Source organism: Oncorhynchus mykiss, chromosome 2 (genome assembly GCF_057628025.1).
Source record: "Oncorhynchus mykiss isolate SJ-2025 chromosome 2, ASM5762802v1, whole genome shotgun sequence".
NCBI lineage: Eukaryota > Metazoa > Chordata > Actinopteri > Salmoniformes > Salmonidae > Oncorhynchus > Oncorhynchus mykiss.
Genome location: NC_143023.1, coordinates 6,171,844 through 6,243,932, shown reverse-complemented (window position 1 = coordinate 6,243,932; position 72,089 = coordinate 6,171,844). Strand labels below are relative to the sequence as shown.

Sequence of the window (72,089 nt, the reverse complement as noted above, 5' to 3'; positions counted from 1 at the left end):
ATCGCCTCCACATTGACTCTGTACCGGTACCTCCTGTATATCGCCTCCACATTGACTCTGTACCGGTACCTCCTGTATATCGCCTCCACATTGACTCTGTACCGGTACCCCCTGTATATCGCCTCCACATTGACTCTGTACCGGTACCCCCTGTATATCGCCTCCACATTGACTCTGTACCGGTACCTCCTGTATATCGCCTCCACATTGACTCTGTACCGGTACCCCCTGTATATCGCCTCCACATTGACTCTGTACCGGTACCCCCTGTATATCGCCTCCACATTGACTCTGTACCGGTACCCCCTGTATATCGCCTCCACATTGACTCTGTACCGGTACCTCCTGTATATCGCCTCCACATTGACTCTGTACCGGTACCCCCTGTATATCGCCTCCACATTGACTCTGTACCGGTACCTCCTGTATATCGCCTCCACATTGACTCTGTACCGGTACCTCCTGTATATCGCCTCCACATTGACTCTGTACCGGTACCCCCTGTATATAGCCTCCACATTGACTCTGTACCGTAACACCCTGTATATAGTCTCCACATTGACTCAGTACCGTAACACCCTGTATATAGCCTCCACATTGACTCTGTACCGTAACACCCTGTATATAGCCTCCACATTGACTCTGTACCGTAACACCCTGTATATAGCCTCCACATTGACTCTGTACCGTAACACCCTGTATATAGCCTCCACATTGACTCTGTACCGGTACCCCCTGTATATAGCCTCCACATTGACTCTGTACCGGTACCCCCTGTATATAGCCTCCACATTGACTCTGTACCGGTACCTCCTGTATATAGCCTCCACATTGACTCTGTACCGGTACTTCCTGTATATAGCCTCCACATTGACTCTGTACCGGTACCCCCTGTATATAGCCTCCACATTGACTCTGTACCGGTACCACCTGTATATAGCCTCCACATTGACTCTGTACCGGTACCTCCTGTATATAGCCTCCACATTGACTCTGTACCGGTACCTCCTGTATATCGCCTCCACATTGACTCTGTACCGGTACCTCCTGTATATCGCCTCCACATTGACTCTGTACCGGTACCCCCTGTATATCGCCTCCACATTGACTCTGTACCGGTACCTCCTGTATATCGCCTCCACATTGACTCTGTACCGGTACCTCCTGTATATCGCCTCCACATTGACTCTGTACCGGTACCTCCTGTATATCGCCTCCACATTGACTCTGTACCGGTACCCCCTGTATATCGCCTCCACATTGACTCTGTACCGGTACCCCCTGTATATCGCCTCCACATTGACTCTGTACCGGTACCTCCTGTATATCGCCTCCACATTGACTCTGTACCGGTACCCCCTGTATATCGCCTCCACATTGACTCTGTACCGGTACCTCCTGTATATCGCCTCCACATTGACTCTGTACCGGTACCCCCTGTATATCGCCTCCACATTGACTCTGTACCGGTACCTCCTGTATATCGCCTCCACATTGACTCTGTACCGGTACCTCCTGTATATAGTCTCCACATAGACTCTGTACCGGTACCCCCTGTATATAGCCCCCACATAGACTCTGTACCGGTACCCCCTGTATATAGACTCCACATTGACTCTGTACCGGTACCCCCTGTCTATAGACTCCACATTGACTCTTTACCGGTACCCCCTGTATATAGCCTCCACATTGACTCTGTACCGGTACCCCCTGTATATAGACTCCACATTGACTCTGTACCGGTACCCCCTGTATATAGACTCCACATTGACTCAGTACCGGTACCCCCTGTATATAGCCTCCACATTGACTCTGTACTGGTACCCCCTGTATATAGCCTCCACATTGACTCTGTACTGGTACCCCCTGTATATAGCCTCCACATTGACTCTGTACCGGTACCCCCTGTATATAGACTCCACATTGACTCTGTACCGGTACCCCCTGTATATAGACTCCACATTGACTCTGTACCGGTACCCCCTGTATATAGACTCCACATTGACTCAGTACCGGTACCCCCTGTATATAGCCTCCACATTGACTCTGTACTGGTACCCCCTGTATATAGCCTCCACATTGACTCTGTACCGGTACCACCTGTATATAGCCTCCACATAGACTCTGTACCGGTACCCCCTGTATATAGACTCCACATTGACTCTGTACCGGTACCCCCTGTATATAGACTCCACTTTGACTCTGTACCGGTACCCCCTGTATATAGACTCCACATTGACTCAGTACCGGTACCCCCTGTATATAGACTCCACATTGACTCTGTACCGGTACCCCCTGTATATAGCCTCCACATTGACTCTGTACCGGTACCCCCTGTATATAGCCTCCACATTGACTCTGTACCGGTATCCCCTGTATATAGCCTCCACATTGACTCTGTACCGTAACACCCTGTATATAGTCTCCACATTGACTCAGTACCGTAACACCCTGTATATAGCCTCCACATTGACTCTGTACCGTAACACCCTGTATATAGCCTCCACATTGACTCTGTACCGTAACACCCTGTATATAGCCTCCACATTGACTCTGTACCGTAACACCCTGTATATAGCCTCCACATTGACTCTGTACCGGTACCCCCTGTATATAGCCTCCACATTGACTCTGTACCGGTACCCCCTGTATATAGCCTCCACATTGACTCTGTACCGGTACCTCCTGTATATAGCCTCCACATTGACTCTGTACCGGTACTTCCTGTATATAGCCTCCACATTGACTCTGTACCGGTACCCCCTGTATATAGCCTCCACATTGACTCTGTACCGGTACCACCTGTATATAGCCTCCACATTGACTCTGTACCGGTACCTCCTGTATATAGCCTCCACATTGACTCTGTACCGGTACCTCCTGTATATCGCCTCCACATTGACTCTGTACCGGTACCTCCTGTATATAGCCTCCACATTGACTCTGTACCGGTACCTCCTGTATATCGCCTCCACATTGACTCTGTACCGGTACCTCCTGTATATCGCCTCCACATTGACTCTGTACCGGTACCCCCTGTATATCGCCTTCACATTGACTCTGTACCGGTACCTCCTGTATATCGCCTCCACATTGACTCTGTACCGGTACCTCCTGTATATCGCCTCCACATTGACTCTGTACCGGTACCTCCTGTATATCGCCTCCACATTGACTCTGTACCGGTACCCCCTGTATATCGCCTCCACATTGACTCTGTACCGGTACCCCCTGTATATCGCCTCCACATTGACTCTGTACCGGTACCTCCTGTATATCGCCTCCACATTGACTCTGTACCGGTACCCCCTGTATATCGCCTCCACATTGACTCTGTACCGGTACCCCCTGTATATCGCCTCCACATTGACTCTGTACCGGTACCCCCTGTATATCGCCTCCACATTGACTCTGTACCGGTACCTCCTGTATATCGCCTCCACATTGACTCTGTACCGGTACCCCCTGTATATCGCCTCCACATTGACTCTGTACCGGTACCTCCTGTATATCGCCTCCACATTGACTCTGTACCGGTACCTCCTGTATATCGCCTCCACATTGACTCTGTACCGGTACCCCCTGTATATAGCCTCCACATTGACTCTGTACCGTAACACCCTGTATATAGTCTCCACATTGACTCAGTACCGTAACACCCTGTATATAGCCTCCACATTGACTCTGTACCGTAACACCCTGTATATAGCCTCCACATTGACTCTGTACCGTAACACCCTGTATATAGCCTCCACATTGACTCTGTACCGTAACACCCTGTATATAGCCTCCACATTGACTCTGTACCGGTACCCCCTGTATATAGCCTCCACATTGACTCTGTACCGGTACCCCCTGTATATAGCCTCCACATTGACTCTGTACCGGTACCTCCTGTATATAGCCTCCACATTGACTCTGTACCGGTACTTCCTGTATATAGCCTCCACATTGACTCTGTACCGGTACCCCCTGTATATAGCCTCCACATTGACTCTGTACCGGTACCACCTGTATATAGCCTCCACATTGACTCTGTACCGGTACCTCCTGTATATAGCCTCCACATTGACTCTGTACCGGTACCTCCTGTATATCGCCTCCACATTGACTCTGTACCGGTACCTCCTGTATATAGCCTCCACATTGACTCTGTACCGGTACCTCCTGTATATCGCCTCCACATTGACTCTGTACCGGTACCTCCTGTATACCGCCTCCACATTGACTCTGTACCGGTACCCCCTGTATATCGCCTTCACATTGACTCTGTACCGGTACCTCCTGTATATCGCCTCCACATTGACTCTGTACCGGTACCTCCTGTATATCGCCTCCACATTGACTCTGTACCGGTACCTCCTGTATATCGCCTCCACATTGACTCTGTACCGGTACCCCCTGTATATCGCCTCCACATTGACTCTGTACCGGTACCCCCTGTATATCGCCTCCACATTGACTCTGTACCGGTACCTCCTGTATATCGCCTCCACATTGACTCTGTATCGGTACCCCCTGTATATCGCCTCCACATTGACTCTGTACCGGTACCTCCTGTATATCGCCTCCACATTGACTCTGTACCGGTACCTCCTGTATATCGCCTCCACATTGACTCTGTACCGGTACCCCCTGTATATCGCCTCCACATTGACTCTGTACCGGTACCTCCTGTATATCGCCTCCACATTGACTCTGTACCGGTACCCCCTGTATATAGCCTCCACATTGACTCTGTACTGGTACCCCCTGTATATAGCCTCCACATTGACTCTGTACCGGTACCACCTGTATATAGCCTCCACATAGACTCTGTACCGGTACCCCCTGTATATAGACTCCACATTGACTCTGTACCGGTACCCCCTGTATATAGACTCCACTTTGACTCTGTACCGGTACCCCCTGTATATAGACTCCACATTGACTCAGTACCGGTACCCCCTGTATATAGACTCCACATTGACTCTGTACCGGTACCCCCTGTATATAGCCTCCACATTGACTCTGTACCGGTACCCCCTGTATATAGCCTCCACATTGACTCTGTACCGGTATCCCCTGTATATAGCCTCCACATTGACTCTGTACCGTAACACCCTGTATATAGTCTCCACATTGACTCAGTACCGTAACACCCTGTATATAGCCTCCACATTGACTCTGTACCGTAACACCCTGTATATAGCCTCCACATTGACTCTGTACCGTAACACCCTGTATATAGCCTCCACATTGACTCTGTACCGTAACACCCTGTATATAGCCTCCACATTGACTCTGTACCGGTACCCCCTGTATATAGCCTCCACATTGACTCTGTACCGGTACCCCCTGTATATAGCCTCCACATTGACTCTGTACCGGTACCTCCTGTATATAGCCTCCACATTGACTCTGTACCGGTACCTCCTGTATATAGCCTCCACATTGACTCTGTACCGGTACCTCCTGTATATCGCCTCCACATTGACTCAGTACCGGTACCCCCTGTATATAGCCTCCACATTGACTCTGTACTGGTACCCCCTGTATATAGCCTCCACATTGACTCTGTACTGGTACCCCCTGTATATAGCCTCCACATTGACTCTGTACCGGTACCCCCTGTATATAGACTCCACATTGACTCTGTACCGGTACCCCCTGTATATAGACTCCACATTGACTCTGTACCGGTACCCCCTGTATATAGACTCCACATTGACTCAGTACCGGTACCCCCTGTATATAGCCTCCACATTGACTCTGTACTGGTACCCCCTGTATATAGCCTCCACATTGACTCTGTACCGGTACCACCTGTATATAGCCTCCACATAGACTCTGTACCGGTACCCCCTGTATATAGACTCCACATTGACTCTGTACCGGTACCCCCTGTATATAGACTCCACTTTGACTCTGTACCGGTACCCCCTGTATATAGACTCCACATTGACTCAGTACCGGTACCCCCTGTATATAGCCTCCACATAGACTCTGTACCGGTACCCCCTGTATATAGACTCCACATTGACTCTGTACCGGTACCCCCTGTATATAGACTCCACTTTGACTCTGTACCGGTACCCCCTGTATATAGACTCCACATTGACTCAGTACCGGTACCCCCTGTATATAGCCTCCACATTGACTCTGTACCGGTACCCCCTGTATATAGCCTCCACATTGACTCTGTACCGGTACCCCCTGTATATAGCCTCCACATTGACTCTGTACCGGTACCCCCTGTATATAGCCTCCACATTGACTCTGTACCGGTATCCCCTGTATATAGCCTCCACATTGACTCTGTACCGTAACACCCTGTATATAGTCTCCACATTGACTCAGTACCGTAACACCCTGTATATAGCCTCCACATTGACTCTGTACCGTAACACCCTGTATATAGCCTCCACATTGACTCTGTACCGTAACACCCTGTATATAGCCTCCACATTGACTCTGTACCGTAACACCCTGTATATAGCCTCCACATTGACTCTGTACCGGTACCCCCTGTATATAGCCTCCACATTGACTCTGTACCGGTACCCCCTGTATATAGCCTCCACATTGACTCTGTACCGGTACCTCCTGTATATAGCCTCCACATTGACTCTGTACCGGTACCTCCTGTATATAGCCTCCACATTGACTCTGTACCGGTACCTCCTGTATATCGCCTCCACATTGACTCAGTACCGGTACCCCCTGTATATAGCCTCCACATTGACTCTGTACTGGTACCCCCTGTATATAGCCTCCACATTGACTCTGTACTGGTACCCCCTGTATATAGCCTCCACATTGACTCTGTACCGGTACCCCCTGTATATAGACTCCACATTGACTCTGTACCGGTACCCCCTGTATATAGACTCCACATTGACTCTGTACCGGTACCCCCTGTATATAGACTCCACATTGACTCAGTACCGGTACCCCCTGTATATAGCCTCCACATTGACTCTGTACTGGTACCCCCTGTATATAGCCTCCACATTGACTCTGTACCGGTACCACCTGTATATAGCCTCCACATAGACTCTGTACCGGTACCCCCTGTATATAGACTCCACATTGACTCTGTACCGGTACCCCCTGTATATAGACTCCACTTTGACTCTGTACCGGTACCCCCTGTATATAGACTCCACATTGACTCAGTACCGGTACCCCCTGTATATAGCCTCCACATTGACTCTGTACCGGTACCCCCTGTATATAGCCTCCACATTGACTCTGTACCGGTATCCCCTGTATATAGCCTCCACATTGACTCTGTACCGTAACACCCTGTATATAGTCTCCACATTGACTCAGTACCGTAACACCCTGTATATAGCCTCCACATTGACTCTGTACCGTAACACCCTGTATATAGCCTCCACATTGACTCTGTACCGTAACACCCTGTATATAGCCTCCACATTGACTCTGTACCGTAACACCCTGTATATAGCCTCCACATTGACTCTGTACCGGTACCCCCTGTATATAGCCCCCACACATAGACTCTGTACCGGTACCCCCTGTATATAGCCTCCACATTGACTCTGTACCGTAACACCCTGTATATAGCCTCCACATTGACTCTGTACCGTAACACCCTGTATATAGCCTCCACATTGACTCTGTACCGTAATACCCTGTATATAGCCTCCACATTGACTCTGTACCGGTACCCCCTGTATATAGCCTCCACATTGACTCTGTACCGTAATACCCTGTATATAACCTCCACATTGACTCTGTACCGGTACCCCCTGTATATAGCCTCCACATTGACTCTGTACCGGTACCCCCTGTATATAACCTCCACATTGACTCTGTACCGGTACCCCCTGTATATAGCCTCCACATTGACTCTGTACCGGTACCCCCTGTATATAGCCTCCACATTGACTCTGTACCGGTACCCCCTGTATATAGCCTCCACATTGACTCTGTACCGTAACACCCTGTATATAGCCTCCACATTGACTCTGTACCGGTACCCCCTGTATATAGCCTCCACATTGACTCTGTACCGGTACCCCCTGTATATAGCCTCCACATTGACTCTGTACCGGTACCTCCTGTATATAGCCTCCACATTGACTCTGTACCGGTACTTCCTGTATATAGCCTCCACATTGACTCTGTACCGGTACCCCCTGTATATAGCCTCCACATTGACTCTGTACCGGTACCACCTGTATATAGCCTCCACATTGACTCTGTACCGGTACCTCCTGTATATAGCCTCCACATTGACTCTGTACCGGTACCTCCTGTATATCGCCTCCACATTGACTCTGTACCGGTACCTCCTGTATATAGCCTCCACATTGACTCTGTACCGGTACCTCCTGTATATCGCCTCCACATTGACTCTGTACCGGTACCTCCTGTATACCGCCTCCACATTGACTCTGTACCGGTACCCCCTGTATATCGCCTTCACATTGACTCTGTACCGGTACCTCCTGTATATCGCCTCCACATTGACTCTGTACCGGTACCTCCTGTATATCGCCTCCACATTGACTCTGTACCGGTACCTCCTGTATATCGCCTCCACATTGACTCTGTACCGGTACCCCCTGTATATCGCCTCCACATTGACTCTGTACCGGTACCCCCTGTATATCGCCTCCACATTGACTCTGTACCGGTACCTCCTGTATATCGCCTCCACATTGACTCTGTATCGGTACCCCCTGTATATCGCCTCCACATTGACTCTGTACCGGTACCTCCTGTATATCGCCTCCACATTGACTCTGTACCGGTACCTCCTGTATATCGCCTCCACATTGACTCTGTACCGGTACCCCCTGTATATCGCCTCCACATTGACTCTGTACCGGTACCTCCTGTATATCGCCTCCACATTGACTCTGTACCGGTACCTCCTGTATATAGTCTCCACATAGACTCTGTACCGGTACCCCCTGTATATAGCCCCCACATAGACTCTGTACCGGTACCCCCTGTATATAGACTCCACATTGACTCTGTACCGGTACCCCCTGTCTATAGACTCCACATTGACTCTTTACCGGTACCCCCTGTATATAGCCTCCACATTGACTCTGTACCGGTACCCCCTGTATATAGACTCCACATTGACTCTGTACCGGTACCCCCTGTATATAGACTCCACATTGACTCAGTACCGGTACCCCCTGTATATAGCCTCCACATTGACTCTGTACTGGTACCCCCTGTATATAGCCTCCACATTGACTCTGTACTGGTACCCCCTGTATATAGCCTCCACATTGACTCTGTACCGGTACCCCCTGTATATAGACTCCACATTGACTCTGTACCGGTACCCCCTGTATATAGACTCCACATTGACTCTGTACCGGTACCCCCTGTATATAGACTCCACATTGACTCAGTACCGGTACCCCCTGTATATAGCCTCCACATTGACTCTGTACTGGTACCCCCTGTATATAGCCTCCACATTGACTCTGTACCGGTACCACCTGTATATAGCCTCCACATAGACTCTGTACCGGTACCCCCTGTATATAGACTCCACATTGACTCTGTACCGGTACCCCCTGTATATAGACTCCACATTGACTCAGTACCGGTACCCCCTGTATATAGACTCCACATTGACTCTGTACCGGTACCCCCTGTATATAGCCTCCACATTGACTCTGTACCGGTACCCCCTGTATATAGCCTCCACATTGACTCTGTACCGGTATCCCCTGTATATAGCCTCCACATTGACTCTGTACCGTAACACCCTGTATATAGTCTCCACATTGACTCAGTACCGTAACACCCTGTATATAGCCTCCACATTGACTCTGTACCGTAACACCCTGTATATAGCCTCCACATTGACTCTGTACCGTAACACCCTGTATATAGCCTCCACATTGACTCTGTACCGTAACACCCTGTATATAGCCTCCACATTGACTCTGTACCGGTACCCCCTGTATATAGCCTCCACATTGACTCTGTACCGGTACCCCCTGTATATAGCCTCCACATTGACTCTGTACCGGTACCTCCTGTATATAGCCTCCACATTGACTCTGTACCGGTACCTCCTGTATATAGCCTCCACATTGACTCTGTACCGGTACCTCCTGTATATCGCCTCCACATTGACTCAGTACCGGTACCCCCTGTATATAGCCTCCACATTGACTCTGTACTGGTACCCCCTGTATATAGCCTCCACATTGACTCTGTACTGGTACCCCCTGTATATAGCCTCCACATTGACTCTGTACCGGTACCCCCTGTATATAGACTCCACATTGACTCTGTACCGGTACCCCCTGTATATAGACTCCACATTGACTCTGTACCGGTACCCCCTGTATATAGACTCCACATTGACTCAGTACCGGTACCCCCTGTATATAGCCTCCACATTGACTCTGTACTGGTACCCCCTGTATATAGCCTCCACATTGACTCTGTACCGGTACCACCTGTATATAGCCTCCACATAGACTCTGTACCGGTACCCCCTGTATATAGACTCCACATTGACTCTGTACCGGTACCCCCTGTATATAGACTCCACTTTGACTCTGTACCGGTACCCCCTGTATATAGACTCCACATTGACTCAGTACCGGTACCCCCTGTATATAGCCTCCACATTGACTCTGTACCGGTACCCCCTGTATATAGCCTCCACATTGACTCTGTACCGGTATCCCCTGTATATAGCCTCCACATTGACTCTGTACCGTAACACCCTGTATATAGTCTCCACATTGACTCAGTACCGTAACACCCTGTATATAGCCTCCACATTGACTCTGTACCGTAACACCCTGTATATAGCCTCCACATTGACTCTGTACCGTAACACCCTGTATATAGCCTCCACATTGACTCTGTACCGTAACACCCTGTATATAGCCTCCACATTGACTCTGTACCGGTACCCCCTGTATATAGCCCCCACACATAGACTCTGTACCGGTACCCCCTGTATATAGCCTCCACATTGACTCTGTACCGTAACACCCTGTATATAGCCTCCACATTGACTCTGTACCGTAACACCCTGTATATAGCCTCCACATTGACTCTGTACCGTAATACCCTGTATATAGCCTCCACATTGACTCTGTACCGGTACCCCCTGTATATAGCCTCCACATTGACTCTGTACCGTAATACCCTGTATATAACCTCCACATTGACTCTGTACCGGTACCCCCTGTATATAGCCTCCACATTGACTCTGTACCGGTACCCCCTGTATATAACCTCCACATTGACTCTGTACCGGTACCCCCTGTATATAGCCTCCACATTGACTCTGTACCGGTACCCCCTGTATATAGCCTCCACATTGACTCTGTACCGGTACCCCCTGTATATAGCCTCCACATTGACTCTGTACCGGTACCCCCTGTATATAGCCTCCACATAGACTCTGTACCGGTACCCCCTGTATATAGACTCCACATTGACTCTGTACCGGTACCCCCTGTATATAGCCTCCACATTGACTCTGTACCGGTACCCCCTGTATATAGCCTCCACATTGACTCTGTACCGGTATCCCCTGTATATAGCCTCCACATTGACTCTGTACCGTAACACCCTGTATATAGTCTCCACATTGACTCAGTACCGTAACACCCTGTATATAGCCTCCACATTGACTCTGTACCGTAACACCCTGTATATAGCCTCCACATTGACTCTGTACCGTAACACCCTGTATATAGCCTCCACATTGACTCTGTACCGTAACACCCTGTATATAGCCTCCACATTGACTCTGTACCGGTACCCCCTGTATATAGCCCCCACACATAGACTCTGTACCGGTACCCCCTGTATATAGCCTCCACATTGACTCTGTACCGTAACACCCTGTATATAGCCTCCACATTGACTCTGTACCGTAACACCCTGTATATAACCTCCACATTGACTCTGTACCGTAATACCCTGTATATAACCTCCACATTGACTCTGTACCGGTACCCCCTGTATATAGCCTCCACATTGACTCTGTACCGGTACCCCCTGTATATAACCTCCACATTGACTCTGTACCGGTACCCCCTGTATATAGCCTCCACATTGACTCTGTACCGGTACCCCCTGTATATAGCCTCCACATTGACTCTGTACCGTAATACCCCTGTATATAGCCTCCACATTGACTCTGTACCGTAACACCCTGTATATAGCCTCCACATTGACTCTGTACCGTAATACCCCTGTATATAGCCTCCACATTGTTATTTTACTGCTGCTCTTTAATTATGTTACTTTTATCTATTTTTTTTAACTGCATTGTTGGTTAAGGGGCTTGTTAGTCAGCATTTCACTGTAAGGTCTACTACACCTGTTGTATTCAGCATTTCACTGTAAGGTCTACTACACCTGTTGTATTCAGCATTTCACTGTAAGGTCTACTACACCTGTTGTATTCAGCATTTCACTGTAAGGTCTACTACACCTGTTGTATTCAGCATTTCACTGTAAGGTCTACTACACCTGTTGTATTCAGCATTTCACTGTAAGGTCTACTACACCTGTTGTATTCAGCATTTCACTGTAAGGTCTACTACACCTGTTGTATTCAGCATTTCACTGTAAGGTCTACCTACACCTGTTGTATTCAGCATTTCACTGTAAGGTCTACTATACCTGTTGTATTCAGCATTTCACTGTAAGGTCTACCTACACCTGTTGTATTCAGCATTTCACTGTAAGGTCTACTATACCTGTTGTATTCAGCATTTCACTGTAAGGTCTACTACACCTGTTGTATTCAGCATTTCACTGTAAGGTCTACTACACCTGTTGTATTCAGCATTTCACTGTAAGGTCTACTATACCTGTTGTATTCAGCATTTCACTGTAAGGTCTACTACACCTGTTGTATTCAGCATTTCACTGTAAGGTCTACTACACCTGTTGTATTCAGCATTTCACTGTAAGGTCTACTATACCTGTTGTATTCAGCATTTCACTGTAAGGTCTACTACACCTGTTGTATTCAGCATTTCACTGTAAGGTCTACTACACCTGTTGTACTCAGCATTTCACTGTAAGGTCTACTACACCTGTTGTATTCAGTATTTCACTGTAAGGTCTACTACACCTGTTGTATTCAGTATTTCACTGTAAGGTCTACTACACCTGTTGTATTCAGTATTTCACTGTAAGGTCTACTACACCTGTTGTATTCAGCATTTCACTGTAAGGTCTACTACACCTGTTGTATTCAGTATTTCACTGTAAGGTCTACTACACCTGTTGTATTCAGCATTTCACTGTAAGGTCTACTACACCTGTTGTATTCAGCATTTCACTGTAAGGTCTACTACACCTGTTGTATTCAGCATTTCACTGTAAGGTCTACTACACCTGTTGTATTCAGCATTTCACTGTAAGGTCTACTACACCTGTTGTATTCAGCATTTCACTGTAAGGTCTACTACACCTGTTGTATTCAGCATTTCACTGTAAGGTCTACTACACCTGTTGTATTCAGCATTTCACTGTAAGGTCTACTACACCTGTTGTATTCAGCATTTCACTGTAAGGTCTACTACACCTGTTGTATTCAGCATTTCACTGTAAGGTCTACCTACACCTGTTGTATTCAGCATTTCACTGTAAGGTCTACTACACCTGTTGTATTCAGCATTTCACTGTAAGGTCTACTACACCTGTTGTATTCAGCATTTCACTGTAAGGTCTACTACACCTGTTGTATTCAGCATTTCACTGTAAGGTCTACTATACCTGTTGTATTCAGCATTTCACTGTAAGGTCTACTACACCTGTTGTATTCAGCATTTCACTGTAAGGTCTACTACACCTGTTGTATTCAGCATTTCACTGTAAGGTCTACTATACCTGTTGTATTCAGCATTTCACTGTAAGGTCTACTACACCTGTTGTATTCAGCATTTCACTGTAAGGTCTACTACACCTGTTGTACTCAGCATTTCACTGTAAGGTCTACTACACCTGTTGTATTCAGTATTTCACTGTAAGGTCTACTACACCTGTTGTATTCAGTATTTCACTGTAAGGTCTACTACACCTGTTGTATTCAGCATTTCACTGTAAGGTCTACTACACCTGTTGTATTCAGTATTTCACTGTAAGGTCTACTACACCTGTTGTATTCAGCATTTCACTGTAAGGTCTACTACACCTGTTGTATTCAGCATTTCACTGTAAGGTCTACTACACCTGTTGTATTCAGCATTTCACTGTAAGGTCTACTACACCTGTTGTATTCAGCATTTCACTGTAAGGTCTACCACACCTGTTGTATTCAGCATTTCACTGTAAGGTCTACTACACCTGTTGTATTCAGCATTTCACTGTAAGGTCTACTACACCTGTTGTATTCAGCATTTCACTGTAAGGTCTACTACACCTGTTGTATTCAGTATTTCACTGTAAGGTCTACTACACATGTTGTATTCAGCATTTCACTGTAAGGTCTAGTATACCTGTTGTATTCAGCATTTCACTGTAAGGTCTACTACACCTGTTGTATTCAGCATTTCACTGTAAGGTCTACCTACACCTGTTGTATTCAGCATTTCACTGTAAGGTCTACCTACACCTGTTGTATTCAGCATTTCACTGTAAGGTCTACCTACACCTGTTGTATTCAGCATTTCACTGTAAGGTCTACTACACCTGTTGTATTCAGCATTTCACTGTAAGGTCTACTATACCTGTTGTATTCAGCATTTCACTGTAAGGTCTACTATACCTGTTGTATTCAGCATTTCACTGTAAGGTCTACTACACCTGTTGTATTCAGTATTTCACTGTAAGGTCTACTACACATGTTGTATTCAGCATTTCACTGTAAGATCTACTACACCTGTTGTATTCAGCATTTCACTGTAAGGTCTACTACACCTGTTGTATTCAGCATTTCACTGTAAGGTCTACTACACCTGTTGTATTCAGCATTTCACTGTAAGGTCTACCTACACCTGTTGTATTCAGCATTTCACTGTAAGGTCTACTACACCTGTTGTATTCAGCATTTCACTGTAAGGTCTACTACACCTGTTGTATTCAGCATTTCACTGTAAGGTCTACTACACCTGTTGTATTCAGCATTTCACTGTAAGGTCTACTACACCTGTTGTATTCAGCATTTCACTGTAAGGTCTACTACACCTGTTTGTATTCAGCATTTCACTGTAAGGTCTACTACACCTGTTGTATTCAGCATTTCACTAAGGTCTACTACACCTGTTGTATTCAGCATTTCACTGTAAGGTCTACTACACCTGTTGTATTCAGCATTTCACTGTAAGGTCTACTACACCTGTTGTATTCAGCGCATGTGACAAATGCATTTAGACTTTTAAAAATATGCAAATGATGCTGTGTTTTCCAGCTCCTGATGATCCCGTTGATAATGTCCGTCCTGTACGTGTGGGCTCAGCTGAACAGAGAAACCATAGTCTCCTTCTGGTTTGGGACACGCTTTAAAGCATGTTACCTACCCTGGGTCATCCTTGGATTCAACTACATTATTGGGGGCTCGTAAGTAGTTCCATTACTTAATCAACATGTTATAACTACAATTTACGTATAACAGAAATGTCTAAGCCATTAGTAAAATCCTCAATGTCTTGGTGGTTCTCATCTCTCCAGTGTTGTCAATGAACTGATTGGGAACCTGGTGGGCCATCTCTACTTCTTCCTGATGTTTAAATACCCCATGGACCTGGGAGGCAGGTCCTTCCTGTCAACACCTGACTTCCTGTGAGTTCCTCTGCTTCTCTGCCTGTCTAGTGTCCCAGTCATGTTGCTTTAATCCTGAAGCAACATGACAGGTAGAAGTGACACGATTCCATATACTACAGAGATGTGTAATGCATGTCTGTTCTACACAAATATATTTCTACATGAACATTCCTGCTGAACACAGCCCTGTTGTCCTCATTCTACATTTCAGAGATGCATGTCTGTGTTAATACAGTGTGCTTTCTTCTGTCTCTACAGGTACCGCTTCCTGCCCAACAGACGAGGGGGCGTGTCTGGGTTTGGAGCGCCACCCAGCAGGAGACCTGCAGCTCCTGAGGCCGGTGGTGGTGGTGGAGGAGGTGGTGGAGGAGGTATGGGAGGACGTCATGCCTGGGGAGCTGGCTTCCGTCTAGGGGACGACTGAGGAGATTGTCCTACCGAGTAGCAGGACAAAGACTCTTGTCTCCACTCCTCAAGACTACCGCCGATGCCCAAATTATACAGAAGAAAGCAGATTGTTTTTGTATCCAACTCCCCTTCCTTTGAACTGTTCAGAAAAGAGATGTCTCAGCTGTGGATATGATCAGCATGTTATTCTTTCAGTGCTCTCTTTTACACAAGATGCCATATCTGATTACACTGTAATTACAGGGCTCCTCCTAACCAGTGTGTTGCCGCAGCCAGCCTTTTCAGAGCGTGGGTTTGGCCATTTAGAAAAGCATTGTTCTGGGAGAGAACAGCCGAAGCACTAAGGACTGAATTCTCTTTGCTCCTTAAATAGAACACGGGGCAACAGCAACACTCACGCTGGCTGTGTAGATAGAGGCTCATATATAATAACACAAAACAATATTTCTTGTTCACCCCCCCCCCCCCGGGTCTGCGCGGTTGTATGATCACACCGCCACACTGAATGTCTGTCTGTTTTGAATGGGGGAGTAGGGTCGAAGTTGTGGGGGATTGAAAAATGTCATCTTCAACGTAGTATAATGATACAACAATGCAGTTTGTATTTTGAGATAAAAGCCTACAGTTCGTGCTCCGACTGTCCCAGTAGATGTTTTGGATCCATATCAAACTGCAGTGTCATGGTTCTGTTTCTTCTCCTTTGATTTAGCTCTGCAACATGGCAATTAAATGAAACTGCAAGATTTGATGAATACCCCCAGTTGGTGTGAAATGGGTATCAACTGTTTTCACACTGAGTGATTTGCTTGTTGCCAACTTGATTTCCATTCAGAAGATGAACCAGGCTAAATAGCAGCACTCTTGTCTTGAGGATGAATATTTAGTTATTCACCAGGGTCAATTCAAGTTAACTGAAATTACAATTTGATTTTACAATGGAATTGACCCCGACACACATGTACAGTGACCCTTGACCTTATACCAGAGGATGTCTTTCAGTTGAGTATCTTATGATTGTGTTTTTTCTGTCTGGGTCTGCTTCTCTAACTTTTGTACAATGCCATTTTGTACTTGAGTAAACAGAACGTAACAAATTCAGTTTTTGTTGCATAAAAAAAAATCTTTGAACGTTGTTCTGAAGTAAATCAAATCCTGTGCATGTCTGTGGACCGAAACATTGTTAAAGGACACAGGAAGGGGGGGAAATGCAGAATAAGGCAGCCCATATACACTGAACACAACACCGTGACAGACTGACCAGGTGAAAGCTATGATCCTTTGTTATTCACTTGAATCAGTGTAGATAAAGGGGAGACCGGCTGGAGGAGGATTGTGGGTGAATGGGCAAGACGCAAAATGTAAGCGCCTTTGAACGGGGTACGCTCTGGTTTGTGACAAGAATTGCAACGTTGCTGGGTTTTTCCACACACAAGTTTCCCGTGTGTATCAAGAATGATCCAGCCAACTTGACTGTGGGAAGCTTTGGAGTCAACGTGGATCAGCATCCCTGTGAAACTCTTTCAACACCTTGTAGTCCATGCTCTGAAGAGTTGAGGCTGTTCTGAGGGCAAAAGGGGATGCAATTCAATATTTGGTCTACCCAGTGTGCATTTCCCCTAGAGTTGATTGACATGTCCGCTTAATCTAATCAGCATAACACCAAAATCAGTCTGTTTTTGTATGGGCCAGTCCTCAATCCAGCACATCTGTGGAAGGTGGCAGAGCTGCAGCTGTGTTTGTCAGACCAGGAGACATCCTAAAAATCGATTCTCACAAATATCTTTAGTGTCCAAAAGGTTTGGGCTACAAACTAATACGACCAGTCTATGGAAAGATGACTCACAAACACAATGGTGTTCTCAATTTTGCTCTACGACCACAAGTGTCACGGTACCAGACTGGAAAGGTTCCACAGTCAAATTCAACCTTTTTCCCCCCGAGCTTACTTACATCTCCCAGAAATAGACCAGACTCTTCAAAACATACTTCCTTTTGATTAGTATTTTATAAGACATACAGGGGTCCCCAAATAACTAAATGATCCTCAGCATGACCATCTAAAAAACTATTACATATGTTAGCTTAGTAGAAACCCAGCTCTGGGCCCTTAGGGTTGAGTATCTCTGAGTAGTGACACGGGGCCCTTAGGGTTGAGTATCTCTCTGAGTAGTGACCCTGGGCCCTTAGGGTTGAGTATCTCTCTGAGTAGTGACCCAGCCCTGGGCCCTTAGGGTTGAGTATCTCTCTGAGTAGTGACCCTGGGCCCTTAGGGTTGAGTATCTCTCTGAGTAGTGACCCAGCTCTGGGCCCTTAGGGTTGAGTATCTCTCCGAGTAGTGACCCTGCCCTGGGCCCTTAGGGTTGAGTATCTCTCTGAGTAGTGACCCTGGGCCCTTAGGGTTGAGCATCTCTCTGAGTAGTGACCCTGCCCTGGGCCCTTAGGGTTGAGTATCTCTGAGTAGTGACCCTGGGCCCTTAGGGTTGAGTATCTGAGTAGTGACCCTGGGCCCTTAGGGTTGAGTATCTCTGAGTAGTGACCCAGCCCTGGGCCCTTAGGGTTGAGCATCTCTGAGTAGTGACCCTGCCCTGGGCCCTTAGGGTTGAGTATCTCTCTGAGTAGTGACCCAGCCCTGGGCCCTTAGGGTTGAGCATCTCTGAGTAGTGACCCAGCTCTGGGCCCTTAGGGTTGAGTATCTCTCCGAGTAGTGACCCTGCCCTGGGCCCTTAGGGTTGAGTATCTCTCTGAGTAGTGACCCTGGGCCCTTAGGGTTGAGCATCTCTCTGAGTAGTGACCCTGCCCTGGGCCCTTAGGGTTGAGTATCTCTGAGTAGTGACCCTGGGCCCTTAGGGTTGAGTATCTCTGAGTAGTGACCCAGCCCTGGGCCCTTAGGGTTGAGCATCTCTGAGTAGTGACCCTGCCCTGGGCCCTTAGGGTTGAGTATCTCTCTGAGTAGTGACCCAGCCCTGGGCCCTTAGGGTTGAGCATCTCTGAGTAGTGACCCTGCCCTGGGCCCTTAGGGTTGAGTATCTCTCTGAGTAGTGACCCAGCCCTGGGCCCTTAGGGTTGAGCATCTCTGAGTAGTGACCCTGCCCTGGGCCCTTAGGGTTGAGCATCTCTGAGTAGTGACCCTGGGCCCTTAGGGTTGAGCATCTCTGAGTAGTGACCCTGGGCCCTTAGGGTTGAGTATCTCTGAGTAGTGGCCCTGGGCCCTTAGGGTTGAGTATCTCTCTGAGTAGTGACCCTGCCCTGGGCCTTTAGGGTTGAGTATCTCTGAGTAGTGACCCTGGGCCCTTAGGGTTGAGTATCTCTGAGTAGTGACCCTGGGCCCTTAGGGTTGAGTATCTCTGAGTAGTGACCACTGCACAACGGACCAAGAGACATCCTTCAGTTGGTTGTGTTTTATTGAGTTACAGCAGACGGATAAATAAAAAACAAACCAGGAAGTAAAGAGATTCTTGGTAGCAGTACAGTATTCCAGATACACGTGTGAACATGATTCACTAATAGAAGCAGCATGAAACTGAAGGAGCGAGCCATTGAAAAATGGAGCCTAACTACACCTAGGATATCTATGGATATCTAGAAAGCCAACACGAGAAAAGACCAGTCACTGATGCAACGGACGCTGCAATTCAAAAATGAGACTGAACTACAAAAAACATGTACAGTGCATTTTCTTGTTTTTAAAAAATGTATTCATGTCCATTCTGTGGCTGACTGTCGTCTCAGGCAGCAGGAGCATTCAGCATGAATGCTGAAGGGAGAACTGTTATTGTAATGTAAGTATGTGATTCTTAGCCTGGGTAGCAGACCTGTTTTGTGCCATCATTCCACTCCTGGAACCCAGGCTAGGTGATTCTATGGTCTGGTAGAGAACCACTAGTCCCTTTAGTCCAAATGGATGAACACACTGGTTATCAGATCAGAAGTGTTACTAGTCTATCCACTTGAAATAAGTGCCATCTATGACCAGCTGTCAGTCACTAAATGTTTTGTTAAAAAGAAAATAATTACCAACTGATGAATTGGTTTACAATTTCCATCACAGTCATTAAAAACCAAAACATTCCTCTTTTAGGGGTTATTGACTCCTGTTAGAAATGTAAAAACCAGCAACCCCCAAAATGTTTACAAAGCTTTTGCAATACAGAAAAATATTTACAAGGGCCCTTTTTTTATTTATTAAGTGTAATGATAATAATAATAATAATAATAATAATAATAATAATAATAATGCATCAAGTCCAGCTTTGGCACTCAATGGTCTTTGCCAGTCAGTGTTTGGCGTGGACTCTACTGTCCACTGTGCTGATGTCACAGGCCAGGTAGGAAATCATTGGTTCCAGAATTCAACAATCTTGAGAATCTTCTGCCTGAGAAACTCAGTATCCTCTGAAACAAAGGAAAATGTCAAAACACAAGACTTGTTATACAGATGGCTGACCACACCCTTCGTTGTTAACCTATCATTCTGCAGTTAACGTACCCATACAGCAGGCTATCAGAGGTGCTTTTCTGTTCACCAGGGGGGGAAAATCCCCAGTGATAACCACATGTGTATAATCTCAATAGCCTCTTCCTGCCAAGATGTTTTTCTGAAGGCTAAATTACAGGCATCCCGCGTGGTTCAAAGCCACAGCTGCTAGATTGTTGCTAGCCATCGCTCTGTTAAAGGGAAAACCATCACTACTACATAACCAATTCCCCTTCATCTGGGACATATTTTTTGACTGAGTTACTTACAGGCATCAAGACGAGATAATTATGCATTTCAGTGTTAATGATCAAAGGAATTGTAAACTTGCAGGACAGTAGCTCATCATAGACTACTCACCATGCTCTTCTCATCCAGTCACCCGACCAGGTTGGTCTCCCATCAGCACCTCTGCTTCCGAGCCGATCTTCTGGTTCTCCAAAGCACCTTTAGTCTCGTCCCCTACAGCCATGGTCACCTTCACCCATCTGCTTCTGTCCACGTTGGCCTGTCCATGTTGGTCCCTGCCCCTGCTGATGTCTGTCATACTCTGGCCCAGCTTACTGGTAAACCACTGGACTATGTCCTGGTTGATGAGTTTTGACTGCAAAGGAAGCTTCTCTGCGTCCTCTGCTGAGAGCAGCGTGGTCTTGGCTTCCGTGAAGTGCTGCTGGAGAATGCTGCTTGGGGGTCGTTCGGTGATGCCTGACGAGCTCTGACCGTTCTGTCCTGCTTTGCCGTTGACTTTCTGGAACGGTTCCATCCAGTCCAAGGTTCCGTTCTTCAGGGCGGATCGGTTTTCCTTGAACCAGCGGACAATCTCTGTGCGAGACAAACCTGTCTGTCCCTCCAGCTGGCTGTACTCTTCTGGCGACGGCCACTGGGTCTGGGTGAACACCTCTTTGAGAAGCCCTAGGGATTTCCTGTCGATGGGCTCAGGACTGGTGGAAGTGGTGACGATGGGAAGAGGTGAGCACCGGACTTTGCTGTCCTGTTCGTAAACACTGTTCAGTATCCCTCGTTGCTCCTCAAGGCTCTTAGGACACATGGAGTTTGCCAGGGCTTGCTCCAAGTTGTCCCGCAGTGCTCTGCGCTCTGAGAACCAGCAGTCGATCTCAGTCTTGGAGAGCCTTGTGTCCACAACAAGGTTGTCAACGTCAATTTCAGTGGGGGAGCTGGTCCTCTGAAAACTCTCCTCTAGCATCTTGAGCTGCTCAGAGGATTTGCCTTTGAGCCTCTCCAGGAGAGGAAACTGGGTGGGCACAGCCTTTTTGGGCTGACTGTCTTTCAATGCCTGGGGCTCAATCTTGATCACCTGTGGCGCCACCTTGTGATTGAGGAGTCGTTGCTCACTGAACCACTTCTTGATTTCTCCTCTAGAGAGGCCGGTGGACTCAATGAGGCGGTACACTTCCTCTTCTTCAGGGAACTGGCACTGGGTGTAACTCGCTTTCAGTACAGCAATCTGGTCCGGGGTTTTATTAGCGTCTGAAGTGAAGCTGGGTTTAGGCGAAGCCACCAGTCTAGATGTAGGTGCCTGAATCGTCTGGATTATGGAGGGACGTTTGATCTCTGAAGCGGCCACTACTGGAGCTACCAAGGGTCGCTTGACTGACTGCACGACCTGGTTTGCCATGGTTAGTGTGATGGGAGAACAACTGACAGCTGAGCCGTTCGCAACCGGCGTCAACACATAACTGGTCTGTCCCAGGAGGTTGAAGGGGACGGATTGAACTAGGGACTGTTGTCCTTTGGTGGACTGAGCCATCTGGGCGCCGCTCAGCACGGTGAAGGTGGTCTGTGGGACCGACTGGATGGTGCCGTTGAACATCTTCTTCCGAGCTTCTTCCACCTCTTCAGGGGACCAGCTGATGCCTTGCTTCAGTCTCTGGAGGGTGAACCACACCTTGATCTGTTCCTCGGGGTGCTTGGAGGCAACGGTAAGCCAGGACAGCTCCGCCTGGGTCGGGTACGGGAACTTGGTGAAGGATGTGATGAGTGTCATGTTACTGTCCAGTGAAGGGTTGTACTTGGAGGTGTTCAAAGGGACAGCGATTTTTGGTACTAAGTTGTAGTTAGGCGGGCGCTGAAGAGAAGGCATGATATGAGAGACGCCATCTTTTAGGGTCGCTTCTGGGATGATCACGGTCCCGGTCACATTCACGGCGGCAATCTGCTTTCTGGGGAGCTCGTGATCGAGTCTGTCCGGTTGACTTTCTGTGAATAACCGTTTGTTGTCTGTTTTTGGCTTACTAATCTTCACCGTGGTGGATTTGCTCAGGGGGAAAGTGGCGAAGTCTTCTCCCGTCTGAATGCCGTTGGTTGAATCACAGACCACAGCGTTGCTCGCTCCTTCTATCGACTGCTCTAGGATGGTCTGATTGTTCAGCTTGATTCTCTTGAACTTGAAGTTGCTCTCCCCCGGATGACACCTCTCGTTGTGCTCCGTCAAGGTGTCAAACTTCTTTGTGTTGAAGTTGCACACAGCACACAGGTAGAGCGGGTTGAGAATGACATTGGGGTGATTGGAGTCCACGTGTTCCTTGAACTCATTCAGGTTCTGTGTAGAGAACGGACAGTACTTGCATTCATAGCCTCCCTGCTGCTTCCTCTGAGGCCTTGAATCCACCGCATTAGGTTTCTCAGGGGCCGGCGACTCCTGACGTGAACCACTAGGCTCTGTCCCGGAGCTCCAGTCCTCTCCAGGAAGCATCTCTGTGGATCCATTCACCACTGTGCTTTTGTCCTTCGCCGATACCTCCACCTCCATCTCCATCTCACCTGGATCCTCTTGCCCCATCATGTCATCACCTCGAAAAACAGCATCAGCTCTACAAGGGGTCGTGGTCTTCCTCCGGCTGGCCATGGCGTGCGTACGTCCCCTGGGACTGTTAGACGGACGTTGTAGAGGGGAAACGAGGGGATGTTTCTGTCTTGTGAAGAATATGCACTTGTTCCTGCTGACTGTTAATGTCAGCTCCAATGAGGGAATTCATGAGACTTCATCCCAGATCACCCAATCTGAGGGAGAGAGAGAGAGGAGAAATTAAAAGAAACAAGGACAATCCTGCAATAACCTGAAAACAGACCATATTAAAATCCCATACCGCTGGTTCAATAGTCAGCATCACTTTTCCTCCTGTTCTCTACTTAACATAACTGGCCATGGTAATAAGGCCTAACTCTGCAATGAAAATGTCCCTAAACCAGTGTACATATTCAGAGTTATTGTTCTCCATCCCTCTGTCACAGGGCCTAGCATGGCCCTTCTGTGACAAAACAAGAAGCATTTCAAACTCAATGATGGTAGAAACCCTAAACTGCTTCCGATCCCGTCTCCCTAGTAGCAGATGACATATGTAACTGTCTCCCTAGTAGCGGATTACATATGTAACAGTCTCCCTAGTAGCAGATGACATATGTAACTGTCTCCCTAGTAGCAGATGACATATGTAACTGTCTCCCTAGTAGTAGATTACATATGTAACAGTCTCCCTAGTAGCAGATTACATATGTAACAGTCTCCCTAGTAGCAGATGACATATGTAACTGTCTCCCTAGTAGCAGATGACATATGTAACTGTCTCCCTAGTAGCAGATGACATATGTAACTGTCTCCCTAGTAGCGGATTACATATGTAACAGTCTCCCTAGTAGCAGATTACATATGTAACAGTCTCCCTAGTAGTAGATTACATATGTAACAGTCTCCCTAGTAGCAGATTACATATGTAACAGTCTCCCTAGTAGCAGATTACATATGTAACAGTCTCCCTAGTAGTAGATTACATATGTAACAGTCTCCCTAGTAGTAGATTACATATGTAACAGTCTCCCTAGTAGCAGATTACATATGTAACAGTCTCCCTAGTAGCAGATTACATATGTAACAGTCTCCCTAGTAGTAGATTACATATGTAACAGTCTCCCTAGTAGCAGATTACATATGTAACAGTCTCCCTAGTAGCAGATGACATATGTAACTGTCTCCCTAGTAGCAGATTACATATGTAACAGTCTCCCTAGTAGTAGATTACATATGTAACAGTCTCCCTAGTAGCAGATTACATATGTAACAGTCTCCCTAGTAGCGGATTACATATGTAACAGTCTCCCTAGTAGCGGATTACATATGTAACAGTCTCCCTAGTAGCGGATTACATATGTAACAGTCTCCCTAGTAGCAGATTACATATGTAACTGTCTCCCTAGTAGCGGATTACATATGTAACAGTCTCCCTAGTAGCAGATTACATATGTAACAGTCTCCCTAGTAGCAGATGACATATGTAACAGTCTCCCTAGTAGTAGATTACATATGTAACTGTCTCCCTAGTAGCAGATGACATATGTAACTGTCTCCCTAGTAGTAGATTACATATGTAACAGTCTCCCTAGTAGCAGATTACATATGTAACTGTCTCCCTAGTAGCGGATTACATATGTAACAGTCTCCCTAGTAGCAGATTACATATGTAACAGTCTCCCTAGTAGCAGATTACATATGTAACAGTCTCCCTAGTAGCAGATTACATATGTAACAGTCTCCCTAGTAGCAGATTACATATGTAACAGTCTCCCTAGTAGCAGATTACATATGTAACAGTCTCCCTAGTAGCAGATTACATATGTAACAGTCTCCCTAGTAGCAGATTACATATGTAACAGTCTCCCTAGTAGCAGATTACATATGTAACAGTCTCCCTAGTAGCAGATTACATATGTAACAGTCTCCCTAGTAGCAGATGACATATGTAACAGTCTCCCTAGTAGCAGATGACATATGTAACTGTCTCCCTAGTAGCGGATTACATATGTAACAGTCTCCCTAGTAGTAGATTACATATGTAACAGTCTCCCTAGTAGCAGATTACATATGTAACTGTCTCCCTAGTAGCAGATTACATATGTAACAGTCTCCCTAGTAGCAGATTACATATGTAACAGTCTCCCTAGTAGCAGATTACATATGTAACAGTCTCCCTAGTAGCAGATTACATATGTAACAGTCTCCCTAGTAGCAGATTACATATGTAACAGTCTCCCTAGTAGCGGATTACATATGTAACAGTCTCCCTAGTAGCAGATTACATATGTCATCTCTCTGTTAGATGCAATATGTAACTGTCTCCCTAGTAGCAGATTACATATGTAACAGTCTCCCTAGTAGCAGATTACATATGTAACAGTCTCCCTAGTAGCATATTACATATGTAACAGTCTCCCTAGTAGCAGATTACATATGTAACAGTCTCCCTAGTAGTAGATTACATATGTAACAGTCTCCCTAGTAGCAGATGACATATGTAACAGTCTCCCTAGTAGCAGATGACATATGTAACAGTCTCCCTAGTAGCAGATTACATATGTAACAGTCTCCCTAGTAGCAGATTACATATGTAACAGTCTCCCTAGTAGCAGATTACATATGTAACAGTCTCCCTAGTAGCAGATTACATATGTAACAGTCTCCCTAGTAGCAGATTACATATGTAACAGTCTCCCTAGTAGCAGATTACATATGTAACAGTCTCCCTAGTAGTAGATTACATATGTAACAGTCTCCCTAGTAGCAGATGACATATGTAACTGTCTCCCTAGTAGTAGATTACATATGTAACAGTCTCCCTAGTAGCAGATTACATATGTAACAGTCTCCCTAGTAGCGGATTACATATGTAACAGTCTCCCTAGTAGCAGATTACATATGTAACAGTCTCCCTAGTAGCAGATTACATATGTAACAGTCTCCCTAGTAGCAGATTACATATGTAACAGTCTCCCTAGTAGCAGATGACATATGTAACAGTCTCCCTAGTAGCAGATGACATATGTAACAGTCTCCCTAGTAGCAGATGACATATGTAACAGTCTCCCTAGTAGCAGATGACATATGTAACAGTCTCCCTAGTAGCAGATGACATATGTAACAGTCTCCCTAGTAGCAGATGACATATGTAACTGTCTCCCTAGTAGCGGATTACATATGTAACAGTCTCCCTAGTAGTAGATTACATATGTAACAGTCTCCCTAGTAGCAGATTACATATGTAACTGTCTCCCTAGTAGCAGATTACATATGTAACAGTCTCCCTAGTAGCAGATTACATATGTAACAGTCTCCCTAGTAGCAGATTACATATGTAACAGTCTCCCTAGTAGCAGATTACATATGTAACAGTCTCCCTAGTAGCAGATTACATATGTAACAGTCTCCCTAGTAGCGGATTACATATGTAACAGTCTCCCTAGTAGCAGATTACATATGTCATCTCTCTGTTAGATGCAATATGTAACTGTCTCCCTAGTAGCAGATTACATATGTAACAGTCTCCCTAGTAGTAGATTACATATGTAACAGTCTCCCTAGTAGCAGATGACATATGTAACAGTCTCCCTAGTAGCAGATTACATATGTAACAGTCTCCCTAGTAGCAGATTACATATGTAACAGTCTCCCTAGTAGCAGATTACATATGTAACAGTCTCCCTAGTAGCAGATTACATATGTAACAGTCTCCCTAGTAGCAGATTACATATGTAACAGTCTCCCTAGTAGCAGATTACATATGTAACAGTCTCCCTAGTAGCAGATTACATATGTAACAGTCTCCCTAGTAGCAGATTACATATGTAACAGTCTCCCTAGTAGCAGATTACATATGTAACAGTCTCCCTAGTAGCAGATTACATATGTAACAGTCTCCCTAGTAGCAGATTACATATGTAACAGTCTCCCTAGTAGCAGATTACATATGTAACAGTCTCCCTAGTAGTAGATTACATATGTAACAGTCTCCCTAGTAGCAGATTACATATGTCATCTCTCTGTTAGATACCATATGTAACTGTCTCCCTAGTAGCAGATTACATATGTAACAGTCTCCCTAGTAGCAGATTACATATGTCATCTCTCTGTTAGATACCATATGTAACTGTCTCCCTAGTAGCAGATTACATATGTCTTCTCTCTGTTAAAGATGCAATGTCACTTTTATGGCCAACCCAACCAAATTAACACAGAAATATGTGTTATAGATCTGTCACTCATTGAAAGCAAGTCTAAAGAAGCTGTAGATCTGTTCTGTGTGCACTGGTTTTTTAGCATCTTTTACAGTTTTATACACTAGTATCCAAGAGCTGAAAATACTATCTTTTTAGTTCTGGAAAAATATATTTCACAGCCGTTTACATGGTACAACGATTCTCTACACTATACTTGCTTGTTTTGTCACAAACTGAAATTAAGAGAACTATTTGAATTTTAGCAACCAGGAAATAGTGATTCTTCCACAAAGAGCATCTTTAGCTTTACTTTCCTGACTTTATTGTCCCCATGGGGAAACTGTGTTGCAGTGTCATGTACACGTTTAAAGTGGCGTTTAAATGCAAAAGAAAATTGACAATACAACTTTCATAACAGTTACATACCAATAAAGAAATAAAACATTAAAAAAAGACTAGCCTGCTGGCCTTACGGAGTCGATAGGAACATTAGCCCGAGCTATTTAGGAGGGATATCACGTCTGGCACAAATGATTGTCTAGTTGTGTTTTTCCTGCTGAGGGGTGCCCTATACCTGCACCCAGAGGGGAGTAGTTCAAAGTCCAGGTACAGGGGGTGGCTTGGGTCTAAAATGATTTTGTGAGCCTTGCGGAGGGCCCTGACCTTAAAGATCTCATCCAGGCCTGTCTGTTTGACTCCTAGTACCTTACAGAGGGCCCTGACCGTAAAGATCTCACCCAGGCCTGTCTGTTTGACTCCTAGTACCTTACAGAGGGCCCTGACCGTAAAGATCTCATCCAGGCCTGTCTGTTTGACTCCTAGTACCTTACAGAGGGCCCGGACCGTAAAGATCTCATCCAGGCCTGTCTGTTTGACTCCTAGTACCTTACAGAGGGCCCGGACCGTAAAGATCTCATCCAGGCCTGTCTGTTTGACTCCTAGTACCTTACAGAGGGCCCTGACCGTAAAGATCTCATCCAGGCCTGTCTGTTTGACTCCTAGTACCTTGGGGAGGGCCCTGACCTTAAAGAGCTCATCCAGGCCTGTCTGTTTGACTCCGAGTACCTTACAGAGGGCCCGGACCGTAAAGATCTCATCCAGGCCTGTCTGTTTGACTCCTAGTACCTTGGGGAGGGCCCTGACCTTAAAGATCTCATCCAGGCCTGTCTGTTTGACTCCTAGTACCTTGGGGAGGGCCCTGACCGTAAAGATCTCATCCAGGCCTGTCTGTTTGACTCCTAGTACCTTGGGGAGGGCCCTGACCTTAAAGATCTCATCCAGGCCTGTCTGTTTGACTCCTAGTACCTTACAGAGGGCCCTGACCTTAAAGAGCTCATCCAGGCCTGTCTGTTTGACTCCGAGTACCTTGCTTGCTGTGTTGATAATCCTTCTCAACATATTTCTCTGGCTGACAGTGGCATTGCCAAACCAACAAACAATACAACAAGTTAAAATACTCTCAAAAGATTTGTAAAACAGAGTCAATATAGTACAGTCTACATTGAAGGCCTAAAGCCAGTAGTACATACACCCAAAGCCAAGACAGCTCCATGTTGGTGCAACACATACTGTAGCTGAATCTGACAACGCACCAAAACAGAATCGGCTCCAAGGTAACAGATGTGAAAAAACTTCAGAGAAGCCTTAAGGATGCAATATAATACAGTACATGGATTTAATTTCCCTGAGCATTTCTTTTTTTATTATGAAGCGATAGAGGAGCTAATTCAAGAGAGCGTGAAAGAAGTCATTGATATTCTAGTTGCCTCATGCATTACCAAATCACATTTCCATGCAACAAAAACTGGAAGGGAGAACGTGTTTTTATATAACAAACATCGTAGACTTTTGGTTCTGCAATAGAACACTTCTATAAGGGCCGATGTGTTCCGACATTCAGCAGTGACTGAGCTGATAGAATCTGATTGGACAGGACAGCAGGTAAGTGATGGTAGGAAGACTTTAATAGAAGAGTAGGCTTTGTGTGATGAATGGTGGATAATGTAGCGTTTGGCTCCAAAATGAAGATATAAATCTGTTTTCACAGTGGACTGCCTGACCTCGGATCAGTTATCACTTCTCTAAATCAGGAGAAAACGATCAAATATCACATTTCAGTAACTGCCGCTCTTCAAACTCTTCAAAGATTGCTTTGCTGTGGAAAACCCATTTTTATTCACAACGGTGACTAAGATCCAGTGGTGCTCGGGATGAGAACCAACATGTTTCATTTCAGGAACAACTGTTACAGCCTCCTGTTTAGAACCCAGAACATCATGTTCCATGCTGTTGGTCTGGTGGTCAGGGCTCTGGTAAGAGATGGTCTAAGTAGAACATGTTCCATGCTGTTGGCCTGGTGGTCAGGGCTCTGGTAAGAGATGGTCTAAGTAGAACATCATGTTCCATGCTGTTGGCCTGGTGGTCAGGGCTCTGGTAAGAGATGGTCTAAGTGGAACAGCGAAGACTAGACACATCAGCACTGGGAAATGTCAAGTACAAATGACTGCCGTCAAACTCAGTCACTCATTGGATCGTCACTTGGGGTATTCCCATAACCAGCAGAAGAGGCGCATTGTTAAAATTCAGGCCAGCCTCATTTCCATAAGGTAGTTATGACAACCACTGTCCGGAAATGGACTTGCCCTTGATGCATTGCTGTTGATGCTACTGCTGCAGTGTATTAAAAACACACCTTGCAGGTATTCATTCATCTGGGAGGAGACATGGAGCCAGGAAGTCAGGCAGACTCAGGGGCCGTTGCTAAGAGCCAGTCCGTCTGTCGACCAGACCTGGGTTGTGTTCAGTAGGCTCCAAATGGAAGAAAAAGGACTGAAACCTCGACTTGTCCATTGAGAAACACCAATTGTCTGTTTCAAAATGTAGCAGACTGACGCTCTCCTCTTCATTCAGGACTGTGCTGCTGTGGCGTGTCAGGCTGGGCGTCTTATCCCTGTGCTGCTGTGGCGTGTCAGGCTGGGCGTCTTATCCCTGTGCTGCTGTGGCGTGTGAGGCTGGGCGTCTTATCCCTGTGCTGCTGTGGCGTGTCAGGCTGGGCGTCTTATCCCTGTGCTGCTGTGGCGTGTCAGGCTGGGCGTCTTATCCCTGTGCTGCTGTGGCGTGTCAGGCTGGGTGTCTTATCCCTGTGCTGCTGTGGAGTGTCTGGCTGGGTGGGTGTCTTATCCCTGTGCTGCTGTGGAGTGTCTGGCTGGGTGGGTGTCTTATCCCTGTGCTGCTGTGGCGTGTCTGGCTGGGTGGGTGTCTTATCCCTGTGCTGCTGTGGCGTGTCTGGCTGGGTGGGTGTCTTATCCCTGTGCTGCTGTGGAGTGTCTGGCTGGGTGGGTGTCTTATCCCTGTGCTGCTGTGGAGTGTCTGGCTGGGTGGGTGTCTTATCCCTGTGCTGCTGTGGCGTGTCTGGCTGGGTGGGTGTCTTATCCCTGTGCTGCTGTGGAGTGTCTGGCTGGGTGGGTGTCTTATCCCTGTGCTGCTGTGGCGTGTCTGGCTGGGTGGGTGTCTTATCCCTGTGCTGCTGTGGAGTGTCTGGCTGGGTGGGTGTCTTATCCCTGTGCTGCTGTGGCGTGTCTGGCTGGGTGGGTGTCTTATCCCTGTGCTGCTGTGGCGTGTCTGGCTGGGTGTCTTATCCCTGTGCTGCTGTGGAGTGTCTGGCTGGGTGGGTGTCTTATCCCTGTGCTGCTGTGGAGTGTCTGGCTGGGTGGGTGTCTTATCCCTGTGCTGCTGTGGCGTGTCTGGCTGGGTGTCTTATCCCTGTGCTGCTGTGGCGTGTGAGGCTGGGCGTCTTATCCCTGTGCTGCTGTGGCGTGTCAGGCTGGGCGTCTTATCCCTGTGCTGCTGTGGCGTGTCTGGCTGGGTGGAGAGGAGCACAGCCATACTGGAGCCAAATTAAACTTGAATGAGGTCCCAGCCGACGCTTTGTCTCTCATATCATGTCCTCAGCTCACCGTCTCTTTTCTGGAGAGACCTACTCTGTCCACTCATATGCTCCCAGCCCGACTAACCCAGGCCAGCAGATACCAAAGTAACTCCCCCAATGGACACTGCTGTGGTGACTCGCTGCTGTATTCATGGGCTTTCATTATTTGCTTCCAACAGGAGAACATACATCATTAATCATTCCTGACGATTTAGCTTGCCACAGACGTCAACATCAGTTACAGAACACGAAACATCCCTCTCACCAGATCACTAACGTCATTCCATCTGACACAATAACAACCAAAGCTCAAGAGTTAATGACTTCACTCTGCTGTGTATCAACCTGCTGTGTGTCCAGTAATAGCAGCAGGACAATGAATCCCTACAAGTGTGAAGCTGCTGAGTCGCAGACTGTGTGTCAAAGGACCTTTCTATCCGGCCAATCAGAGACAACACTATGACTCATGAGCCCATCACACCGTCACTACAGCCCTTCCATCACACCGTCACTACAGCCCTTCCATCACACCGTCACTACAGCCCTTCCATCACACCGTCACTACAGCCCTTCCACCGCTACAGCCCTTCCACCACACCACCACTACAGCCCTTCCACCACTACAGCCCTTCCATCACACCGTCACTACAGCCCTTCCACCACTACAGCCCTTCCACCACTACAGCCCTTCCACCACTACAGCCCTTCCATCACACTGTCACTACAGCCCTTCCGTCACTACAGCCCTTCCATCACACCACCACTACAGCCCTTCCACCACTACAGCCCTTCCACCACTACAGCCCTTCCACCACTACAGCCCTTCCACCACTACAGCCCTTCCATATCTACCATGACAACAAGACAGTTGGTAAATTATAACAGACTGAAGAGCAGAATGGATCCACCTGCTGAGTGCCGAGACACTTCCAGAGCAGCCTTCATCTGACGTGACAGAAACACATGTCATGGTGGGTGTGGGGAGGGGGACAAGGCACAGACTACTGTTGCTAGGATAACAGAGTGGACAGGAAGATGGTAGGCATTCCATCCAGACTGGCTCATTGTTCCATAGATCTGCTGTATTCAGTGAGGTGAAGCGTTCAGAACTTTGACAGCGACAGAAACGTAACAAAATAGAGGTGACTGAATTCCCTATTCTACCAGACCGAGAATTGTGTCTGATCTAGACAATGCATTTCTATCCGAACTTTGTGTAACGTTGTGAAACATTGCGGCGTTCTGAAAAGACCCACAGCTGCAGTGTTCTAGAGGAGGGTGATGTGATGATAGTAGAGAGCGAGAAGAGAGAAGCTGTGTGGGAGGAGACAGTGCTCTGCTAATACTGCATCCCCCAGTAGGGGGGCTGAATTTGGGAACGTCACAGAATGAATTTAAATCTCATCAAATGGGCCCTGAAAAAAACCCACTGTAGCTCTGCATTGAAACCGGCAATCTCTCTATCCCTGCTTTACTTAGCATTCTGTTTAGGGTATGAACACAGAATATTAATAAGTGAATTGGTTCAAGGAATGTTGAGTGGTGCACTGCAAGGTTGGTGCAGATTCTCTGCATTAGAAGTGTACAAATAACAGTGTTTAAAGCCCAATGTTAAAGCCTACCAGGCCACTACTGGACTGGAGCAAGCCTATCCTCTCCGGGGTGAGTCCAGTCAATACACCCAATACACCACATTGATTCTGATTTGGACAATTAAATAATCCACAAAGTTACTGGTTAGGGTCCCATCGTGTCTCTAAATATAACAGTCAAAGTCTGGATGGAGTCTGAACTGGTCTAGCAGCCAGGTTACCATGGAAACAGGCTAACAGCAGGGGGGGGGGGGGGGGGGGGGGGATTTATTCTCTCCACTTCACCAGAGACCAGAATGTTCCGCCTCAAAGTTGGTCGGGCCAAAAGTAGTAAGACACCACCCCTTTTGATGATACTGTAGACACATCAAGATGGACGGGGTCCACAAGACATATTCTTCTATTCAACTGGTGGGATCCGGGTAGGGGTCAAGTGGGATCCAGGTAGGGGTCAATTGAATCGATACTTTGCCCAAGCGGAGCATTGAGTAGACTGCATTGTATAGTACTTTCCCACTGGTAAAGACCTAGTACCTCTACAACACAGAGCCTGGTATTCACAGTGAATACAGACAGCATGAGGAGTACTTTCCCACTGGTAAAGACCTAGTACCTCTACAACACAGAGCCTGGTATTCACAGTGAATACAGACAGCATGAGGAGTACTTTCCCACTGGTAAAGACCTAGTACCTCTACAACACAGAGCCTGGTATTCACAGTGAATACAGACAGCATGAGGAGTACTTTCCCACTGGTAAAGACCTAGTACCTCTACAACACAGAGCCTGGTATTCACAGTGAATACAGACAGCATGAGGAGTACTTTCCCACTGGTAAAGACCTAGTACCTCTACAACACCGAGCCTGGTATTCACAGTGAACACAGACAGCATGAGGAGTTAAGTATTTGGTTTAGAAAAGGAATCCTGATATTAATACCAAGCTGAGGGAAACATCAAACCATGTCCCTGCATTCACAATGCAGTCTAACCCTGAGAATGACCATGCAGTCTAACCCTGAGAATGACCATGCAGTCTAACCCTGAGAATGACCATGCAGTCTAACCCTGAGAATGACCATGCAGTCTAACCCTGAGAATGACCATGCAGTCTAACCCTGAGAATGACCATGCAGTCTAACCCTGAGAATGACCATGCAGTCTAACCCTGAGAATGACCATGCAGTCTAACCCTGAGAATGACCATGCAGTCTAACCCTGAGAATGACCATGCAGTCTAACCCTGAGAATGACCATGCAGTCTAACCCTGAGAATGACCATGCAGTCTAACCCTGAGAATGACCATGCAGTCTAACCCTGAGAATGACCATGCAGTCTAACCCTGAGAATGACCATGCAGTCTAACCCTGAGAATGACCATGCAGTCTAACCCTGAGAATGACCATGCAGTCTAACCCTGAGAATGACCATGCAGTCTAACCCTGAGAATGACCATGCAGTCTAACCCTGAGAATGACCATGCAGTCTAACCCTGAGAATGACCATGCAGTCTAACCCTGAGAATGACCATGCAGTCTAACCCTGAGAATGGCCATGCAGTCTAACCCTGAGAATGACCATGCAGTCTAACCCTGAGAATGACCATGCAGTCTAACCCTGAGAATGACCATGCAGTCTAACCCTGAGAATGACCATGCAGTCTAACCCTGAGAATGACCATGCAGTCTAACCCTGAGAATGACCATGCAGTCTAACCCTGAGAATGACCATTCTTTCTTCAACTCTGTCCTCAACATATTTATGAACTGAACAAAAATATAAAGAAAGGTAACATGCAACAATTTCAAAGATTTTACTGAGTTACAGTTCATAAGGAAACCAGTCCATTTAAATAAATAAATTAGGCCCTAATCTATGGATTTCACATGATTGGGAAATACAGATATGCATCTGTTGGTCAAAGATGCCTTTAAAAAAAAAGGTAGGGGCGTGGATCAGAAAACCGATCAGTATCTGGTGTGACCACCATGTGCCTCATGAAGCACGACATCCCCTTCGCATAGATCTTCGCATAGATGTCGTGCTGCATGTCTTAAAGTAACGGACTGTCGTTTCTCTTTGCTTATTTGAGCTGTTCTTGCCATATTATGGACCAAATAGGGCTATCTTCTATATACCACCTCTACCTTGTCACAACACAACTGATTGGCTCGAACGCATTAAGGAAAGAAATTCCACAAATTAACTTTTAACAAGGCACACCTGTTAATTCCAGGTGACTACCTCATGAAGCTGGTTGAGAGAATGTCAAGAGTGTGTAAAGCTGTCATTAAGAAAAAGGGTGGCTACTTTGAATAATGTCAAATATAAAATATATTCTGATGAACACTTTTTTGCTTATTACATGATTCCATGTGTGTTATTTCGTAGTTTTGATGTCTTCACTATTCTACAATGTAGAAAATAGTAGACAGGTGTCTTTTATACTGATAACAAGTTCAAACAGGTGCCATTAATACAGGTAACGAGTGGAGGACAGAGAAACCAGAGGAACCTCTTAGCAGTCAGTCCTGGCAGGGTGGTGTCTGGTAAAACCATCTGTAGCAGTCAGTCCTGGCAGGGTGGTGTCTGGTAAAACCATCTGTAGCAGTCAGTCCTGGCAGGGTGGTGTCTGGTAAAACCATCTGTAGCAGTCAGTCCTGGCAGGGTGGTGTCTGGTAAAACCATCTGTAGCAGTCAGTCCTGGCAGGGTGGTGTCTGGTAAAACCATCTGTAGCAGTCAGTCCTGGCAGGGTGGTGTCTGGTAAAACCATCTGTAGCAGTCAGTCCTGGCAGGGTGGTGTCTGGTAAAACCATCTGTAGCAGTCAGTCCTGGCAGGGTGGTGTCTGGTAAAACCATCTGTAGCAGTCAGTCCTGGCAGGGTGGTGTCTGGTAAAACCATCTGTAGCAGTCAGTCCTGGCAGGGTGGTGTCTGGTAAAACCATCTGTAGCAGTCAGTCCTGGCAGGGTGGTGTCTGGTAAAACCATCTGTAGCAGTCAGTCCTGGCAGGGTGGTGTCTGGTAAAACCATCTGTAGCAGTCAGTCCTGGCAGGGTGGTGTCTGGTAAAACCATCTGTAGCAGTCAGTCCTGGCAGGGTGGTGTCTGGTAAAACCATCTGTAGCAGTCAGTCCTGGCAGGGCGGTGTCTAGTAAAACCATCTGTAGCAGTCAGTCCTGGCAGGGCGGTGTCTAGTAAAACCATCTGTAGCAGTCAGTCCTGGCAGGGCGGTGTCTAGTAAAACCATCTGTAGCAGTCAGTCCTGGCAGGGCGGTGTCTGGTAAAACCCTCTGTAGCAGTCAGTAAGTTCCCTCCTAACCCTGGGCTACATATGGCGTTTCCAACTGAAACCAAAACCAGCCAGGCAGAGACAGATCTCTTCCATGGCTGCCAGACCCCGGTTCAAATGTTATTTTAAATCAAATACTCCATCTGGGCTTGATTTAGCTTGCCTGGCACAATGGAAGTAGAGTAGTTGTGAAAGTGAAAAACCCATCTGGCACGCCAGGCAGGCTCGAGCAAACGCTCAACATATTTGAAAGATTTAAAATAGTATTTGAACCCCAGATCCTGATGGCTGCCGTCCCAGGCAGTTATGAAATACTGACGGAATGGGTTAGACCGCATGGCATATTTGTGCCAGGGTCGTCTTTTAAAAAAGCAGCTTCTCCACTACGGAGATCAAATACAGTCAGAGAACTCTACGTTTTGGAACATTACTCCTTGTGCAATTGTATTTCACATGTTGGGATAAAGAAGGTCGGGATAGAATAAATAGGGAATTTCTGTTGTGGCATTCAACACAAGGTTACCTAGCAGTGTTTCTCTAACGAACCACCTGTACATCCAGAGTACCTACTCTAGCCTATATCAGCGACAGACAGTTGTTCGACCTACTGTAGAGTCAACCAAGCTTGACTGGCGTTACCGGGTGTCCACATATCAGACAGCCTCTGCTACAGCAGGGGTGACCTGCTGGTCAGGCCGGAGACACGTGACTGGGTCAGAGCTGTGGGTTTCTGCAGTCAGAGAGAAGAGCCCCAGCTGAGCTCTTTCTTCTGTCCTCTCCCTTCCTCCAGCATTTCGCTGCACCTGCGACATCTGCAAATCTGTGTATGCAACCAATAAACGTTGATTCTGATTTGTCCTCTCCTCTTATGCTCTCTCCTTGCCTTCACATACTCATCTATTTTCCTTCTCTCGTCTTCTCTCAACCTGTCCTCTGTTTCTCTGCTTCCTTTCCCTCTCCTCCCTTTCCTTGTCTCTCTCTCCTCCTCCTCCCCTTCTCCCCCCCCCCCCTCGTCTCCTCCTCCCTAGGCAGGACGGATATGGGTCTATAACGGTTTGGATCTAGAGTCTTCCCTTTTGAAGAGGGGGATGACCGTGGCAGCTTTCCAATCTTTAGGAATCTCAGACGATACGAAAGAGGTTGAACAGACTAGTAATAGAGGTTGGAACAATTTTGGCGGTTAATTTTTTAGAAAGAAAGGGTCCAGATTGTCCAGCCCAGCAGATTTGTAGGGATCCAGATTTTGCAGTTCTTCCAGAACATCAGCTGTCTGGATTTGGGTGAAGGAGAAGCAGAGGGGGCTAGGGCAATTTTCTGCGGGGAGGGGGGGGGGGGTTGCAGAGCTGTTGGGCGGGATAGGGGTAGCCAGGTGGAGAAAAATGTTTATTGAAATCACCGATAAATATAGGATAATGGATAGTGACAGTGTTTCCTAGCCTAGTGCATTGGGCAGCTGGGAGGAGGTGCTCTTATTCTCCATGGACTTTAGTGTCCCAAAACTTTTTGCAATTAGTGCTTTTTCTGTTTGAAATAGCTAGCCTTAGCTTTCCTAACTGACTGTGTATATTGGTTCCTGAAGTCCCTGAAAAGTTGCATATCGCGGGGGCTATTCGATGCTAATGCAGTACGCCACAGAATGTTTTTGTGCTGGTCAAGGGCAGTCAAGTCTGGGGTGAACCAAGGGCTATATACATTCTTAATTCTACATTTTTTGAACAGGGCATGCTTATTTAAGATGGTGAGGAAAGCACTTTTAAAGAGCAACCAAGAGTTTAAGGGAGCGTTTGACAGTGTTGAGGGATGGTCGTTTGACCGCGGACCCATTACGGACGCAGGCAATGAGGCAGTGATCGCTGAGATCCTGGTTGAAGACAGCAGAGGTGTATTTAGAGGGCAAGTTGGTCAGGATGATATCTATGAGGGTGCCCATTGGTTACGGATTTAGGGTTGTACCTGGTAGGTTCCTAGATAATTTGTGTGAGATTGAGGGCATCTAGCTTAGATTGTAGGACAGTCGGGGTGTTAAGCATATCCCAGTTTAAGTCAGCTAACAGTACGAACTCCCTCTCCTATCATCTCTTTCTCTCCCTCTCCTATCATATCCCTCTCTCCTTCCTCTCCCATCACCTCTTTCTCTCCCTCCTATCATCATCATCATCATCATCTCTTTCTCTTCCTCTCTCTCTCTCCTATCATATCACTCTCCTATCATCTCTTTCTCTGCTTCCTTTCCCCCTCCTATCATCTTTCTCTCCCTCCTATCATCATCATCATCTTTCTCTCCTTCCTTTCCCTGTACTCTTCTAACATGAAAGCCTGCCCATTACACACATGAATACATCAATTTACTGTTGAGTAGAAAACAGATGGGAGACGTTACCTAGGAAACCCATGCGGTCTGTGTGAGAGTTGTGTGGCTCCAGGACGCTATTTACAGTCACTGCTTCTCCTCTGTGAAGCTCTTTCTTTCCAAGAGATTGGCTTCTTTTAGTTCCAGATAAAACATTCCCTCTGTAACTCAAAACACTGGCACTTGTCTTTTCCTACTAGCACAGACTTGGCTGATAAACACTGAGGACAAACGTACTATGGACTGAAACGTGCTCGTCTCACCTATGGACTGAAAAGTGCTCGTCTCACCTATGGACTGAGACGTGCTCGTCTCACCTATGGACTGATACGTGCTCGTCTCACCTATGGACTGATACGTGCTCGTCTCACCTATGGACTGAAACGTGCTCGTCTCACCTATGGACTGAAACGTGCTCGTCTCACCTATGGACTGATACGTGCTCGTCTCACCTATGGACTGAGACGTGCTCGTCTCACCTATGGACTGATACGTGCTCGTCTCACCTATGGACTCACTATGGACTGATAAGTGCTCGTCTCACCTATGGACTGATAAGTGCTCGTCTCACCTATGGACTGATACGTGCTCGTCTCACCTATGGACTGATACGTGCTCGTCTCACCTATGGACTGAAAAGTGCTCGTCTCACCTATGGACTGAAAAGTGCTCGTCTCACCTATGGACTGAAAAGTGCTCGTCTCACCTATGGACTGAAAAGTGCTCGTCTCACCTATGGACTGAAACGTGCTCGTCTCACCTATGGACTCACTATGGACTGAGACGTGCTCGTCTCACCTATGGACTGATACGTGCTCGTCTCACCTATGGACTGAAAAGTGCTCGTCTCACCTATGGACTGAAAAGTGCTCGTCTCACCTATGGACTGAAAAGTGCTCGTCTCACCTATGGACTGAAAAGTGCTCGTCTCACCTATGGACTCACTATGGACTGATACGTGCTCGTCTCACCTATGGACTCACTATGGACTGATACGTGCTCGTCTCACCTATGGACTGAAAAGTGCTCGTCTCACCTATGGACTGAAAAGTGCTCGTCTCACCTATGGACTCACTATGGACTGAGACGTGCTCGTCTCACCTATGGACTCACTATGGACTGATACGTGCTCGTCTCACCTATGGACTCACTATGGACTGAGACGTGCTCGTCTCACCTAGCTGTCTAGCCGAAGCTGAACTGACTTGACTAGTTAAATAAAGATTCAATAACAATAATAATAAATAATAACAACAACAGACACACTGGTTAAACGTTTGCCTGCCGACAGTACTTAGCACCTCTGAACGGTGTCGGCACTCATTCTTTTTGTGTCCACACAGCAAAAACCTTTAAGTCGTCAGCTACTCTGCCTTGTTAAAATACTCCAAACCAGAAGGTGGCAGTAGTGTTTGTATGTCCACGTGCTAATCTCTGCTGAATGTGTTGCACTTTCTCCCGTTGTGCCATTTACAAACAAACACGTGACTGTCTCAACTGTTCTGGGGAACTACGGTGAGCTTCATAATGTGACTGTCTCAACTGTTCTGGGGAACTACGGTGAGCTTCATAATGTGACTGTCTCAACTGTTCTGGGGAACGACGGTGAGCTTCATAATGTGACTGTCTCAACTGTTCTGGGGAACGACGGTGAGCTTCATAATGTGACTGTCTCAACTGTTCTGGGGAACTACGGTGAGCTTCATAATGTGACAGGCTCAACTGTTCTGGGGAACTACGGTGAGCTTCATAATGTGACTGTCTCAACTGTTCTGGGGAACTACGGTGAGCTTCATAATGTGACTGTCTCAACTGTTCTGGGGAACGACGGTGAGCTTCATAATGTGACAGGCTCAACTGTTCTGGGGAACTACGGTGAGCTTCACAATGTGACTGTCTCAACTGTTCTGGGGAACTACGGTGAGCTTCATAATGTGACTGTCTCAACTGTTCTGGGGAACTACAGTGAGCTTCATAATGTGACAGGCTCAACTGTTCTGGGGAACTACAGTGAGCTTCATAATGTGACTGTCTCAACTGTTCTGGGGAACTACGGTGAGCTTCATAATGTGACTGTCTCAACTGTTCTGGGGAACTACGGTGAGCTTCATAATGTGACTGTCTCAACTGTTCTGGGGAACTACGGTGAGCTTCATAATGTGACTGTCTCAACTGTTCTGGGGAACTACGGTGAGCTTCATAATGTGACAGGCTCAACTGTTCTGGGGAACTACGGTGAGCTTCATAATGTGACTGTCTCAACTGTTCTGGGGAACTACGGTGAGCGTCATAATGTGACTGTCTCAACTGTTCTGGGGAACTACGGTGAGCTTCATAATGCGACTGTCTCAACTGTTCTGGGGAACGACGGTGAGCGTCATAATGTGACAGGCTCAACTGTTCTGGGGAACTACGATGAGCTTCATAATGTGACAGGCTCAACTGTTCTGGGGAACTACGGTGAGCTTCATAATGTGACAGGTGAAATGATCAACACCATCAGCTTCCTCTCTTAACGTATTGCACAAGTTGACTGCAGGTATTTACTTAAAAAGTAGCAACACGCCACTGTTGTCCGGTCAGAACATGTTGTTGAGGCCCATACTAAACAAACCATCACACGCCACTGTTGTCCGGTCAGAACATGATGTTGAGGCCCATACTAAACACTTGGAAACCATCACACGCCACTGCTGTCCGGTCAGAACATGATGTTGAGGCCCATACTAAACAAACCATCACACGCCACTGTTGTCCGGTCAGAACATGATGTTGAGGCCCATACTAAACACTTGGAAACCATCACACGCCACTGTTGTCCGGTCAGAACATGATGTTGAGGCCCATACTAAACAAACCATCACACGCCACTGTTGTCCGGTCAGAACATGATGTTGAGGCCCATACTAAACAAACCATCACACGCCACTGTTGTCCGGTCAGAACATGATGTTGAGGCCCATACTAAACACACCATCACACGGTACTGTTGTCCGGTCAGAACATGATGTTGAGGCCCATACTAAACACTTAGAAACCATCACACGGCACACAGACGATTCCGTTCAACTTGTTGAAGGGAAGGGCGATTGACAGGGCTGCAGGCCAATCAGGTTGAAAGGGCTAGCCTTTTTTTTTAATTTTACACAAAGACATAAAAAGAGGGTAATCATATGGTGATTATCATATGATTCATGATGAGCACATGCACTGCATTAGTCTGGACTCTTCCTCAACCTGCTCACTGAGGAGATTAACTACATTTTGGGGGCCTGACTGCCTAATAAATATATTTGAGTCATTTAGCGGATGCTATTATCCAGAGCGACAGTAGAGAGTGAGTACATTTTCAAACACGAGTAGCTCCTCAACCCTGTCACTGAGAAGATGAACTCCATTTTTTGGGGCCCGACTGCCTAATAAATAAGTGCAAGGCTAACGAGGCTGTCTCTATGCTGTCATGAAGTCATCATGACTACGGCCGCTCCACACAGACTACAGGGATTTTACAGGAAGACGTGCCCACAGCAGGTATGACATCACCAGGGCCATCTTAGTCCCCTAGCTAACGACACAAAATCTAGAATCAGAGGAGGCAGGAACAACATCTCCCCGAGTCTGACAGAGGATACTGCTGAGGTGAGCACCACATGAGTCACAAAGAACAGGCGGCCATCTTTAAACAAGCCATTCGCTGCCTGGACCATGAAAAAAAATCAAGGACACTGAATGGGGAGGGAGACCAAATGGATGTAGGCCTACGTTTTTCTTCAGCAACCTAAGCCCAAGTAATAGAAGTGTGATCTACACCTGCTGTATGACATCAGCAGCAGTCAGTGTGCACATATGACTTGAGAATGACTGCCATGCCTTGATCTGAATGAATACATCCCAGCAGTCAGTGTGCACATATGACTTGAGAATGACTGCCATGCCTTGATCTGAATGAATACATCCCACCAGTCAGTGTGCACATATGACTTGAGAATGACTGCCATGCCTTGATCTGAATGAATACATCCCACCAGTCAGTGTGCACATATGACTTGAGAATGACTGCCATGCCTTGATCTGAATGAATACATTCCACCAGTCAGAAATTAACTGAGGTTGTCACCCTAGAGACGCGGCACAACTGTGGCATGACTGGATTAGTCAGGTCACTAATGTTGATGATACCCCCCCCCCCCCGACCAATGTTGATGATACCCCCCCGACTATTGTTGATACCCCCCCCCGACCAATGTTGATGATACCCCCCCGACTATTGTTGATACCCCCCCCGACTAATGTTGATGATCCCCCCCCCGACTAATGTTGATGATCCCCCCCCCGACTAATGTTGATGATCCCCCCCCCCGACTAATGTTGATGATCCCCCCCCCGACTAATGTTGATGATCCCCCCCCCGACTAATGTTGATGATCCCCCCCCGACGAATGTTGATGATCCCCCCGACTAATGTTGATGATCCCCCCCCCCGACTAATGTTGATGATCCCCCCCCCGACTAATGTTGATGATCCCCCCCCGACTAATGTTGATGATCCCCCCCTGACTAATGTTGATGATCCCCCCCCCGACTAATGTTGATGATCCCCCCCCCGACTAATGTTGATGATCCCCCCCTGACTAATGTTGGTGATAACTCTTCTTCCCCCCCCTCCCCCGACTAATGTGATGAATGCACAAGCCCTGCGTGATCCTATCCTGAATATGCCTAGTAACCAGTGGAGGCTGCTGAGGGGAGAACGGCTCATCATTTTCCAGAACCATGTGTTTGATACCATTCCACTTATTCTGCTCCAGTCATTACCACGAGCCCCCGTCCTCCCCAATTAATGTGCCACCAACCTCCTGTGTTAGTAACCTAGTTGATGAGGTCTACAGTTGTTGGTGTGTCCTGTGTGAACATAAAAACATGCGCTGTACCTTTAATAGTGGTGTAAGTGGACACATGCAGTGGGCTAAAAGTCAAATCAGGTCATCCTGTTGAGAGCTGCATCTTTTCAGGCTTTTGGACACCATAATCATACTGTAACCCCCACCCACCACTAAATACCACAATAAAATAACTCCAATTCAGACGTTTCTTGACTTGGCTACATGAGCATGTGGTGTAGCATGAGGAAATAACATGAAGATAACATGAGGCATGTCATTGGGCAACAGTACTGTAGTTTGTAAAGATACTGCCTATTGTGTCAGGCTCATTTCATATGGATAGATCATCAAGAAACAAACTTGATACTGAGAACCAAGTCCATCGTATACCACCAATATATTCTACTTCGGCCAGTAGCCTGGCTGTACTGCAACGAGGCGTTTAATTCCACTGTGACTGTTGCCACAGTGCAGTAGGGACGTGCAAAGAAGGCGTCACCGCTGCCTGCAGCCTGCCTACATCATACGACGGAAGGCATTGGTACCCGACATCGAAGTAGGTTGCTGGTTAAACTCCAGAACTAGAATATAATTTATAACCTTCTGGTCTTATGAGTCCAATCGCCATTCCATAGCATACAACAGAAATAGGCAAGATAAAAACATTTTTTTAAAGCTCCCCAAATGTCCCCTTCCCTCGCCAACGACGTAACGCCATGTCGGCGTGGAGGCCATATTTTGCTGGTTATGTCGACATAGGGGAAAAAAGTACAAGTCCTCTCCCACAAAATCTCGGCTAACATTACCGCAGCATTGTAGCAAACAAAACTTCCTAAAGCGAGAGGACTGTAGGCACATCGTTTCATTGCTTGAAACTGGACACATTGTTACTACTCGCAGGTCGTCAATCAGGTGTAGCCAGCCACACCGGGACAATCAAAGTTTACTGGCTAACCAAGTTAAAATGTGTAGTGGCGTCTGCGTACAGAAACAGTGGTGGTGGGAGGCTAGCTAGCTACATAGCTAGGCTACAGGTTTAACTTTGGGACTTGTTTTCGCCGATATGCAAAACTGATAAATATTCTATTTGGCAGATTCTTACCTGTCCACCGCGTATGATGCGCTGTAATGCCGAGCACCGTTAAACGGGGTCCAAAACGGGTCTTACAACACGATAACAACCGAATACGACGATTTATTCTACAGATTCGACCGAATCCGCCAGACAACAGCCGGAAAAAATCGGCGTTCGCAGGGGGATCTACGCCAAAAACCACGTGATCAACTACGTCAGCGTACGTATTTGCATACGATACCAGGGCCACTTCCATCCCGGAGTTGTTCTAATCGCTCCTAAAAGTTAGGACGGCGGTCAGTGTCAAGTCTCGGATAGTGTCCAGGAAATGACAGCCCTTCGGTGGTTGCTGGAACCTTGCTTTCGACTTTTGAAAAGGAATAAACTGTTGTTGACGTCCTGTGCTCTGCGCCAGCTCATCGTTGTGTAGGTCATTGAATAGTAAGCAGTAAACTGAGAGGACTGGGCGTGTCAAAGCCTGTCGAGGGAGGGACACTACTTTACTGCTAGTGTTGCTGCAGTACTTACAGCTGCGTCTCAGGTCAATGGTGTCTAGAAGTGCTACTGACTGTGATTTTAAATGTCTCTCTTTCTCTCGGTCTCTGTTTGGCGTCTCACCTAGTTTGACATTCTTCACTGAATACCTTCCATCTGAGTAGCTAATGAGACATCGTGAAAGGCAGCAGTGATTTATCGCCCTCACTCCTCTCTCTCTCAATTTCAATTCAATTGAAGGGCTTTATTGGCATGGGAAACATATGTTGACATTGCCAAAGCAAGGGAAGTAGATAATAAACAATAAAAATGAACAGTAAACATTACACTCACAGAAGTTCCAAAATAATAAAGACATTTCAATTGTCATATTATGTACAAATAGTTAAAGTACAAAAGGGAAAATAAATATACATAAATATGGGTTGAATTTACAATGGTGTTTGTTCTTCTACACCTGTTGTATTCGGAGCATGTGACTAATACAATTTGATTTGATTCACTGGTTGCCCTTTTCTTGTGGCATGAGGTCACAGATCTTGCTGCTGTGATGGCACACTGTGGTATTTCACCCAGTAGATATGGGAGTTTATCAGTATTGTTTTATTTTTAGTAATCTGTTTTGTTTTCTGGATTCTTTGTGATCTGAGGGAAATATGTGTCTCTAATATGGTCATACATTTGGCAAGAGGTTAGGAAGTGCAGCTCAGTTTCCACCTCATTTTGTGGGCAGTGTGCACATAGCCTGTCTTCTCTTGAGAGCCAGGTCTGCCTACGACAGCCTGTTTCAATAGCAATGCTATGCTCACTGAGTCTGTACATAGTCAAAGCTTTCCTTAAATTTGGGTCAGTCACAGTAGTCAGGTATTCTGCCACTGTGTTCTCTCTGTTTAGGGACAAATAGCATTCTAGTTTGCTTTGTTTTTTTGTTAATTCTTTCCAATGTATCAAGTAATTATCTTTTTGTTTTCTCAGGATTTGGTTGGGTCTAATTGTGCTGCTGTCCTGGGGCTCTGTAGGGTCTCTTTGTGAACAGAGCCCCAGGACCAGCTTGCTTAGGGGACTCTTCAGGTGAATCTCTCTGTAGATTCCGGCTTTGTTATGGAAGGTTTGGGAATCGTTTCCTTTTAGGTGGTTGTAGAATTTAACAGCTCTTTTCCGGATTTTGATAATTAGCGAGTATCGGCCTAATTCTGCTCTGCTTGCATTATTTGGTGTTTTATGTTGAACACAGAGGATATTTTTTGCAGAATTCACTCTCTCCCCCCCCTCTCTCTCTCATATGTCGTTTGAATAGTTTGTAATCGTGTTTGTGACTAGAGATATGTATACTAATAAGTGCACCACGAATATTAGGTCAGATTCTACAGCTCCAGTCTCTCATTAATGAAGTGCTAATAGTGAACGGTTCATAGATATATAAATAAAAGACTCAAACAATCTGTAGACAACAGTGACACCATCTGTTTTTTGTTGTAATAGAATAGCTCATTCTGGCTTTGGTTTTTCCAAATACAGTAGCTGAACCACATTCTTATTATAAAAAAACCTTGGTATTCTGAGATGACCCACTGAATTCCCATGGGACGCATCAATGAAATCAATCAATTGAAATCAATCAATTTGTACCTAAACTGTTTTGCCTAAATTAAAGTTCAACCCCAGTAAGGAAAACAAAACAGCACATTGTCTAAATTGGGGGGGGGGGGGTGAGGCATTTCCAAAACATGATGCAGTTCTCTGCTGCAGTGAGAAGCTTGGTGGAGGCTCAGGTTACAGTCCAAATTACACACTAGCCCCTATATAGTTGTGCACTACCTTATGGACCCTGGTCAAAAGTAGTGCACTTTAAAAGGGAATAGGGTGCCATTTGGGACGTGTCGCGGGCTCAGCTCATGCATTATTCATTAAGCAGAGTGGAGTTGGGTTGCTATGGTTTGTGGACACATTTACATACAAATTTGTTTTCTAATGCAATATTAATAATTACTTTACTGCTGTCTTTGTTTCCGTGTCGTCATTGAACAGGCTTAGTTAACATCGACAATACAGAACATGCATAAACTGCCACCTACCTACCTCCAAACAAAATTGAGGGAATTAAAAGTGACAGGTGGCTGTCCAAAGCCATAAAAACAGTGTAATATGTGTCATTTATGTTTTGTTAAATAAAACAGTACTATGCATGAAGCTGGAACTAAAAGGTTCTGGATATTCATTATTTCATTACTTGTGTGAAGTAGCCAAATGTAGCCAGTAGATGGAGCCAAAGGACATGTTACCTCAACGTACATCTCACGCTAAGTTGACCTCAGTGGACAGACGGTTCTGAATACTTAACAAGGAGGATGTGTATATTTACGGATAGACCGGTTATGGACAGGCACTATGCAGAACAAATTCCGATATAAATACCACAATGTGTTGTGAATATTTTGACCAGTAAATATAGATATAGACATGCCTGAATATGACATGAGTCTTGAGAGAGAGAGAGAGAGAGAGAGCAGAGCGTGGAGGAAGCATCACACAATGGTCTTATTGAGTGGAAATGTCAGCTTGGACAGCTTGGTAAGAAGTGATCTGCATTATTGGCATGGACCCACTGGCCAGGTCACAGGGAAACCTCCATCCATGATGACCACGGTGTAGGACGGCAGAGGAAGCTGAGAACGCACACGCAGACACACGCGCTGAAGACGAGATGAGCGTCTCCCTCTTCCATCATGTTTCCCCTATTTCAACGGGCACTCCTCCCCTTCTGGAGCAGGAGGACGGCTGGTTGGACAGCAGAGGTTATTGTTTCATGACTTATCTGCTTGAGGAGTTTTTTAAGTGGGTTTGGAGTTCTGTGGTTTAGGAGAATAGTTCATCAACGTCCCACCAAACATATATACGGAACACGGTTGCCATGTTCTCCGAAGATATGATATTAATGTTCTAGACACGTTAAATGAGAACATTGCAAGAACATTCATGCTTCCGGGTTCTCTGTGCAATAGGAGCATATTCTGTCAACATTTCACCAAACATACACAGAACATGGTTGTCATGTTATCAGAACATTAGATATTAATGTTCTAGACACGTTTCATGGGAACGTTGCAAAAACATTTGTGTCCAAGGAAACATTAATTACACATCCCATCTTGTTACTGTTTCCGAGCCAATTGATTGGTGAACTCCTTGATCCATTCGTAGCTCTTTGTCTGTTGACGAGGTTAGAGATACTCACAGTGCTTTTAACATACACTGTTTTCAACTGACGTATTTGACATAAATAATGACATTGTGCATGTTTATTTATAGAGTAATTATTATTGAACATGTCCTCACCTGGTATATGAACTCACATCCTCTTGGTTCACTGTACTCCCATCTTCCTGCTGCTCCACAATGTCTGTGTCAGCTATCAGTTAATTTGACTATTCTCATCATTTTAATGACTTGTATCAGCAATTGAAGGGCCTACTGTATAGTTGTCTAATGTCGGTGAGGCTGTAACGCTGGTCGTTGGAATGAGGTGAGGACCAAAGCGCAGCGTGGTAAGAGTTCATCATTATATTCTTAAACAGAGACCACTAAACAAAACAACAACAGAGCCCGAAACAGTTCTGTAAGGTGACAGACACATAACAGAAAACAATCACCCACACAGGTGGGAAAAGGCTACCTAAGTATGATTCTCAATCATAGACAACAAACGACACTTGCCTCTGATTGAGAACCACACCAGGCCAAACACAAAACCACAACATAGAAAAAAGAACATAGACTACCCACCCAACTCACGCCCTGACCAAACTAAAACAAAGACATAACAAAAAAACTAAGGTCAGAACGTGACAGAGGCATATTAACCTCTTTTTAATGATACTCCTGAATCACTAGGATTGTACTTTTTTAACAGGGATTGAGATTGACTTCAAAAGTGCATTCTTCCTGTTGCTTCCACCTATCAGGTTGGTACAGATCTACCTATGTGTCTAAGGAGGAGTGGTTAGGGTTTCTTCTAGATGAGATCCCTTATTGGGACTGTGGTTAGGGTGTTCGTCATTCGTGCTGCTGGCCTAGGGTTTGAGACCCCGGTAAGGGGAGTCACCCCTACTCTCATATTCTTAGCAATGTACACTGAGTGTACAGAACATGAGGAACGCCCTTCCTAATATTGAGTAGGAATGAGATTAACAAGGAACTGATTCACCTGGAGCTAAAACACAGGGATCTGATTCAGTAGGAATGAGATTAACAAGGAACTGATTCACCTGGAGCTAAAACACAGGGATCTGATTCAGTAGGAATGAGATTAACAAGGAACTGATTCACCTGGAGCTAAAACACAGGGATCTGATTCAGTAGGAATGAGATTAACAAGGAACTGAATCACCTGGAGCTAAAACACAGGGATCTGATTCAGTAGGAATGAGATTAACAAGGAACTGAATCACCTGGAGCTAAAACACAGGGATCTGATTCAGTAGGAATGAGATTAACAAGGAACTGAATCACCTGGAGCTAAAACACAGGGATATGATTCAGTAGGAATGAGATTAACAAGGAACTGAATCAGTGATTCTCTTGAGATGAACTGCAATGGACTTAATCAGACGAAGTGAAAGTTTGATTTGACCCCCGGAGAAGACTAAGTAATTACATGGAAAGCACATCAGTAGTGATGGTGAATATGAAGCTTCCTAACATGTCCTAATGGACCTCTGAGAAGGACTGTTATCCCCACACTGCCCCTGAGAAGGACTGTTATCCCCCCACTGCCCCTGAGAAGGACTGTTATCCCCCCACTGCCCCTGAGAAGGACTGTTATCCCCACACTGCCCCTGAGAAGGACTGTTATCCCCCCACTGCCCCTGAGAAGGACTGTTATCCCCCCACTGCCCCTGAGAAGGACTGTTATCCCCCCACTGCCCCTGAGAAGGACTGTTATCCCCCCACTGCCCCTGAGAAGGACTGTTATCCCCCCACTGCCCCTGAGAAGGACTGTTATCCCCCCACTGCCCCTGAGAAGGACTGTTATCCCCCCACTGCCCCTGAGAAGGACTGTTATCCCCCCACTGCCCCTGAGAAGGACTGTTATCCCCCCACTGCCCCTGAGAAGGACTGTTATCCCCCCACTGCCCCTGAGAAGGACTGTTATCCCCCCACTGCCCACTAGAGAGGGAGGTAACACAGCACACAGCTTGCTCCCTCTGTCACATCAGTTGTTCATTTTGGCATCAGACCAACAACGTCCATGGCCGTGATGGATCGTGGGTAAATTGTGACTGACTGATCGACAAATAATAATTAGTATTTATCTATGATGCAAGGTGATTTGTAGATCAGTCAGATGGCAGTCGCCTGCACTGTCAGCTGCAATGTGGAACAAGCCCAATGGGCGCGTTCGAGCAGATCACTTTTGTCAAGTTTGTAATCCTTCGTCAGCGCCTTTCAAAGTGTGTTGCATTATGGTTATAAAAATTGTCCAACTTAAAGACTACGATGCCGACTGCATAAACTTGCAGTGTTTGATGAAGTCGCCATGAAGTCTCATCACCTGCAATGTAACCGATCATTAGGGTGTTTTAGTTTGGCTCAGGCGCGTAGTCAAAGATGCGACTGAAACAGGAACCAACTTTGCTGTGATTCTAAAGCTACAGGGGAGACAAATGAAAGTGACATTTGAGATGTCTCTTTAAACAATTCATTGTACACATGTTATGTCACACTCACAAACTGTTTATTTAGACATTTATTGCAGAAAAACGTTTATAAACAATAGCAGCTATGCTAAAACACTGCCATGTTCATCTGAGCCTTGCTGTTGTAAAAAACCACTGCATTGTCCCGGCTTTCGACTGTCACAGATGCAAGTCCCCCTGACTTCACACTCCAACTTTTGTCTACAGTCGGCTCTGTGAGGCTTACTGCTCAAACACCCCCCCGAATGTCGCTGGCAAGCAGCACAGGCACTACAGACGCCAGCCTAGTGGACGTAATTCAAAACGACATTTGGAAAGGAAGGGTTGAAGGATTTCTCAAGAGGCCTGTAAAGCATGTCAACAGAGCAGACCCAACACTTTATTTCCCACAGTTCGGGTTAGTGTTAGCCAATGGAGAGCTTGTTTGTCTAAATAGATGACTATGGGATATAGACATGGCACAGGACTAAAGGCTTTCACGTCTTAGTCAGTTTAATACCTGTAATCGACTTAGATTGTAACTTTCAACTGGCGACTGTGCTTTGTGGCAGTGCTGCGTGTATCCTGCATTCATACACGAAGATGAGAAATGGGTTTCTAAATCTGAGTGACAAATCTGTATGATGTATTAGCCGAGTTCTTAGTAAGTTTGTGTTCCATATTTGATACTGTATGTACGTGTGGTTTGGTCCCCGTGCAATTATCAAAGGAGGCAGTTAAAAGAGCAATGCGTCTGGTAGAGACACTAAACATGATCCACATTTTCCACGTTGACAGTGACACAAAGCAGACCTGTTTCTGTAATGGAGGAATTAAGAAGACGTGTTGACCTCTAGAACGTGACCCCAGGTTACCTAGGAGACGTGGAAGCCGACAGTGTTGGGGAGCAGTTCCATTACATGTTATTTTAATGGTCATTTAACTACATTTTGGAAGGTTAAATCAATTCATATCTTCGTAGTGTTTTCAGTAGTTAATAAAAATAAATTACAAAAATTCACAAATGACCCCCTATTTTTTTTCTCTCTCCCTGCACTCATGAAAAAGTACTACTGAATTACTACACAAAATCTATTTGTGCAGTAGTGACTATGTAGAGACGTGTAGGGGTTGTGTAGTTCATGTGTAGTTAATGCACTACTCAAGATACACAAATAGAGTTTTATAGTGTTCAGTAGCAAAACAGTAGTTTCCAGTAATCAGGTAGAGATTGTATAGTGTTCAGTAGCAAAACAGTAGTTTCCAGTAATCAGGTAGAGATTTTATAGTGTTCAGTAGGAAAACAGTAGTTTCCAGTAATCAGGTAGAGATTTTATAGTGTTCAGTAGGAAAACAGTAGGTTCCAGTAATCAGGTAGAGATTTTATAGTGTTCAGTAGGAAAACAGTAGTTTCCAGTAATCAGGTAGAGATTTTATAGTGTTCAGTAGGAAAACAGTAGTTTCCAGTAATCAGGTAGAGATTTTATAGTGTTCAGTAGGAAAACAGTAGGTTCCAGTAATCAGGTAGAGATTTTATAGTGTTCAGTGGGAAAACAGTCGTGTTTTCAGTAGTAATCAGGTAGAGATTTTACTACTTGTGTTGGTAGTAAATAAGTAGCCACAACACTACAGCCAGACTACACCGGCTTTTCACAACCGCAGAAGACAAAACAGGAAGTAGTTGGTTGTTGTTGCCTAGCTATTGTTTTTGAACAACCCCTGAATTGAATGATCTTCCATCCTTTGTCATCATGTCTTTCACAGCCCTTATGATCTGGCATCTGGCAGTTTAACTTTTCTTTGTGTTTTATAAATGCCTTCATGTCGTTGTTAAGCCGCGTATATAACTTCCTACCAGATCAAAACGATTGCTAGCCAAAACAGACTTTTGTTTACCCTATCTGTTTGCTAGCCCCATTGAAATGTACTTACCCATTCTACTTAGCTCTTTTGACCTATGGCCAAGGAGGCCCTCGACATTGGAAGACTGGAGGCCATCGTTGGTAAGATTAACATTGTTTATCTGTGTTGTCGTATGTGACCTCTGTTAGCAGAGGTTGTCTCTTCGGTTGTCTCTTGTGCGTGTCTTTATTTTCTAAAACGTTACTGTGGTGAAGAAATGTGGCTGCAACAAAAAGAGGATCTGAAGATAGATAAGTCAAAGTTGAAGATTCTGAAGATAGATAAGTCAAAGTTGAAGATTCTGAAGATAGATAAGTCAAAGTTGAAGATTCTGAAGATAGATAAGTCAAAGTTGAAGGATTTGAAGATAGGTAAATCAAAGTTGAAGATTCTGAAGATAGATAAGTCAAAGTTGAAGGATTTGAAGATAGATAAGTCAAAGTTGAAGGATCTGAAGATAGTTAAGTCAAAGTTGAAGGATCTGAAGATAGTTAAGTCAAAGTTGAAGGATCTGAAGATAGATAAGTCAACGTTGAAGGACCTGAAGACAGATAAGTCAAAGTTGAAGGACCTGAAGACAGATAAGTCAAAGTTGAAGGACCTGAAGACAGATAAGTCAAAGTTGAAGGACCTGAAGACAGATAAGTCAAAGCTGAAGGATCTGAAGACAGATAAGTCAAAGTTGAAGGATCTGAAGATAGATAAGTCAAAGTTGAAGGATCTGAAGATAGGTGTGATAATGTTGCGTTTAGAAGGTAGGTGAAGGAGTCAGGTGCAGGAGAGCAGGGATGTCTGAGACTTTAATTGGCAAGTCCACCAACACAGGTATGGCACAATCAAACAAGTACAACACCCTCGACAACAGAGAACCCGTACAAACGCACGGAGGAACAAACAAAGTTCAGACAATAACACTCTTATGAATCCATGAACACAAAGAATGGCATAACCTCACCGAGCCAATCACAATGAAAGAATAATCCCGCACAAACCTAGGCAGGAAACAGGGTAAATATATACACACAGAAATTAAAGCAAATGAAACCAGGTGTGAAAAAGAACCAAAGACAAAACCAACAGAAAAGGAAAAAGGGATCGGTGATGGCTAGTAGACCGGCGACGCCGAGCGGCCGAGCGCCGCCCGAACAGCGAGAACAGCTAGTAGACCGGTGACGCCGAGCGGCCGAGCGCAGCCCGAACAGCGAGAGGAACTACCTACGGTAGAAGTCGTGACAATAGGTAAATCCAAGCTGAATGAAGACAAGGCCTCAAAAGGGATTAACACATATGTAAATATGTAATCGAATGTGTAATATAATACACTTAATTACGTTTGAAGAAGCTGATCATTTCTTGTTTTATGATATAACTACAGTTAGAAACTTGAAGAAATAACACAGTGCACCAGTATAGTAGTAACACACTATTGAGACAGGGATTTTGAATGGGAAAACAGTAGTACATTGGTCAGTTGTCAATATTAACTCAAAAGGGTTTATGTAGGAAATTAAAAAAGATCAAGAGCAATTCAGTAATGATACACACATGGTAGCAGTAATGTGTAGGCATTACAAAGTAATTCAATAGGGATTGATTAGTCATGTAGCAGTAATGTGTAGGCATTACATAGTAATTCAAAGGGATTGATTAGGCATTACATAGTAATTCAAAGGGATTGATTAGGCATTACATAGTAATTCAAAGGGATTGATTAGGCATGTAGCAGTAATGTGTAGGCATTACATAGTAATTCAATAGGGATTGATTAGGCATTACATAGTAATTCAAAGGGATTGATTAGGCATTACATAGTAATTCAAAGGGATTGATTAGGCATGTAGCAGTAATGTGTAGGCATTACATAGTAATTCAAAGGGATTGATTAGGCATGTAGCAGTAATGTGTAGATATTACATAGTAATTCAAAGGGATTGATTAGGCATGTAGCAGTAATGTGTAGGCATTACATAGTAATTCAAAGGGATTGATTAGGCATTACATAGTAATTCAAAGGGATTGATTAGGCATGTAGCAGGACTCTACAAGGTGCCAAAGCGTTCCACAGGGATGCTGGCCCATGTTGACTCCAATGCTTCCCACAGTTGTGTCAATTTGCATACCAGCAGCATACCACCCTGCACCCCACTGCTGGCTTGCCTCTGAAGCTAAGTAAGGTTGGTCCTGGTCAGTCTCTGGATGGGAGACCAGATGCTGCTGGAAGGGGTGTTGGAGGGCCAATAGCAGGCCCTCTTTCCTTTGGTATAGAATAAATAAATATCCCAATGCCCCAAGGCAGTAATTGGGTACCTTCTTCCGGATGGGACGTTAAACGGGTGTCCTGACTCTCTGTGATCACTAAAGATCCCATGGCACTTATTGTAAGAGTAGGGGTGTTAACCCCGGTGTCCTGGCCCTCATACCATCATGGCCACCAAATCATCCCCAGTTTCCAATTGGCTCATTCCTTTTCCCTGTAACTATGCCCCAGGTTGTTGCTGTAAATGAGAATGTGTTCTCAGTCAACTTGCCTGGTAATTTAAGGGTTCAATAAAAAGTTGTCCTTTAAGGTGGTGGACCATTCTTGATACACACAGGTGACTGTTGAGCTTGAAAAACCCAGCAGGGTTGCAGATCTTGACACACTCAAACCTTTGCGCCTGGCACCTGCTACCATACCCTGTTCAAAGGCACCTACTACCATACCCTGTTCAAAGGCACCTACTACCATACCCTGTTCAAAGGCACCTACTACCATACCCTGTTCAAAGGCCCCTACTACCATACCCTGTTCAAAGGCCCCTACTACCATACCCGGTTCAAAGGCACCTACTACCATACCCGGTTCAAAGGCACCTACTACCATACCCGGTTCAAAGGCACCTACTACCATACCCTGTTCAAAGGCACCCAGTACCATACCCGGTCCAATGCTCCCTACTACCATACCCGGTTCAAAGGCACCTACTACCATACCCGGTTCAAAGGCACCTACTACCATACCCTGTTCAAAGGCACCCACTACCATACCCGGTCCAATGCTCCCTACTACCATACCCGGTTCAAAGGCACCTACTACCATACCCGGTTCAAAGGCACCTACTACCATACCCTGTTCAAAGGTACCCACTACCATACCCTGTTCAAAGGCACCTACTACCATACCCGGTTCAAAGGCACCTACTACCATACCCGGTACAAAGGCACTTACTACCATACCTGGTTCAAAGATACAAACTACCATACCCAGTTCAATGGCACTTACTACCATACCCGGTTCAAACGCACATATACTAGCATACCCGGTTCAATGACACAAACTACCATACCCGGTTCAAAGTGCTGTTTCTTTATGAGGTCCCTGTAGTGGAGAGAACTCTGTCCTCAGTGCTGTTACTTTATGAGGTCCCTGTAGTGGAGAGAACTCTGTCCTCAGTGCTGTTTCTTTGTGAGGTCCCTGTAGTGGAGAGAACTCTGTCCTCAGTGTTTCTTTATGAGGTCCCTGTCGTGGAGAGAACTCTGTCCTCAGTGCTGTTTCTTTGTGAGGTCCCTGTAGTGGAGAGAACTCTGTCCTCAGTGTTTCTTTATGAGGTCCCTGTCGTGGAGAGAACTCTGTCCTCAGTGCTGTTTCTTTGTGAGGTCCCTGTAGTGGAGAGAACTCTGTCCTCAGTGTTTCTTTATGAGGTCCCTGTAGTGGAGAGAACTCTGTCCTCAGTGCTGTTACTTTATGAGGTCCCTGTAGTGGAGAGAACTCTGTCCTCAGTGCTGTTACTTTATGAGGTCCCTGTAGTGGAGAGAACTCTTGTCCTCAGTGCTGTTTCTTTATGAGGTCCCTGTAGTGGAGAGAACTCTGTCCTCAGTGCTGTTACTTTATGAGGTCCCTGTAGTGGAGAGAACTCTTGTCCTCAGTGCTGTTTCTTTATGAGGTCCCTGTAGTGGAGAGAACTATGTCCTCAGTGCTGTTTCTTTATGAGGTCCCTGTAGTGGAGAGAACTCTGTCCTCAGTGCTGTTTCTTTATGAGGTCCCTGGAGTGGAGAGAACTCTGTCCTCAGTGCTGTTACTTTATGAGGTCCCTGTAGTGGAGAGAACTCTGTCCTCAGTGCTGTTTCTTTATGATGTCCCTGTAGTGGAGAGAACTCTGTCCTCAGTGTTTCTTTATGAGGTCCCTGTAGTGGAGAGAACTCTGTCCTCAGTGTTTCTTTATGAGGTCCCTGTAGTGGAGAGAACTCTGTCCTCAGTGCTGTTTCTTTATGAGGTCCCTGTAGTGGAGAGAACTCTGTCCTCAGTGCTGTTTCTTTATGAGGTCCCTGTAGTGGAGAGAACTCTGTCCTCAGTGCTGTTACTTTATGAGGTCCCTGTAGTGGAGAGAACTCTTGTCCTCAGTGCTGTTTCTTTATGAGGTCCCTGTAGTGGAGAGAACTATGTCCTCAGTGCTGTTTCTTTATGAGGTCCCTGTAGTGGAGAGAACTCTGTCCTCAGTGCTGTTTCTTTATGAGGTCCCTGGAGTGGAGAGAACTCTGTCCTCAGTGCTGTTACTTTATGAGGTCCCTGTAGTGGAGAGAACTCTGTCCTCAGTGCTGTTTCTTTATGATGTCCCTGTAGTGGAGAGAACTCTGTCCTCAGTGTTTCTTTATGAGGTCCCTGTAGTGGAGAGAACTCTGTCCTCAGTGTTTCTTTATGAGGTCCCTGTAGTGGAGAGAACTCTGTCCTCAGTGCTGTTTCTTTATGAGGTCCCTGTAGTGGAGAGAACTCTGTCCTCAGTGCTGTTTCTTTATGAGGTCCCTGTAGTGGAGAGAACTCTGTCCTCAGTGTTTCTTTATGAGGTCCCTGTAGTGGAGAGAACTCTGTCCTCAGTGCTGTTTCTTTATGAGGTCCCTGTAGTGGAGAGAACTCTGTCCTCAGTGCTGTTTCTTTATGAGGTCCCTGGAGTGGAGAGAACTCTGTCCTCAGTGCTGTTACTTTATGAGGTCCCTGTAGTGGAGAGAACTCTGTCCTCAGTGCTGTTTCTTTATGATGTCCCTGTAGTGGAGAGAACTCTGTCCTCAGTGTTTCTTTATGAGGTCCCTGTAGTGGAGAGAACTCTGTCCTCAGTGTTTCTTTATGAGGTCCCTGTAGTGGAGAGAACTCTGTCCTCAGTGTTTCTTTATGAGGTCCCTGTAGTGGAGAGAACTCTGTCCTCAGTGCTGTTTCTTTATGAGGTCCCTGTAGTGGAGAGAACTCTGTCCTCAGTGTTTCTTTATGAGGTCCCTGTAGTGGAGAGATCTTTCTCCTCAGTGCTGTTTCTTTATGAGGTCCCTGTAGTGGAGAGTACTCTGTCCTTAGTGTTACTTTATGAGGTCCCTGTAGTGGAGAGAACTCTGTCCTCTCAGTGTTACTTTATGAGATCCCTGTAGTGGAGAGAACTCTGTCCTCAGTGTTTCTTTATGAGGTCCCTGTAGTGGAGAGAACTCTGTCCTCAGTGTTTCTTTATGAGGTCCCTGGAGTGGAGAGAACTCTGTCCTCAGTGCTGTTACTTTATGAGGTCCCTGTAGTGGAGAGAACTCTGTCCTCAGTGTTTCTTTATGAGGTCCCTGTAGTGGAGAGAACTCTGTCCTCAGTGCTGTTTCTTTATGAGGTCCCTGTAGTGGAGAGAACTCTGTCCTCAGTGTTTCTTTATGAGGTCCCTGTAGTGGAGAGATCTTTCTCCTCAGTGCTGTTTCTTTATGAGGTCCCTGTAGTGGAGAGTACTCTGTCCTTAGTGTTACTTTATGAGGTCCCTGTAGTGGAGAGAACTCTGTCCTCTCAGTGTTACTTTATGAGATCCCTGTAGTGGAGAGAACTCTGTCCTCAGTGTTTCTTTATGAGGTCCCTGTAGTGGAGAGAACTCTGTCCTCAGTGTTTCTTTATGAGGTCCCTGGAGTGGAGAGAACTCTGTCCTCAGTGCTGTTACTTTATGAGGTCCCTGGAGTGGAGAGAACTCTGTCCTCAGTGCTGTTTCTTTATGAGGTCCCTGGAGTGGAGAGAACTCTGTCCTCAGTGCTGTTACTTTATGAGGTCCCTGGAGTGGAGAGAACTCTGTCCTCAGTGCTGTTACTTTATGAGGTCCCTGGAGTGGAGAGAACTCTGTCCTCAGTGCTGTTTCTTTATGAGGTCCCTGTAGTGGAGAGAACTCTGTCCTCAGTGCTGTTTCTTTATGAGGTCCCTGGAGTGGAGAGAACTCTGTCCTCAGTGCTGTTTCTTTATGAGGTCCCTGGAGTGGAGAGAACTCTGTCCTCAGTGCTGTTTCTTTATGAGGTCCCTGGAGTGGAGAGAACTCTGTCCTCAGTGCTGTTTCTTTATGAGGTCCCTGGAGTGGAGAGAACTCTGTCCTCAGTGCTGTTTCTTTATGAGGTCCCTGGAGTGGAGAGAACTCTGTCCTCAGTGCTGTTACTTTATGAGGTCCCTGGAGTGGAGAGAACTCTGTCCTCAGTGCTGTTACTTTATGAGGTCCCTGGAGTGGAGAGAACTCTGTCCTCAGTGCTGTTTCTTTATGAGGTCCCTGTAGTGGAGAGAACTCTGTCCTCAGTGCTGTTTCTTTATGAGGTCCCTGGAGTGGAGAGAACTCTGTCCTCAGTGCTGTTTCTTTATGAGGTCCCTGGAGTGGAGAGAACTCTGTCCTCAGTGCTGTTTCTTTATGAGGTCCCTGGAGTGGAGAGAACTCTGTCCTCAGTGCTGTTTCTTTATGAGGTCCCTGGAGTGGAGAGAACTCTGTCCTCAGTGCTGTTTCTTTATGAGGTCCCTGGAGTGGAGAGAACTCTGTCCTCAGTGTTACTTTGGGATTGTTTAATGTATTTTTAGTTCAGTGTTGGGCCCCAGGAAGGTTAGCTGATGTTATGGCGTCTGCTAATGGGGATCCTAACGGAATAGCATACCATCCTTCTGGCAGAAACAATCACCATCCTAACACATTTTTTAAAACCATGTTTTAGACATTTATTAGAAATGCCATCGTGGACTAGGACTGGGACTGTGATTGCATAGATGTTTCCTTCCAGATGGCCAGTCTTACTCGAGCTAGCTCCAGTAACTGTGATGGGACAGAGCACCACAACAGAACAATCTCTGCAGATAGCCAACCAACCCAACTCAGTGCCAGGGTTTTTTCATTTTTCAGTACAGGCAGTTGTGCTAAATGAAGTGGAATATTGGCGTACAGTTGAGTTATACACAAACGGCAAGGAGAAGTTTACAGGAAGGCTGACGCAGGACATTACATTGGGATGCTTCATGTGGCTGATGTGCAGCAATAAAACTAGATAGTTGAGTGTTGAGAAACAGAGATACTAGCCTTTCCTCTGTCCCACACACTGAGAAACAGAGATACTAGCCTTTCCTCTGTCCCACACACTGAGAAACAGAGATACTAGCCTTTCCTCTGTCCCACACACTGAGAAACAGAGATACTAGTCCTTCCTCTGTCCCACACACTGAGAAACAGAGATACTAGTCCTTACTCTGTCCCACACACTGAGAAACAGAGATACTAGTCCTTACTCTGTCCCACACACTGAGAAACAGAGATACTAGTCCTTCCTCTGTCCCACACACTGAGAAACAGAGATACTAGTCCTTCCTCTGTCCCACACACTGAGAAACAGAGATACTAGTTATTCCTCTGTCCCACACACTGAGAAACAGAGATACTAGTCATTCCTCTGTCCCACACACTGAGAAACAGAGATACTAGTCCTTCCTCTGTCCCACACACTGAGAAACAGAGATACTAGTCTTTCCTCTGTCCCACACACTGAGAAACAGAGATACTAGTCCTTACTCTGTCCCACACACTGAGAAACAGAGATACTAGTCCTTCCTCTGTCCCACACACTGAGAAACAGAGATACTAGTCCTTCCTCTGTCCCACACACTGAGAAACAGAGATACTAGTCCTTCCTCTGTCCCACACACTGAGAAACAGAGATAATAGTCCTTCCTCTGTCCCACACACTGAGAAACAGAGATACTAGTCCTTCCTCTGTCCCACACACTGAGAAACAGAGATACTAGTCCTTCCTCTGTCCCACACACTGAGAAACAGAAATACTAGTCCTTCCTCTGTCCCACACACTGAGAAACAGAGATACTAGTCCTTCCTCTGTCCCACACACTGAGAAACAGAGATACTAGTCCTTACTCTGTCCCACACACTGAGAAACAGAGATACTAGTCCTTCCTCTGTCCCACACACTGAGAAACAGAGATACTAGTCCTTACTCTGTCCCACACACTGAGAAACAGAGATACCAGTCCTTCCTCTGTCCCACACACTGAGAAACATAGATACTAGTCCTTCCTCTGTCCCACACACTGAGAAACAGAGATACTAGTCCTTACTCTGTCCCACACACTGAGAAACAGAGAGACTAGTCCTTCCTCTGTCCCACACACTGAGAAACAGAGATACTAGTCCTTCCTCTGTCCCACACACTGAGAAACAGAGATACTAGTCCTTCCTCTGTCCCACACACTGAGAAACAGAGATACTAGTCCTTCCTCTGTCCCACACACTGAGAAACAGAGATACTAGTCCTTACTCTGTCCCACACACTGAGAAACAGAGATACTAGTCCTTCCTCTGTCCCACACACTGAGAAACAGAGACACTAGTCCTTCCTCTGTCCCACACACTGAGAAACAGAGATACTAGTCCTTACTCTGTCCCACACACTGAGAAACAGAGATACTAGTCCTTCCTCTGTCCCACACACTGAGAAACAGAGATACTAGTCCTTCCTCTGTCCCACACACTGAGAAACAGAGATACTAGTCCTTCCTCTGTCCCACACACTGAGAAACAGAGATACTAGTCCTTCCTCTGTCCCACACACTGAGAAACAGAGATACTAGTCCTTCCTCTGTCCCACACACTGAGAAACAGAGATACTAGTCCCCCCTACCCCGATTGCCAATGTGATATATTTTTTTTAATGAAAGACAAAAGAAAGACAAAAGATAAGCTGAGGGCCCAGACATGATTCACACAGACAATTCCCTTTGACTCCTGAATGTGCTTAACGGTGGGTAACTATGGAGGATGAAAGTCTCTGAGTGTTGAGAATGAATTACCTGAGAATCTTTCTAGACCGACTCTGCTCTCTTAACTCCGACCATATGGACTAATTGTAACCACATGTGGCTTTGATGAAAGCTTAGTGGCAGCTCAACAAAGGCCGCCTCCCAAACGGAACCCTATTTCCTAGGACCCACAGGGCTCTGGTCAAAAGTAGTGCACTATGTAGGGAATAGGGTGCCATTTGGGGCGTATCCAAACCGTTGCTCACGGCAGTTAGTGCATACAGAGGAGAACTGTTACAGGCAAAGCCCAGAAACCCGCTCTGTCATTACTCTCAAACTAGGGAACCAAACAAACAAACAAACAATGGGAAATATGAATTTCATTTGATATTTTGATCATTGTGATATTCATGGGTTGTCATGGAGTTGAAAGAAAAAGTTAAGTGTTTCTGAATCAATGATTGAATTACTCTGGGGAAGAAAAAAAAACACTTTTTATGTGAGATTGTCGTTCAGGATAAAGCATTTCCAATGTTTGTACATTCATTGTGTGTGTGTGTGTGTGTGTGTGTGTGTGTGTGTGTGTGTGTGTGTGTGTGTGTGTGTGTGTGTGTGCATTGATTGTGATGGACCGTACAGTACAGTATCTGCGTCATCAAGTAACACAGAAGATAGAATCAAGCCAAGCAGGAACAAAAGCCTAATGTTCAATATTCAGTCTGGACTCTGTGGGGGTACTTAGGGTGCTTCCCAAATGGCATCTCATTCCCTGTATAGTGCACTACTTTTGACCAGAGTGCTATGGGTCCTGGTCAAAAGTAGTGCACTACATAGGGAATATAGTGTCAGACCTTTGTGTGGGTCCAGGTGCACACCATAGTTGACATATGAGTGCCCTACATTCTGCCATTCTGGTCTATAATCAAACCTTTGCCAGAGTTACACATAATCTTCTGCAATGTGTCGGCTACCTTCTCCCTTTCATTAAGTATAGGTAGACTTTCAGAAACGTCTTTCTCTTCTTGTCTAGATGCTTACCGTGCATACAACGGCACAACTTCAAACAACTAGTGCACACAGTTTGTATATAAAGGCTCCCGTTGCTGGTCATTACCATGTGGTTTTATTGCAGAGCGCTAAGGAAGTGTGTTCCCCCTGAGATTGATGTGTTGTCTGACAATACGCTGTTTCAGGTTTCACTCAGTCTTTTATCTCGTGGGCTGTAGAAAGTGGCTGGTGGTTAAGGCCATCCAAGCCATAATGCTACCTGAAACTAAACTCGACTTTCAGTTTCTGATTTTAATTTTAATTTTTTTTATAGTTGCAGCTAGAAAGTGGGCTACACCCACTGCCTGATTAGGAGAGAATGCAGGGATACAACTAGCACTTCACACCGCTAGTCTATACAGCTTTGTCCTGATGTTATGATGTCAGCCCTAGCCTATACAGCTTTGTCCTGATGTTATGATGTCAGCCCTAGCCTACACAGCTTTGTCCTGATGTTATGATGTCAGCCCTAGCCTACACAGCTTTGTCCTGATGTTATGATGTCAGCCTTAGCCTATACAGCTTTGTCCTGCTTTTATGATGTCAGTCCTAGCCTATACAGCTTTGTCCTGGTTTTATGATGTCAGCCCTAGCCTATACAGCTTTGTCCTGATGTTATGATGTCAGCCCTAGCCTATACAGCTTTGTCCTGATGTTAGGATGTCAGCCCTAGTCTATACAGCTTTATGATGTCAGCCTCAAGAAGTAAAGGATTCTGGGTTGGGCATGGGGAGTTAATAATAATACAGGGTTTATACTGAACTATTAGGTACTGTTGAAAGACGTGTGTGTGTGTGTCACAACTCCATTCCTTAACCAGACGCCCTGCTGTTCCCGCTCTCTCAGGGTTCAGTGAAACCCCAATAAGATTCAGCAGTTTGTATGTAAACATTTGATACCCTGTAGTATTATTTCAAACGCTAGTTAATGACCCTGAGTTAATGACTACTTGTTTGTGGTGTTCAGCCTGGACAGAGTGGAGAAAGCTGGGAATACTTGTGCCGTCCAAGATCAATAGATAGAAAAAGCTCCTCTGTTTGAAAAAACGAAGGAAATAGAAGCATTTCTCCATCTACATTTACTCAAAATTGCATCAGATGGGGTTGGTTTCCACGCGGTTAAATGAGGAACTGTGGATCACAGATAAGCTGACATATTAAAAGCCTGGGTACAAATCAAATCAAGAATCAGTTTTGTTTTTTTTGCTACTAAGAGCTACTGACAAACAGCTGCATGGGCTGCACCGTCACGTACAGTCAGACTCTTATTCAAGCTTCCACCGGAGACGAGGCCCTCAGCTTCTGAGTGTTATCCCATCCTGAGATAGGCCTCTGACACACAGACAGTTAAGGATATAAGATCTCTACTTACAGTCTCTCTCTCACTGTCACGCCTTCACAGTGCCATACCTGTGTAAATGAATTAAGGCCCCGTGATCTAGTTCTGATGTACTGGGAGTTACAAACAGACAGCTGCAAGCGGCCTCTGACAGACAGGAGACCTCAGTTCCTAGGAGTGTTCTCTAAGACAGGTCCCTGACAGACACGAGGCCTCAGTTCCTTGGCGTGTTCTTGAAGACAGAGTGGTGAAGAAGGCACAACAGCGCCTCTTCAAACTCAGGAGGATGAAGAAATTTGGCTTATCACCTAAAACCCTCACAAACTTTTACAGATGCACAATTGAGAGCATCCTGTATGGCAACTGGGTAATTTGCCCACCGGTAGTTTGCCCCCGGGTAGTTTGCCCCCGGTGATGCGTTGTGCAGACTGCTCCACCCTTTGGAGAGCTTTGCGGTTGAAGGCGGAGCAGTCTGCACAACGCATCACCGGGGGCAAACTACCTGTCCTCCAGGGCATCTACAGCACCTGATGTCACAGGAAGGCCAAAAAGATCCTCAAGGACAACAACCACCCGAGCCACTGCCTGTTCACCCCGCTACCATCCAGAAGGCGAGGTTAGTACACGTGCATCAAAGCCACTTTAATAAACGGATCACAAGTCACTTTAAATAATGCCGCTTTAACTTCTCTAGGGTAGGGGGCAGCATTCGGAATTTTGGATGAAAAGCATGCCCAAATTAAACTGCCTGCTACTCGGGCCCAGAAGATATGATATGGATATAACTGTTAGATTTGGATAGAAAAGACTGAGAAAAATCCATTCAGGAAGTAGTTTTTTTTGTTGGTTTTGTAGTTTTCTATTCAATGCCATTACAGTATTCATTGACTTAGGACTCAAATTGCAGTTCCTATGCCTTCCACCAGATGTCAACAATCATTAGAAATTGTTTCAGGCTTGTATTCTGATAAATTAGGGAGTAAGAGCAGTCTGAATGAGTGGACCCTACCGTGTTACAGAGCTTTTTCATGCGCAATCCCAAGAGAGTGCCTTTCTTGTTCACCTTTTATATTGACAACGTTATTGTCCGGTTGAAATATTATAGATAATTTAGTCTAAAAACAACCTGAGGAATGAATATCGTTTGACATGTTTCTATGAACTTTACGGATACAATTTTGATTTTTTTGTCTGTCTATTTATACTGCGTTTGAGCCTGTGGATTACTGAAGAAAACGAGCTAACAAAACTGAGGTTTTTGGATATAAAGAGACTTTATCGAACAAAATAAACATTTATTGAGTAAATTAATGTCTTTTGAGTGCAACCATATGAAGATCATCAAAGGTAAGGGATTAATTTTATCTCTATTTCTGACTTGTGTAACTCTTCTAGTTGGCTGGTTACTGTTTGTAATGATTTGTCAACTGGGCTATGTTCTCAAATAATCGTAAGGTATGCTTTCGCCGTAAAGCATTTTTAAAATCTGACACCGTGGTTGGATTCACAAGAAGTTAATCTTTAAACCTATGTAAAATGTTTTGTTTTCTGAATTTTTATAATGAGTATTTCTGTATTTGAATTTGGAGCTCTGCAATCTCACTGGATGTTGAGATGCTCTCTCTTGATCTCTCTCGATCTCTCTGTGTCTTTCTCTTTCTCTCGATCTCTCTCTCTCTCTCTCTCTCTCTCTGTCTGTCAGTCTACCCTCTACAATCCGGAACCTACTAACTGAGTTGAGTCGGTGCGTTCGTCTAAAGTAAAGCATGTTAACTGGGCTACACTCTTTAACGAGTTCCTGAGCTAATGGTGTCCGTTTACTGTCTGCAGCCTGAGAGGGAGTGAGAGGACACTGCTAGGACACTGCTGGGACAGATCTCAAACTGGACACGTTTCAGGACACCATTGAATGAGGAATAAGTCTTCAGTCACTCAAATGGAAACAGTTAGGCCTCTCTGCCAAACCTCAGTATTAGCAGGAGGCTAGGATGCTAGGAGTTTAGGAGGCTAGGAGTTTAGGAGGCTAGGAGGCTAGGAGTCTAAGAGGCTCGGAGTTTAGGAGGCTAGGAGTTTAGGAGGCTAGGAGTTTAGGAGGCTAGGAGGCTAGGAGGCTAAGAGGCTCGGAGTTTAGGAGGCTAGGAGTTTAGGAGGCTAGGAGTTTAGGAGGCTAGGGGTTTAAGAGGCTAGGTGTTTGAGGCTAGGTGTTTATGAGGCTAGGAGGATAGGAGTTTAGGAGGCTGGGAGTTTAGGAGGCTAGGAGTTTAGGAGGCTAGGAGTTTAGGAGACTATGAGGATAGGAGTTCAGGAGTCTAGGATGCTAAGGGTTTAGGAAGCTAGTGGTTTAGGAGGCTAGGCGTTTAGGAGGCTAGGCGTTTAGGAGGCTAGGAGTGAGAAGACTTTGCAAATCTGTCTCAAACATAACACATTTTAGTTTAGGGCACCATTAAATACAGTAAGTCACTGAGAGGATATAGTTTTAGTTTAGGGCACCATTAAATACAGTAAGTCACTGAGAGGATATAGTTTTAGTTTAGGGCACCATTAAATACAGTAAGTCACTGAGAGGATATAGTTTTAGTTTAGGGCACCATTAAATACAATAAGTCACTGAGAGGATATAGTTTTAGTTTAGGGCACCATTAAATACAATAAGTCACTGAGAGGATATAGTTTTAGTTTAGGGCACCATTAAATACAGTAAGTCACTGAGAGGATATAGTTTTAGTTTATGGCACTATTAAATAAAGTGTCACATGTCACTGAGAAGAGATAGTTTGGCCTCAAGCTCTGTGCCAGACCTCAAACCATCTTTAACAAGCTAAGAGGAGTGAGTGAAGTTTCCTCTAGCATTCCTCTGTTCTCTCTACCCACCAGGAATGTGTCTGTGTCTGTGGTTCAGAACACTCCTTTTAGTGGTCTCTCTCTCTCTCTCTCTCTCTTCCAGCCCAGTCACGGACCAGGATGTCCTGCTCCCAGGCAGACTAAATAACTTTTTTGCCCGCTTTGAGGACAATACAGTGCCACTGACACGGCCTGCAACGAAAACATGCGGTCTCTCCTTCACTGCACTAGAGGTGAGTAAGACATTTAAACGTGTTAACCCTCGCAAGGCTGCAGGCCCAGACGGCATCCCCAGCCGCGCCCTCAGAGCATGCGCAGACCAGCTGGCCGGTGTGTTTACGGACATATTCAATCAATCCCTATACCAGTCTGCTGTTCCCACATGCTTCAAGAGGGCCACCATTGTTCCTGTTCCCAAGAAAGCTAAGGTAACTGAGCTAAACGACTACCGCCCCGTAGCACTCACTTCCGTCATCATGAAGTGCTTTGAGAGACTAGTCAAGGACCATATCACCTCCACCCTACCTGACACCCTAGACCCACTCCAATTTGCTTACCGCCCAAATAGGTCCACAGACGATGCAATCTCAACCACACTGCACACCGCCCTAACCCATCTGGACAAGAGGAATACCTATGTGAGAATGCTGTTCATTGACTACAGCTCGGCATTCAACACCATAGTACCCTCCAAGCTCGTCATCAAGCTCGAGACCCTGGGTCTCGACCCCGCCCTGTGCAACTGGGTACTGGACTTCCTGACGGGCCGCCCCCAGGTGGTGAGGGTAGGCAACAACATCTCCTCCCCGCTGATCCTCAACACTGGGGCCCCACAAGGGTGCGTTCTGAGCCCTCTCCTGTACTCCCTGTTCACCCACGACTGCGTGGCCACGCACGCCTCCAACTCAATCATCAAGTTTGCGGACGACACAACAGTGGTAGGCTTGATTACCAACAGCGACGAGACGGCCTACAGGGAGGAGGTGAGGGCCCTCGGAGTGTGGTGTCAGGAAAATAACCTCACACTCAACGTCAACAAAACTAAGGAGATGATTGTGGACTTCAGGAAACAGCAGAGGGAACACCCCCCTATCCACATCGATGGAACAGTAGTGGAGAGGGTAGCAAGTTTTAAGTTCCTCGGCATACACATCACAGACAAACTGAATTGGTCCACTCACACAGACAGCATTGTGAAGAAGGCGCAGCAGCGCCTCTTCAACCTCAGGAGGCTGAAGAAATTCGGCTTGTCACCAAAAGCACTCACAAACTTCTACAGATGCACAATCGAGAGCATCCTGGCGGGCTGTATCACCGCCTGGTACGGCAACTGCTCCGCCCTCAACCGTAAGGCTCTCCAGAGGGTGGTGAGGTCTGCACAACGCATCACCGGGGGCAAACTACCTGCCCTCCAGGACACCTACACCACCCGATGTCACAGGAAGGCCATAAAGATCATCAAGGACATCAACCACCCGAGCCACTGCCTGTTCACCCCGCTATCATCCAGAAGGCGAGGTCAGTACAGGTGCATCAAAGCTGGGACCGAGAGACTGAAAAACAGCTTCTATCTCAAGGCCATCAGACTGTTAAACAGCCACCACTAACATTGAGTGGCTGCTGCCAACACACTGACACTGACTCAACTCCAGCCACTTTAATAATGGGAATTGATGGGAAATGATGTAAATATATCACTAGCCACTTTAAACAATGCTACCTTATATAATGTTACTTACCCTACATTATTCATCTCATATGCATACGTATATACTGTACTCTATATCATCGACTGTATCCTTATGTAATACATGTATCACTAGCCACTTTAACTATGCCACTTTGTTTACATACTCATCTCATATGTATATACTGTACTCGATACCATCTACTGTATCTTGCCTATGCTGCTCTGTACCATCACTCATTCATATATCCTTATGTACATATTCTTTATCCCCTTACACTGTGTACAAGACAGTAGTTTTGGAATTGTTAGTTAGATTACTTGTTGGTTATTACTGCATTGTCGGAACTAGAAGCACAAGCATTTCGCTACACTCGCATTAACATCTGCTAACCATGTGTATGTGACAAATAAAAGTTGATTTGATTTGATTTGATTTGAGGACTGTGTCTGTGGTTCAGAACAGTTCTTTTAGTGGTCTCTCTACCCACCAGGACTGTGTCTGTGGTTCAGAACACTCCTTTTAGTGGTCTCTCTACCCACCAGGACTGTGTCTGTGGTTCAGAACACTCCTTTTAGTGGTCTCTCTCTACCCACCAGGACTGTGTCTGTGGTTCAGAACACTCCTTTTAGTGGTCTCTCTACCCACCAGGACTGTGTCTGTGGTTCAGAACACTCCTTTTAGTGGTCTCTCTCTACCCACCAGGACTGTGTCTGTGTCTGTGGTTCAGAACACTCCTTTTAGTGGTCTCTCTCTACCCACCAGGACTGTGTCTGTGGTTCAGAACACTCCTTTTAGTGGTCTCTCTACCCACCAGGACTGTGTCTGTGTCTGTGTGGTTCAGAACACTCCTTTTAGTGGTCTCTCTACCCACCAGGACTGTGTCTGTGGTTCAGAACACTCCTTTTAGTGGTCTCTCTACCCACCAGGACTGTGTCTGTGGTTCAGAACAGTTCTTTTAGTGGTCTCTCTACCCACCAGGACTGTGTCTGTGTCTGTGGTTCAGAACACTCCTTTTAGTGGTCTCTCTCTACCTACCAGGACTGTGTCTGTGGTTCAGAACACTCCTTTTAGTGGTCTCTCTACCCACCAGGACTGTGTCTGTGGTTCAGAACACTCCTTTTAGTGGTCTCTCTACCCACCAGGACTGTGTCTGTGGTTCAGAACACTCCTTTTAGTGGTCTCTCTACCCACCAGGACTGTGTCTGTGTCTGTGGTTCAGAACACTCCTTTTAGTGGTCGCTCTCTACCCACCAGGACTGTGTCTGTGGTTCAGAACACTCCTTTTAGTGGTCTCTCTACCCACCAGGACTGTGTCTGTGTCTGTGGTTCAGAACACTCCTTTTAGTGGTCTCTCTCTACCCACCAGGACTGTGTCAGTGTCTGTGGTTCAGAACACTCCTTTTAGTGGTCTCTCTCTACCCACCAGGACTGTGTCTGTGGTTCTGAACACTCCTTTTAGTGGTCTCTCTACCCACCAGGACTGTGTCTGTGTCTGTGGTTCAGAACACTCCTTTTAGTGGTCTCTCTACCCACCAGGACTATGTCTGTGTCTATGGTTCTGAACACTCCTTTTAGTGGTCTCTCTCTACCCACCAGGACTGTGTCTGTGGTTCTGAACACTCCTTTTAGTGGTCTCTCTACCCACCAGGACTGTGACTGTGTCTGTGGTTCAGAACACTCCTTTTAGTGGTCTCTCTACCCACCAGGACTGTGTCTGTGTGGTTCAGAACAGGACATGTTTTATGGCACCATAGAATAAGTCACTGAGAGGAAGTAGTTAGGCCTCCAAGCCAAACCTCAAACAGTACTTTAGTGGTTTAGGAGTGAGAGGAGGAAGAGGACTTGAGCAGTGGACTTTCCCTTAGTGTGTGTCGCCACAGTCTGCTCTGCAGGGTTCTTTTTAGTGGTCTTTAGACTCTCCAACCCCAAGAAACTTCTGGCGCATTTAGCATTTTAGTTCCGTTCCAGGAGATCCTCCCTGCCCCCCCCCCCCCCCCCCCCCCCGCCCCCCTGTCCCAGGAGATCCTCCCTGCCCCCTCCTGTCCCAGGAGATCCTCCCTGGCCCCTCCTGTCCCAAAACATCCTTCCTGCTCCATGCCCTCTCCTGTCCCAGGAGATCCTCCCTGCCCCCCCCCCCCCCTGCCCCAGGAGATCCTCCATGCCCCCTCCTGTCCCAGGACATCCTCCATGCTCCCTGCCACCCCCCCTGCCCCAGGACATCCTCCCTGCTCCCTGCCCCCTCCTGCACCAGGACATCCTCCATGCTCCCTGCCCCCTCCTGTCCCAGGACATCCTCCATGCTCCCTGCCCCCCCCCCCTGCCCCAGGACATCCTCCATGCTCACTGCCCCCTCCTGTCCCAGGACATCCTCCATGCTCCCTGCCCCCTCCTGTCCCAGGACATCCTCCATGCTCCCTGCCCCCTCCTGCCCCAGGACATCCTCCCTGCCCCCTCCTGCCCCAGGACATCCTCCATGCCCCTCCTGCCCCAGGACATCCTCCATGCCCCCTCCTGCCCCAGGACATCCTCCATGCTCCCTGCCCCCTCCTGCCCCAGGACATCTTCCATGCCCCCTCCTGCCCCAGGACATCCTCCATGCCCCCTCCTGCCCCAGGACATCCTCCATGCTCCCTGCCCCAGGACATCCTCCATGCTCCCTGCCCCCCCCCCCCCCCCCCGCCCCAGGAGATCCTCCATGCCCCCTCCTGCCCCAGGACATCCTCCATGCTCCCTGCCCCTCCTGCCCCAGGAGATCCTCCCTGCCCCAGGAGATCCTCCATGCCCCCTCCTGCCCCAGGACATCCTCCATGCTCCCTGCCCCCTCCTGCCCCAGGAGATCCTCTTGCATTTAATCAACAAACACAACCATATTTAAAAATAAAAATACTTTATATGGTGACAATCTGCACATGTGGGGTTTGAATTTGCAATGGTTGGTTTCCAAGCCATGTCTGTTATCCTCTGCACCACCTGGGAAGGAGGAACTGTAGACTTGTAGGGTATTTGAGTTTTAAAAATGCTTTAAAAAGTTTGTAATTTCCTCTTTGATATTTCAGACTTGATTTACCTTAATGAAAAATGTATCAACCCCTACATAAAATGTCCATGAATCATAATCCACATAATAATTCACATTGTCTGTTGCTCAAAATTGCCTGGCTCAAATTAAGATTCTACACCTGTACGTGTCTGATGTATAAAATCCTTTCTCTGTTTTGTTGAGGGGAGTTGTGTTTCGCCGACTCCAGTTTGTGAAAGATCACACCAGGTTCCACTCCTATCAGCTTAGACCAAGAAGAAGAGGCTTCAGTGGGCACGAGATCACACCAGG

General features: G+C 46.2%; 2 protein-coding genes across 3 annotated transcripts in view; one reads left to right on the top strand and one right to left on the bottom strand.

Moving 5' to 3' along the window:
• The window catches only part of LOC110520878 (derlin-1), a 34,108-nt gene extending 17,216 nt beyond the window's left edge, over window positions 1-16,892 (top strand). Inside the window, exons 5-7 of the mRNA XM_090186236.1 lie at window positions 15,380-15,528; window positions 15,640-15,750; window positions 15,991-16,892. Coding sequence (XP_090042362.1) covers window positions 15,380-15,528; window positions 15,640-15,750; window positions 15,991-16,156 — 426 coding nt within the window. The 3' untranslated portion in view covers window positions 16,157-16,892. The remainder of the gene's footprint in view (window positions 1-15,379; window positions 15,529-15,639; window positions 15,751-15,990) is intronic.
• A 2,631-nt stretch (window positions 16,893-19,523) lies between these two features.
• Window positions 19,524-45,193, bottom strand: LOC110506140 (zinc fingers and homeoboxes protein 2). Of its 2 annotated transcripts, none has more exons than XM_036935645.2 (3): window positions 44,766-45,193; window positions 20,975-23,635; window positions 19,524-20,532 (listed from the first exon to the last, which is right to left on the bottom strand). In XM_036935645.2, exon 2 carries the CDS (start codon window positions 23,478-23,480, stop codon window positions 20,985-20,987), a length of 2,496 nt encoding a protein of 831 aa, XP_036791540.2. In that variant the 5' UTR covers window positions 23,481-23,635; window positions 44,766-45,193; the 3' UTR covers window positions 19,524-20,532; window positions 20,975-20,984. The 2 variants fall into 2 exon arrangements, with proteins under 2 accessions (XP_036791540.2, XP_090042351.1); XM_090186225.1 differs by lacking the exon at window positions 19,524-20,532 and adding an exon at window positions 20,563-20,805.
• Window positions 45,194-72,089: the final 26,896 nt, after the last annotated feature.

Bases quoted from the DNA above. Each gene is read 5' to 3' on its own strand.
- LOC110506140 (XM_036935645.2), bottom strand. From the start codon at position 23,480: ATGGCCAGCCGGAGGAAGACCACGACCCCTTGTAGAGCTGATGCTGTT.